General features: G+C 32.8%; 4 protein-coding genes and 2 non-coding genes across 7 annotated transcripts in view; 4 read left to right on the top strand and 2 right to left on the bottom strand.

Annotated features, from left to right (window-relative positions):
- LOC115877495 (high affinity cGMP-specific 3',5'-cyclic phosphodiesterase 9A) overlaps nt 1-769 on the top strand; it is a 543,425-nt gene extending 542,656 nt beyond the window's left edge. For both annotated transcript variants that reach the window (XM_030893689.1, XM_030893691.1), the window contains one exon: nt 1-769. This exon is cut by the window's left edge and continues 215 nt beyond it. In XM_030893689.1, coding sequence (XP_030749549.1) covers nt 1-75 — 75 coding nt within the window. In that variant the 3' untranslated portion in view covers nt 76-769.
- Nucleotides 770-27,710: 26,941 nt separating this feature from the next.
- Nucleotides 27,711-43,564, bottom strand: LOC115877494 (translocation protein SEC63 homolog). The gene is made up of 10 exons (XM_030893688.1): nt 43,349-43,564; nt 42,834-43,165; nt 42,602-42,772; nt 42,301-42,507; nt 42,013-42,241; nt 41,563-41,856; nt 38,733-38,945; nt 37,316-37,584; nt 33,644-33,850; nt 27,711-29,044 (listed from the first exon to the last, which is right to left on the bottom strand). The coding sequence occupies exons 1-10, from the start codon at nt 43,467-43,469 to the stop codon at nt 28,808-28,810; spliced, it is 2,280 nt and encodes a 759-aa protein (XP_030749548.1). The 5' UTR covers nt 43,470-43,564; the 3' UTR covers nt 27,711-28,807.
- A 310-nt stretch (nt 43,565-43,874) lies between these two features.
- On the top strand, nt 43,875-57,598 carry LOC115877493 (60S ribosomal protein L4). Its single transcript, XM_030893687.1, has 8 exons — nt 43,875-43,979; nt 44,416-44,596; nt 46,617-46,779; nt 48,095-48,302; nt 48,366-48,465; nt 53,069-53,309; nt 54,190-54,349; nt 57,390-57,598. Exons 1-8 carry the CDS (start codon nt 43,977-43,979, stop codon nt 57,534-57,536), a joined length of 1,203 nt encoding a protein of 400 aa, XP_030749547.1. The 5' UTR covers nt 43,875-43,976; the 3' UTR covers nt 57,537-57,598.
- Nucleotides 46,452-46,522, top strand: LOC115877638. Its single transcript, XR_004049377.1, has one exon. It is a non-coding gene; the product is annotated as a small nucleolar RNA SNORD18 (small nucleolar RNA).
- Nucleotides 47,946-48,016, top strand: LOC115877637. Its single transcript, XR_004049376.1, has one exon. It is a non-coding gene; the product is annotated as a small nucleolar RNA SNORD18 (small nucleolar RNA).
- A 2,314-nt stretch (nt 57,599-59,912) lies between the features above and the next one.
- Nucleotides 59,913-69,388, bottom strand: LOC115877592. Its single transcript, XM_030893839.1, has 8 exons — nt 69,211-69,388; nt 65,441-65,683; nt 64,564-64,790; nt 64,094-64,246; nt 63,799-63,902; nt 63,401-63,582; nt 60,782-61,038; nt 59,913-60,603 (listed from the first exon to the last, which is right to left on the bottom strand). Exons 1-8 carry the CDS (start codon nt 69,386-69,388, stop codon nt 60,358-60,360), a joined length of 1,590 nt encoding a protein of 529 aa, XP_030749699.1. The 3' UTR covers nt 59,913-60,357.
- Between the last annotated feature and the right edge of the window lie 2,701 nt (nt 69,389-72,089).

Raw genomic sequence — 72,089 nt, 5'->3', positions numbered from 1 at the left:
AACGTGGCGGACAAGTGTAAAGTGAAGTTGCAGGAGATGAAAAATGACGTCGACAAGGACGCGAACGTGATCTGACAGGAAGTCAACATTCCCGAGCGGGAATGCTTCTCTAGATACATGTTCTGTCACTGTTGTACATATAGGTCTAATTCTCGCGATGCTGTCTAAGAGATTTTCGGCGAAGGGCTGGTGAATGTTTTAGTTACAGTATTTTTTGGAAGCTGTTTATCTTTTATGTCAGTTTCAATGCACAATCTATTTAATTACGATTGTCATCTATTTCTCAAAGTTTTAATAACTACTAAGATAATAAAAAAAGTAATTTCTTTTGATTAATTATAAAATAGTTTCTTGAAAAAAGCTCGGGTATTTCACCACTGCAAGAGGTTACTAAATTTGGCTCATAACTTACTAGGAACTAGACACAAAATGAAATTATTTATACACTCAATAGCTCTAAAAAACTTTAGAAACACATTTTTCACAATTAAAATAAAATAAAATAAATAAAATGGACAAAATAATTAATTCACACGTACACAGCAGAATGGTAAACAATCCGTCGAAAGCTACGACTGACGTCACAAAGCGAGGAATTTTCGCATGCACATTGCAGACATTTTCGGCTGAATGAGTAATTTTGTTAGGTTACCTGTTCTTGGTCTTGTGTTAAATTTTAGCATTTGTTTTAATAAAGCAACATTTAAAATATTTTATACTTTTTATATAAAGCATATCGTCCCATTGCTGCCAAAAGTCACTAACTTACTTTTTATTACTTCCGAGAAAAATGCGTCTAAAGATGAATTGCATTGCATAAAGATGTTATAGTTAGTAACTATTCGGTATTAAAATAAAACATAAATTGCCAGAAATCGTAGTTAATGACTTTTGCAATCGATTCTCCGCTTCAAAACATAGTGATTGAATTTGGTTGTTCGGAAAAATGTTAGTTAGTGACTTTTGGCAGCAATAGGACGATATGTATCTATCTGTCCATACAACATTTTCCATTTCACACTTTTCTTTATTACGTTAAAGAAGTTGTTTGTGAGTAAATTGCAGTTATGTTCACTTCATACTTAGTTATTAGAATTTGAATCAATAATATGTCTGTACCTTTTTGGCAGGTTCGTTTCTCGAAAAGTCTGCGTCTTTTTGTCAATGGAAGAGTTATTTTTACAAAATAACAAAGTTACTTATTAACTTAACTTACTTAGTACTTATAACACTGCTTAAACGTTCAGTAAATTGTTTTTCTTTGTTTCTAATTTTTATGTTATTTTATTTTATCTCCAATAAAAAAAAATTGGCGCCGGGAGGCACGTATAGCCGCCCATACTAAAATATGTTAATATCTCGAAAACTGCGACTTTGACTGATTTTGATGTTATTACAAATTTTGTTGCAAATATTATTCCTAATCTTAATTTGAAAACCGCGTTTCGCTAGCTACTGTAATTTTGGAGTTACGATTTTTTTTAAATTTTTAACCCCCTCCCTTACCCCCTTACCTACCCCACCAAAAACTAATAGCCAGATTCTCGGGTGCCACAGTATTTTTGTGCCAAATTTGGTTAAAATTGGCTCAGCGGTTTTTGAGTTATCGTGTTACAGACGGCAGACGGACAGACAGACAGACAGACACCATGAAAATATTTTGTATTTAGGTCATTTATGACCCAAATAACTCATTTTGAGTGAAATTAAAAAAACTTTTTTTTGCCGATCTTATTAGCCTACCATACCTATTGGTATGGTCGGCTAATAATTAAAGAAGCTAATTAATGATTTTTTGTCGATTAGGCAAACTTTTTTTTCTAGTAAAAAGCCACTGACAAGCTTGTTTCCGTTAAAGGCGGACTCTCACGACTCGTGTACACTTGCCAAATACGCCAATATTTGCGCACTTGGCAAGTATGCTATCTTTGTGAACAACATTTTTTGCAACAAGCCCGGCGTCTACGCGGCGCTGTGAGTGACAAATAATTGCACAAGGAAACCGCTCACGATTCGCAAGTACACGAGTCGTGAGAATCCGCGTTTAGATTCAACGCAGTGGTGTTTAAAAAAATACCTTTTTTATTTTGTAGATTTCTCTCGCAGCGTGGAAAAACAGCCTTTTTTAAGACTTGAATCAATAATTTAACGAAATTAATTTTGAATATCATTTCACGAGAACGGTATAATAATTATTTGGCGCATTAAACTATTATGACAAATATACAGCTTTTCAGAAATAGAAGCAAATAAAACACTCAACAGCTCTTGCTCTATCTGTTTTCCTTTTGTGTTCTATTTATTATTTAGTTATTTATTACGTTACTTGTTAAAATTCTACTCATTTCACCTGTATAGAGAACATTTTATAACAAACCTAGTTTGTACGTAGGTCGATTTAATATTAGTTGACGTAATTGGGAAAAAGAAATCATACAATTTAATTAAACATGCGCTGCTGTTTTTGAACAAAAGCAGACTTATTGACATTATTATAATGCTAGGAATTTTGTGATATAAGTATTTTCCTTGCGTAGTGTGCGCAGTGTACAAGATTTTTTCTTATAAATATTTAATCTTACAGGGTGTCCCACTATTCTCTGGACATATAACTACTGTAATATTAATTTACCATTTTGCTGATTATCATGACTAATTTGATTATTAGAGTGTATTAAGTCTCTTATCTACAGGGTGGTCCGAACTGTATTCCGGAAACTTCGGCAACATATTCTGCAGATAAAAGTTAGTAAAAAAGTTCGTATAAATGTATGACTAAAATACTTAGTTTCGGAGATACAGGGTGTAGAAATTTCATTTTTATTCCGATTTTTTCAAATTAAATTTCTACACCGTCACCGTCTCTCCGAAACTGAGCATTTTAGTACATACATTTATACGAACTTTTTCACTTATTTTTATCTGCAGAATATGCTGCCGATGTTTCCGGAATACAGTTAGGACCACCCTGTATATATCTGGGTGTCGCAATAAACCGCGGACATAGAACTACTACGTATTTTTAGAATCAAAATAAATTTATTTGACACATTTTACCTCTAATAAAAAGTACTTCGTTTGTCCGTTAGAGGGCCGTCAATAGAAAATAAATTTAACGTTAATTAACGGACACACGCAGTACTTTTATATAGATTTGTGTGCAATTAACCCATTTTGATTCAGAAAATACGCAATAGTTCTACATCCACGATATATTAGCACACCCTGTATGTTTGCACAAAGTTATTGATCTCAGTACAATTACCTCTTATATTAAATTTATTTCAATCTGTAATTTAGGTTCAATAGAAATATAAGAAAAAATCTTATGCTATCTAATTTATATATTATTTTAGTACACATTACTTTATTTGATTCATATCCTTTTATTACAATAACGAGTAATTTAACTTTCTACGTGCCAAAGTAATTAAGTTATAGAAAAAAAGATAGTTTTGATCATAACGTTTATTTTATATGAACATCTTAATTAATAAAAATTAGAAAATGTTTTATATATCTTTTTACCCATAAATTCATAATAATTGCATTTCTTTTAGATAAATGGACAATACAAATAAAGTTGAGTGCAATTTAACTGGAGTGATGATTTTTTTACTTATTGTAATAAAAGGATTTTTCTAATAATTCATATGAAATTAACAAAAAAAAATATTCTTCCCTTTGTATTAAAATTTAGTTTGAATTTTCTTAAAATGTTAAAAACATTTTTTTTTACCAACCCTGTAATAATTAGCCTTGCTGACATTTTTTCATTAAATACGTGGACCTTGTTGTAGCTAGAAAAACAGTAAAAATTTAATTATTGTTATTTGTTAGTCTGATAGTAATTTATTTTTTAAATTGATTACAATATATTGATTTAGAATTGCGTAGCTTTACTAGTACCATAGATATTTTGATATATAGTTTTGTAAAATTATACAAAATAATCTATATATTTAGACATAAACCTATTCTGTTACATCCAATATATCTAGTTCATACTTCATCCGTACTTCATTTTAAAAAAATAAATCGTGATTTTCATGTTTTATTATACATACCTAATAAATTATTACTTATAGAAATGATAGTAACAATGTCTACGGGGTGCTCATTTTTTGGAGCAGTCCATAGAATAAGATATTTAAAGAAAACAATTATTTCATCTTAACACAGGGATATAAATAATTATTTCAAAGTATACTGGACATTGCAAAATTCATTAAAATATAACGTATTTTGCAAATAAAGTTTTGCTTAAAAAAGTAGACCATCCTGTAGATATATAAAAACTAAAGAACTTCAAATGGGTTTGTAAAATATTCAATAAAACATAATTCAATCCAACAACAAATGTTATTGACATTCGTTGTTAAATAAAAAATATATTATATTTTAACTTCTCTGATCATATAATTAATTATGTTAACTAATTAGGTATATCTTGTTTCTATTTCAAATTATTTCAAATTCCGTCCTATATAGATAGGATGTCCCAGAAAAAAGTGCAGACATTTTAACTGGTAGTATATTTCGGCCCCAGAAACACCTGATGTTTTTTGTTGAAACTTTTTTTTTATATTTTTCTTGCCATTTTCCGGGATTTAAAAAAGAAAATTTTTAGTGCCACTTGTTTATTCACCTGAGATTTCTCTACGGTGTATCTAAACCTTGCAGTGTTGCCACCTCCTACCTTAACCATATTCAACATATGGTAATCGCAAAACAATTTCCGATGCACGTGATCAACTTTGAGTGACAAGCAATGGCGACAGAGCTGCCAGATTGTGATGGATTTATTAGATGAATTTAAAATTGACAAACAACATATTTATTTTATCATTTTTTAAGAGTTTTACGTTTTATTTTCAATTTAATAACTAATATTTTAGTGATTAATTGATTTATATGTTTTATAGCTAATTTTAGTTATTACATATTAGCAAAAACTAGTCCAATATGAAGATTATTATAAGCGTTATTATGGGTTATTTATTTATTGATATACATCTTACAACGCCATAAGTGGGAATAACAAGTAAAAGGGTGCTATTAATGCACAAACTAATAATAACAGAATTTAATAAAACCTAACTTTGAACGTATAATGTGCTTATCAATCAAACTTACTTTTCTGACTGCAGTCAAGGCTAATAAAGGACCTTTATTGTCACGTTCTCGTTCAAAATAGTTAAAAAAAACAGGGAAGCTACAAGCTCTTTGCTCCGACTGTTTAAATGCTTCGGCATATTTTCAACACACAATTTCAAGAAATGCAATACAAAAACTCGAAAATTTAGTTCTTAAAAGAACTGTTTGTGCTTAAAAGTGCAATTTTTTAAAAAAGACTATGGAAATAGGCAACAAAACGAGAGTTATTCACAAAGATTCAACAACAACAAGATATTATACAAAATAATGACTGACACTAGGATAATTGTCAAATAATAAAGGACAACATTGCTGAACACGGCACAATACAAAGACATTATAAAGATAGACCGAACATCTCATTCATAAATACTCGTTGGTAGTGTATCAAACATTCCAATGTGTCAAACAAGGACAGAAGAGACAGAGAAGTCTAAAATTTCCGACCCCGGCAACTAGGCGCATTTGGATTGTTCTAATGGCCAGTGGCGTATCGTTTTTTGGAACGAATTTAATTAGTAAAGTAAAAGTAAAGTAATTAGTAAAATTTTTACTCCATATTAATATACTACATTAACACTTTTTCGTTAGATGAGTTTTGTTATAAGGTCTAATATAATAATATAATTAATATCCGACATATACTTATGTTGAAACGTTAGTAGGTAGTTTTCGAAAATCGCTCCAACGCAACGTCGATATTCAATTTAAACTTTCAGTTACTTCTATATAAACACTCAGTTACTTTTGAATACTTACAGGGTGACTCAGGCTGACCGAAACAGTTCTATATTAGGTTTGTGGTTAGTGACTCTTCTTTCAATTTTTTTTTTAGAATATGGAGGCAATGTTAAAGCACGTTTTAGACATTTTTGTAATCATAGGTGGCCGGAACATATTTTCAAACTAAAGTTGTAGATTTGCCATTAAATTTCCATTCCAGAAATACCTAGGGTTGTCACCTGTCCTTTTTTGAAAAGGACAGTCCTTTTTTGGAATAACTTGTCCTTTTGACTTTTTTTGACTTAAAAAGTCATTTTTATTTACGTATTTTCCCTGAGAGAAGAAGAGAACTTAGAACTTCCCGTTTAATCTCTGAGAAAATTACCTACAGCAAACAGAAATATTATATATCTTAACGAAAATCATGGTTATACTGCAAAATAACTTTATTTAGAACTAGATTTAATAAAATTATTCATACTGAGATCAAATAAAAGAAAATACCAACATGTTTATCGGAATTCGCTATTCGGAACATCGACAGGAATTACAGATTTCACTAATTATAGCATATACCTATTTCTTTTGACTATCTGGCAACACAGCGCGTCGAATAAGCTAAAAACCCTAGTCAAAGAATGGCGAGTTATCGCCAGCGGTTCTCAAAATGTTGCCATTATTTTTTTTCAATTTTCAAAGTTAAATAACTGGGTTATTTTCAATTTATTTTAAAAATGGTAAGAGAAAAGATGTTTCTCTTGACCAGATCTACCATGCCTTAAAATATCTGCCCTTATTTCTGGGACACACTGTATATTCTTCAGAAAATTATTAAAGACTACTAAACTTGTTTGAAGTTCATTTTCTATACTTTTCTAGTCTTCCTCTGCTTTATCGATTTGTACGATTCGTACTCATTCCTGTTATATTTTAGTTTAAAAAAAATTACTATAATAGATTGTTTAAACATATACCTACAAGCAGGTAAATTACTGAAAACTGAAACTAATCCATCTGAATGAATGTTTGTTTAAGATATTTTTTATAAGAATTTATTACATATTATTGTTTTTGTTTGATCATAAATAAAACACATATTAATTGTATATTAAGTTATAAAATTTAATATATTGTGTTCCATACTATACCCTGTCGGCAACAAGGAGTCTTGGGTCGGTATACAGGGTGTCCCAGGCTGAGCGTGCAATAAAAGTTTCTAGAGGACTACAATATCTAGATTGGAGATTTCTTGCACATCATTGTTTCACAACGAGATCTACCGATTAAAAATATTTTCAACATGGTGGCACTTCCGAAATTACCGGAAGTTGACAGCAACTTTCTTATTTTTTTATGGTTTATTACATACTTAAATTCTTTGCAAAATTTTATGAATTTTGATATAAACACTCTATACCTAACATTAGCCGTTTTTGAGAAAAAAATATTTAAAATTTTTGGACGACAAAAACTGCCTGTCGAAAAAATTTGTATAGCCTAAACGTCAAATTTATTGAATACCACAGCCACTATGACATAAGGAGAAGACATGTGGCTATCTACTTCCAAAATTAAATTGGTCGAATGTCATATAATAATGGCGGTAGCTGTCATGGAATTGAGCGATTAAAAAATTATCATAATTTGTTTTTTCTTATTCATTCTCATTCTAACAAATTAATTTTTGAAGTAGATAGCCACATATCTTCTCTTTATGTCACAATGGCTGTGGTAATCAATAAATTTGACGGTTAGGCTATACAATTTTTTTCGACATCTTTAATTTTTTAATATCAAAAGTGCAAAAAAATCTCCGATTTAGATATTGTAGTTCTCTAGAAACTTCTAATGCACGCTCAATCTGGAACACCCTGTCTAGGAGTGATTCACTATAGCGATCTAAGTCGGAGAAAGAAAAATGCGAAGTTTTTATCACATTTCATGCGTATGAGAAAATACTTACTCTTCTCTCTTTGTTCATTACACCTTATTGTATGTACTGAACAAAATCTGCACCCAAAGCAAGGCGTTGCCGACCCTGTATATATATTTTACTGCATTACTTGTTTTTTTCTTTACTCATGTACTTTTGGCTTAAAAAATATATCCAAAAATGTAAGTAATATTATTTTAAAAATACAATCTACACTTACCGGCACGACATACGGGTACCTTAAAATTTTGATGTATTTTAAAGTTTAATATACAGGGTGGTCCGAATAATTGTATTCCGGAAACTTCGGCAGCATATTCTCCAGATAAAAAATAAATAAAAAAGTTCGTATAAATGTATGTCCTAAAATGCTTAGTTTCGGAGATACAGGGGGTAGAAGTTTCATTTTTATTTTGATTTTTTCCAAATAACTTCTAAGCTAACGTCAATATTTGGATGAAAATTGGTATCTGGGAGTTTTTTGATATGAAAAATTTGATTTTGATGTCAGTATGACTCCTACTTATAGAGGGCGCCACCTACATATTTTTAACCGGTTTGAAGACTAATAACTTTTCGTCCCTAACTGTGTAAAACTACTGAGGAGAAAAAATATACATGTACGACATTTTTTACGTAAAAAGGTCTCTTTGTAAAAAGCGCTACGAATAAGGATTCTCGAGTTATTTGAAATCTAAATTATCAATACCTGTCATCATTGACATAACTTAAATATGTTGACTAAATAGTTATTAGACTGAAATCTTAAATGTTAAATGTTGTTGTGCCAAAACTTTAACAAAAACTTATTCTATTGTCATTTCTTCGAAGAAAACTGTATGATTAATTTAAAAAAAAATAAAAAGTTCCCTAATTTATCATTTTAGTCAAATAACTATCTACTCAGCATGTTTATTTTTTGTCAATAATGACATGTATTGACTATTACCATTCTAAATATCTTGAGGACGGTTGCTCGTAGCGATTCTTACCAAGAGACATTTTTTACGTAAAAAATCATGGAAATGTATATTTTTCATTCAGTGTAGTTTTATACAGGTACGGACGAAAACTTATTATTCTTCAAAACAGTTAAAACACATGTATGTGGCGCCCTCTACAAATAAGAGTCATATTGACATCAAAATCAAATTTCTCATGTCAAAAAGCTCCCAAACACCAATTTTCATCCAAATATTGACGTTACTTCAGAAATTATTTGGAAAAAATGGAAATAAAAATGAAACTTCTACACCCTGTATCTCCGAAACTAAGCATTTTTGGACATACATTTATACGAACTTTTTTATTTATTTTTATGTGCAGAATAGGCTCCCGAAGTTTCCGGAGTACAGTTCGTCCCACCCTGTATAAAACTTTAATAAACCTATATAAAAATTTTAATGTGCCAGTTTTTTGTGCCGGTGAGTGTAATAACATTATTTTGCAAAGTTTGGGAAAAATGGTTCTTTTAAATGTATATTTTTATTATTGAAAAATATAAAATATACGCGTAGTGCCTTTGGTCTTGAAATGTAATATGTATTTAATAACATAATAAATGGACAGTATTTTCATACTAATACAAATATCATACCTACATTTTTTCACAGTAAGATACAGGGTAGTCCGAACTGTATTCCCATAATACAGTTTGGACCACCCTGTATACCAAAATTTGTAATATTTTTAAAGCAAAACTTACTTGAAAAGAAAATGAATAATGCAGACTTTTAGAATACCTATTAGTTATTTCGAAAATCTAAACTTTCACTATGAAATTAATATTGGAATCTGCTGAATCAGCAGCGACTTACGAATTTATTCAATAATTAACAAATTTAACTTGTTTATTTTTCTTTGAGTCATATTTAATTAATGTTCTATTTTTCTATGACTTTTTAAGATATAAGTTAGAATTATATTATAAATTATTATTACAAAAAATCTAGTCTTAACTTATAATTCAATATACTCTTCAGATGTGAGTTGTTTTTACAGTTTACGCCAAAAGATATGAAATATGATTGATTAAATGATACATGTCAGAAATTCATCATTCATACAGACAGGGTATCTTTCCCAAAGAAAAAAATATTAAACATATGTACATCAAACTTTTTTAATTAACTATACATATCACAAAAATCCGATTTAGATAATACAAAATGTATATGTATCTTTCTCTGATGCGCTTCATTTCTACTTCTGAGAACCACTATCGCAAGTCTGTACCTTATTATCTGTTAAGCCTCGTTTTTATGACGATATTCATTATGTCAGTTATGACAGCGACTGTCACGACGTTTGTATAATGACAGAAGGGGTGATTTCGACAGAGGGCATCCAAAAATTTACAGAAGAACAGTTTACCTAGTTTTGAAGCAAACCGTACACAATGATTGTTATCTGTGTATAGGGGATGTCATCAATCGTTATTTCCATGCTAACTTGACGCCGTTTTTTTTTCGATCGAAATTTTAAAGAGTCGCAGTCGCTTTTGACTCTTTTAAAGGGAAACACCCTTTCCTATAGAAGATAGACGAAAACTAATATCGGTGTCTGGAGCTCAATTTTTATCAAAAACATGATGGTGAAAACCGCACATCGATATCTGTTATCGAGTTATCGACAGAAAAATTGATTTTTGATTTGCGACGCCCCACGGTGGGGTATTAGCATGAAAAAGGTGATCGAAATTCGAAAAAGCAAATGTGTTTAAGATTTCCCAAAAAAAGATAAATGATAAGTTAAATCATGTCTGCCATGAATGGCGTTGCTATGGGTGTGTTTAGTTGCATTCATTTGTTTCAACGAAACGTCAAAGTTGTTACTTCTCACAGATAAGAGTTAAATGGCTAAATTTTATGTTTAAAATTATAAATTGTTGTTGTTCTTGTGCTCTTTTTACATTTATATTATTGTTTTGATTGAAAATGACTCAGCAAGCTACAGGTATGTATTCTACAAAAACGTATTATTTATTTTGATATTCCCTATACTAACGATTTTTTTTTGCAACTAAAAGTTAGGCGTTCAGAAAATTTGATGAATTTGAAATTTGTGACATTTTTATTATACTTAGAGATTTAGTTGCGCATTTCGAAGAATTCAGCACATTGTCTATATACGTTTTACTTAGTAAACATTGGGCTTTCATACAGTAAAATAAAATATTGCGACTTTTCGCGATTTTGCTGATAAAATGAGAAAAACATTCTTGGTTTCATCTAATTTGCCAATCAGTGATAACTAATGCGAGGTGTAAACCGCGATGGCATTGTTGTGTACAAAGCGATCGCATTAGTGCCATTAGCAGTATAGCACAATTTGGCATTAGTAGCGACTTTAGTGGTATGGACATTGCTCGCGGATCAGTCGTAGCATTAGTAGTATTAGTTGCGATATTACTACTGGCATTAGTGGCATTGACCGTGGAAACACTGGAACAGTGATTTTTCTTTCTTTTTTTAGAATCGACGAATTGTCCTTTATTTTGTTCATATTATTTCCTCTTTAATTGAAAATAGCAATAATTTATATAAGGTCTACATAAAAAAATTTCGATCAACTATCTGTGTCAAATACCCCACTGTGCGCCCTGTATATTTTTAATTAACTGAAAAGAACTTAAAATTACCTTTCCAAAAATATAGCACTTGATATTTTGTTATAATTCTCTTCGAAATACAGAATTTTTAAAAATGCGCCACTTTTAACTAGTAGGCTTGGGACCCCTTATTGATGATCTGCCCCTAATATGGAACTCGAAAATATATTTTTCCAGCACGCCTCAGAACGCTGAAGTTATCAGGACATTTTTGCAGCCAATTTTGAGAATAAAGCCGTTGGTCGTCGAGGCCACCGGACTTAGTACCTATGGGTCTAATCTAGTCTCTATGGATATATTTGCAAAAGAATAAAGGTTCTTATTTTTAAATTGCCCGTATAATATAGACAAGAATTAGAAGTACTTAATGAATTCCGCGAGAAATGTTCAAAAACGACCCCGTCTGTCCATGACAGAAGTTATACATGTCGAACGCCTGTAGCAAAATATCATGTCTTAGTTTGCTATTTATTTTTATTATTATTAGATATAGTTTAAATGTGTCGATGTTGATTAAATATAGTTTAAATTGTTTTGTGGAAATGTTTTCATAAAAATATAAAATTTTCCAGAGCAAAAAAGTTACAGCAATTTATTAAAAATACACATTTTTGAAAAACACCCCGTAACTCTGATGCGGTTTTCACCATCATGTTGTTGACAAAAATTAAGCTCCAGATACCGATGTTAGTATTCGTCTATCTCCTACAGAAAAGGGTGTTTCCCTTTAAAAGCGTCCAATTTGACCCACCCTGTACACTTTAATTTAGTGACAAGTCAGTACTGCCGTGGGAGAATTATCAGCATGAAAGCGAGGCTTTAGTTCCATGTATTCCAGAATTTAAACAAGTGTAAATTTTATATATTTAAAAATATTTGTGCCTCATGTACAATCAATTTGTTGCACAATATACATTCGGTTTTTAGTCGATTAGGTGAAAATTTACTATATAGATAATATGTGAAAAATGATTTGTAAAGAAACAAAAAGGTATATTTGGAATACCAATAATTAATGTAAAAATAAACCAAATAAATGTGTATGAATATAAGAAAATTTTCTAGTTTTATTTAATGAATGTTTTCAAAACGAATACAGCTAAAGTCTGTCCAATCAGTGAAGAGACGATTTGAGAGATGACGAAAAAATGACGGAAAATCAACTTACCTTCGAATTAAAATGACAGACGATTACTGTTACTAGTCGTCGTTTCTGTCGTTTTCTTGGTGAACAGACTAACATACACTGTGTCAATTTTAAAACCTCCCACCCTTAAGATCTTTATTGCTACTAAAAATATGAAAAATCGAAAAGGCACGTTAATTTTATTTTTAAGGAGGACACTTTGAATGAATATTTTTAACCTTTTTCTTTCAACCCCCTAGGAGGGGTAGATGTTACCATTACAATCTGAAATAGGAAAGGGGTCAAGTAGCACATTGCTTTAAAAGGCGTTTAATTATCTTTTCAGTTGTATCCTACTTTGTTGCTTTTTATCCAGGGGTTTCCGAATAATCGCGTTTCAAAGTTGCGGAAAGAATTAAACATGCCTGCATTGAGATTTTGGGTTTCAGGCTAGTGTTTACACAAAAATTATTGCAATGGATCTCCTTGCAGTACAAATGATTAGAAGATTAGGTTACACCACTTACGCCATACCTTATAAGATGTTTAATATGTTGTCCATTTTCCTGTAAACAATAATAAAGTCTGTTTTCAAACTCCTCCCTAACATTTCGGAAAACTTCACTGTAATTCGCCTTTTAAGATCATACATTTTTTTAAGGTTACTTTGCCATTCCCAAAACAAAGTTTCAAACGGTGCCACCCGAATGGCCGTAGCGAAGGGGAGGCAGGGGAGGGTCATACCCCCCTGAAATTGCCACCCATTCGAATCTGAGAAAAGAAACGTTAATGTTTATGATGTATTCTGTTTATTAGTATTTCGACCCCCCTAGAAACATGTAATGGCTATGTAGTGTCTTAAATTACGACGACCCATTGCAATAATTTTTGTGTAAACACGCCAATAATAGCCTGAAAACCAAAATCTCAATGCAGGGTTTCTCCAACTTTGAAACGCGATTATCCTGAAATCTCTGGACAAAAAACAAAAAAGTAGGATATCACTGAAAAGAGAAATAAACGCCCCTTAAAACAATGTGCCACTTGACCCTAATTCCTATTTAAGATTGTAAAGGTGACATCTACCCCTCCTAGGGGGTTGAAAGAAAAAGGCTAAAAATATGCATTAAAGTGTCTCCCCTTCAATTAAAACTTCTCCCCTCAAATAAAATTGACGTGTCTTTCCGATTTTTCATATTTTTAACTGTAGAAAAGATACTATGGGTGGGAAGTTTTAAAATTGACAGATGCCGAATTCGGCCTATGTCCGAAATAATTAGACATATTATGGCGATTTGTCCATACTAAACTTGCCACATGCGTTTAACTTCGTGGTTATAAATAGTCTTTATATAACTTCTTTGCGGAGGGGGGTAATCTGTTTTGGTATAATATAACAACAAAAGATTAACACCCTCCTTTTTTTTTAGATATTGAGGGAGCATTCAATAATGCTACTACCGACTCACTAGTAAATGCAATGAGTAGAAGAGGTACACCTGCAGTGGTATGTAGATGGATAAGGGCCGCCTTAGAAAACAGGATAGTGACTTCCACTCTGGGGCAAGCTACTATCAAAGCAGTAGCGGGTGGAGGTTGTCCACAGGGAGGAGTGTTATCTCCTCTACTTTGGGCAACCTTGGTAGATGACCTCCTCAACGAACTGTCCACACAAGGTTTTTATTGCCTAGGATATGCAGACGACATCGTAATTGTGATCAGGGGCAAGTTTGCTGGTATGATATCAGAAAGAATGCAGACAGCCCTAAACAAAGTTGACAAGTGGTGCAAACAAGAGAGACTGACAGTCAATGCTCAGAAAACACAAATTGTCAATTTTACAAAAAAGATAGCACCAAAAGGCCTAAAACCACCAGTGCTAGGAGAAACGGAGATTTCATTTGCCAAAGAAACAAAGTATCTTGGGATATTTTTTGATCAAAGGCTTACATGGAATACTCACATAGCGAAAGCAACACAGAGGGCTGCCATCTCTTTAGGTAGGTGCAGAAGGATGTGTGGAAAAAACTGGGGACTTAACCCTAAAATGACTCTATGGCTATACACAAGGGTAGTAAGACCCATGATAACCTACGGGTCGGTGGCGTGGTGGACAAAGACATCGCAAGTGGGTGCGGTAAGGCTGTTAAGTTCCACACAAAGGCTTGCGTGTCTGTGTGTAACTGGGGCCATAAAAACCACTCCTACAAATGCGATGGAAGTCTTGTTGAACTTACCACCACTACATATTTTCATACAAGGCGAAGCCAGATCTGTCATGCACAGGTTAATTCACGGTCAGCAGCACATAAGCCAAACGCATAGTGCTGCAAACCAGAAGCTAATCGAAGAGCTAAAAGCAGACAAAGTATTGGGATTACCAATTGATGCAACAGCTACTAGGTATAGCTTCAACAACAAATTTAATATAACCATACCAGGAAGGGAAGACTGGAGTAAAGGTGTACCCATTCAAGCTGAGGCAACCTGGTATACAGACGGCTCAAAAACGTCAGAAGGCGTAGGAGCTGGAATAGTAGGGCCGAAACAAGGGAGATCCTTCCACGTAAGCCTATCAAAGGATGTCACAATTTTCCAGGCAGAAATAACGGCAATCCACTATTGTGTAGAAGAAATAATAAGGCAACAAAGAATAAATCGTTCTGTGGCCATTTTCACAGACAGCCAAGCGGCGCTAAAGGCACTCAGCTCCGCGGAGGTCAATTCTAGACTAGTGTGGGACTGTGTGCGTGCTCTGAATACTTTGGGCGGACGTAGCACTGTTACGTTGGCCTGGGTGCCAGGGCACGAGGGTCACAAGGGTAACGAAAAGGCAGATGAAAGGGCTAAGCAAGGTTCATCAATGCCATTCATAGGCCCAGAACCCTTATGCGGCGTTGCAAAGGCGGTCACGAGAATGGCCACGGAACGATGGGTGGCCAACAAATCTCTAGAATGGTGGAGAAACTCACCAGGGCAGAGACAGGCGAAAAGGTTCATTGTAGAACATTCGCCAAAATTCACGGTAGACTTGATAAGCAAAGACAGAAAGACAGTCAAAGCTGTAGTAGGTCTACTAACAGGGCATTGTAAGCTAAATAGGCATCTAAAGCTGATGGGATTGACAGAAGAAGCTATGTATAGGTTCTGCCAATCTGAAGAAGAAACGTCAGAACACATTTTATGTCGGTGTGACAGCCTGGCAAATGTGCGGTTCCCGGTAATAGGCAATGATAGGCCATTGCCAAGGAGCTACATGGAGGGTTCAGTCTCCGAGTTGCTAAACTTTGTGAAAAGGATAGGACTGAAGAATGTAATCTAAGGATCAGAAGAGGGCCACAATAGATCTGAGAAAGTTGCAGTGGATCAGGCCGAAAGCCACCTCTAAGAATCTAATCTAATCTAACACCCTCCGCATAGAAGTTGAAACCAATGCAATCAAAACTCTTCCGCGTAACTTTGTGGATATAGGTAGGTATATTTAATTATAATCGCCATATACTAAGGGTCGGCAAATCTGGTCTTGGGTGCCGGTTTTCATGTGTACGAAGAGTACGGTCAACACGCTTAGTAAAATAAGATGTAGTGAATAAAGACAGAAGGCGAGTATTTTGAGTATTTTCCCAAACGCATGGAATCTAGTGTCAGATTAAGTAGTTATGTAATAAATACTTCGTATTTTTGCTCACTCCAACTTACTAGATTGCCATAACGACTCACTCCTATACATGTAAACGCCAACCTAAAGGTTCGCTTGCCAGCAGGGTATGTCTAATTATTTCGGACATAGGCCGAATTCGGCATCTGCCTCCAACATATATAGCCGTTGCTATTCAAATTTGAAATTAGGTAACAAAGTACCGTATGATCGAGAAAAAACGGCGTCCAGTTGGCTGGGAAATGACGATCTATGACATCTCTCATATAAATTTACATATGAAATGACAGCGATCTTCATTTCATAGCAATCGCTGACGCCGTTTTTTTTTTCGATCATACTGTACCATAATATAATTACTACATATTAACAGTTCTACCTCATGATGAACTTATCTTTTTGTTTGTATATCAGTACCGGGTGTCCCACTAAGAATAGCTCTCAGCCACTAAGAATAGCTTCAGCTCTTAAGCTGAACATCGGCAAAACTAAAATCATGTGCACTCCCCCGGAAGATCACAACAATGCTATAAAAATCGGAGAAGAACTATTCGAATATGTGGCGGAATTCAATTACCTTGGCAGTTTGATTTCGGAAAAGGCCAATATTGACTCTGAAATTCAGCACAGGATTAGTAGCGCCTCAAGAGCATTCTGGAAATTAAAAGACAGGGTTTTCTACAATCATGACTTGAGTACAAAAACAAAACTTGCAGTATACCGAGCAATTATAATCCCCACCATGATATATGGGAGCGAAACCTGGGTGCCTTACCGCCGACACATGAACGCATTGAACAAGTTGCAACAGAGACACCTTAGACAACTCTTAAGAGTCCGGTGGTTCCATCATGTCTCAAACGTATCGGTCCTTGAAAAATCTAACTGCGAGAGTATTGAAGTCATGGTCACAAAATCCCGCTTAAGATGGGCTGGTCACGTATGCAGAATGCAAGAAAACCGCATACCAAAATCTCTGCTTTACGGTGAGCTTGTGGACGGTAAGAGGAGGCCGGGTGGACAACTGAAAAGATACAAGGACATTTTCCACGAAAATTTAAAGGGAATTAACATGCAGAATGAGTGGGAAAAAGCAGCTCACAATAGAACTCAATGGAGAAGGGTTGTAAACTCAGTTAACAGCGCAACCAGAAAGTAGAGAGGCAACAAAGCAATGAGATTTTTGAATGTCCGGAGTGCGGTAGGCAGATAACATCACGTATCGGGCTTTTCAGTCACAGAAAAGCTCATGAAAGAAAACGCCTTGCGTGACCATTTTCTTTATGTGTGTCGAATACTCGTCAGCGAGTAACGGCTGTATGTATGTATGTATGTATGTAGCTCTCAGCTGTATCTCGGAAAGTATTAGTCGTAGGGCTTACGGAAAAAAATATTTATAACTAAAAGGGCTATGAGAAATTGCTGGAAATTATTTTCAAGTTTGTAAAACGGCCGCTAGGTGGCGCAACTGTTATGGAAAATAAGAAAATAGATTTTTTACAGAATTTTGCCTAGATAATGGGTACTATATATATAATAGCTTCATAATCTTCAGTAAATTTTAGATTTTTTTTGTTAGAACCATTTTCCCCTATCTGCTCAAATAAAGTGGTGGGGGAAGGTTAGATCTATCTTTATATAAATGTTAATAACTCCGGACTGGATGATCAGAATCCAACAAACGAGGGCTCGTTTGAAACAGCCTTTCTTACTTTATATTATACCATAAAAATAATAATAATAAGGTTTTCAACGTAGACGCTAGGGGGCGCTTTCTTACAATTTAACAAACATAGCGCGTTTTTTCAAAAAAATTAAATACGATAGTATATGTTATTTTAGCTGATAGTAAAGAGTAGTAAAAGCTTAAAAAGTCAGCGAAAACCGCATCTTGATATCTTCTTTCAAACCGAAGATATTAGCAAAATTATAATAAATACCAAAAAATAAGCCCTTAATTATTTTATTTTTACAATACAGTACAGTAGCCCTCTTGAATAGGCCCATTCTAACAAAAAAAATAAGATAGAAACAGTTAGTTTATTTTAAAATCGACGAAAAACGAGAATACCATAATACCAGATGTATTAATATCTAATAATTAAGATATTAATAATAGTGAACAAGAAACGATGATTCAGTGAAGTCATGGTAGGCTTTGGAGAGAAGTTGCGTTTCGCGTAATAGTATAAACGTCAAATTGTTATTAGATCAACATTTTGATAGTTTTAGCAGCATTTTTTTATTTTTTAAATGCTTTTTCAAAATGCCTTTATTATTTGAAGTAGTTGAAGTTGTTGGCATTTTGAAAAAGCAATCAAAAGATAAAAAAAGACTATCAAAATGTTGATCTAATAACAATTTGACGTTTATACTATTACGTCAAAAGCAAATTTTTTCCAAAGCCTACCATGACTTCACTGAATCATCGTTTCTTGATCACTATTATTAATATCTTAATTATTAGATATTAATACATCTGATATTATGATATTCTGGTATATCGTCGATTTTAAAATAAACTAACTGTTTCTATTTTATTTTTAGGTTAGAATGGACATAATCAAGAGAGCTACCGATACCGTGTTGTAAAAATAAGGTAATTAAGGGCTTATTTTTTGGTATTTATTATAATGTTGCTAATATCTTCGGTTTGAAAGAAGATCTAAAGATGCGGTTTTCGCTGGCTTTTTAAGCTTTTACTACTCTTTTCTATCAGCTAAAATTACATATACTATTGCATTTAATTATTTTGAAAAAACGCGCAATTTTTGTTAAATTGTAAGACAACGCCCCCCAACGTCTACGTTCAAAAGCTTATTATTATTGTTTATATGGTACTATATAGAGTAAGAAACGCTCTTTTAAACGAGCCCTCACTTGTTGCATTCCGATAATCCAGTCCAGAGTTATTAATATTCAAATAAAAACAGATCTCACCTTCCCCCACCACTTTATTTTGGGTAGATAGAGGAAAATGACTCTAACAAACAATATTCAAACTTTACTGAATATTATGAAGCTGTTACGTATAGTACACCTTATCTAGGCAAAATTGTGTAAAAACTCCATTTTCTTATTTTTTGTTGCAGTTGCGCCCCCTAGCGGTCGTTCTATAAACTTGAAACTAGTTTCCAGCAATTTCCCATAGCCTCTTTAGTCATAAATATTTTTTTCCGCAGCCGCTACGGCTAATACTTTCCGAGATACAGCCGAGAGCTATTCTTAGTGGGACACCCTGTACATACAGTCTATGCATCTTCTTCATATTCCAAAACATACTTCTAAACTTGAGTTATTAGGGTTATATTTCCTATTCCCTTGATACGGTCCATGTAGTTGATACTTAATAGGGTCCAAGTAGTTGGACGCTGCCATATAAGTATACATACATGGATAGATGTGCGCGTCTCACGCTGCTTATATCGTATCAACTGTTTCATCCAAGCCGAGTTGGAAGCTTCGTAGCATCCAAGTTGGCAGCCAGCCTACTTACTTGGATGTGATGGAGCCTTCCAACTTCTTAGATAAAACAATTAATACGATACAAGCAGCGTACAAGTAAGACGCGCGCAGCATTATTATAAGTAAGTTATATGGCAGCATCCAAGTGTACTTGGTCCAAGTACTCTTGGACCATGTTATCCCGCCTTAAGATATGTGTATGTCTGAAATAAATAGGTTGAATATAATCCAAAAAACGACTAAGTTATTTAAGGTATATATTTTATATAAATATAAATAGTGTAAATCATTTCTCAGTACACCAGCCGGGACCCATCTTACAACTACGCGCATTCTCATACAAAAAACTTCACTTCCAACACAAAAAATAATACCGCCATGGTGCATTTCGTTGTTAGTTCTTGTCCTGAGTATATACAAATATAAAATATAACACTATTCTTAACAAAACCAACGTATATTAGCCTGGTCATTCTAAATCAGTGGTCTACACGTTAATTACCCAGAGAAAAATTAAGGTTAGTTTTAGGATTTCGTTTAAAAAGGCTCTCTGAACAATAGTCTGACTGTTTCAGTGTTACTGAAAGATCAATAACGACCCTTGTGTTCGCACGTTTCATTTTATATAGACATCTTTCTCTTGACTCATAAAATGTCTACAAAATTACGATCTATTGTACGAGAGTATGTTTTCAATCAGGATATGAGTTACGAAGTATTCTGGTGTATCAAAAACGACGAAAAAAATTAAAAATAGAAAAAAGTATCAGCCCGCCCTTTGTCCTCTTTTTTAACTGCTTGAATTCTCATTATGTTATCGGGATCATTATCTTGCACGTTAAAATTCAAACCACCGGTTTATAATGATCAGGTCAGTAGGCAGGCAAACAGCTTATTCAATACTCGGCTGCATATCTGCAAATAAATACGGTAGTTAACGTTTGCATATGTGTAGAGGATTTCTATAATTGCCCCTACATGATGAATTGTCAATGACGTGTATGACATAAATATATCAAAATTAGTTTTTTTTTGTTAGTGAGTATACTGAAAAATCTTTCAGTATTCAATAATTCAGTAATAAAATATATCCCGTTTATTGCCACCTTTTTGATATCCACCCCACCCTGTATAAAATATATTCACCATTGTGCAATTACACACAAAAGTAATGTAATTACAAATTGTGTAGTTACATAACTAACAAATGTGTTTCTGTATTAATCTCCTTTGTTTGCCACCAAACCAACAAAACCCATATTGATGGGTTCATAGGGTCAATCGGGGTGAAGGGAAACTCGGGGTAAATGAAAACATCTCAAATTATCTATTCAAATATCCTGCTTTTAGTTGTATGTATGTATGTTGGTAGCAGTGGAAACGCTGTTGCTAAAATATTATTATCATATACATATAAACTATATACAGATTATCGCCTATCCATGCTATATGTTGGAGTTGAAGCCGAGTTAGAGACAACTAGATAACCGGTCCATGTATATTTCACATAAGCTCGTCTTTTAGGCAGACACTGGTGCAACAGCGCAACTCCAAAATTCGGAATATCGATTAGCCCTTACTCTGAAGATTAGCCAATTGTCGAACGGGAGCGCAAACGAAAGCCATACGAATGAACAGCTGGTGCTAGCGTCTAGTCTCTTATTAGTCTAGTTATCCGATAGATAATTCAAAATCCAGGCTTGCGAACTACGCTTGATTCATAAACCCATTTCACCGGCTTGGCTTCACAGAATACAGTTTGGACTCAATATGGTTACTATATAAATATATGCCTAGCAGTGAATGGTTAAAGTGAATGTAGGTTGATTTAAATAATTATATACTACCCTTGTTTATATATTAACTAGTTATACAGCGTGAGTTAGTTCTGGAATTCACTGATAGATGGCTACGAGAATTGCATCGCGGGCCTTTCAAAAATTAAAAAAATAAATAATAAATTTCTAAGTAAGTCAGGCAATCGCAAGAGCGGTAAACTTATTAGGTTAATAATTCTTATTAGTTTACTGTTCTTGCGAATGTCCCACTTATTTAGAAATTCAAATTTTTGAAAGACCCGCGATGCAATTTTCGTAGCCATCTATCAGTGAACTCCCAGACTAACCCACGCTGAATAACCAGTTAATATACAGGGCGAGTCTGAAATAAGTGCAAATATTTTCAGGGGTGTTATATTTCGACCCCAGGAACACGTCTGAGATTTTTTTCGCACAAAAAAGATGTTGAAAATCGTCCGAGATATACCAGTCCTGAAAATATTTGCACTTATTTAAGACTTACCCTGTAATAAACAAGGGTACTACAATAAAATCTGTCTAGTATTTTTGACAAAGCAAACAACATTTTTTTTTCCTTAGAAATTATATTGGTATCGTCAATCTAGAGTTGAATTATGGTAACCAAAGGATCTGGTGACACTTTGATTTTGGGGTTAAGTTGATAATATTGATCGGATAAAAACTCAGACTTGTTTTCATTTACCCCCGTGCATACACCGCGTTGAGGAAAATGGAACCACATGTTTGCGGTAAGGGAAAACATGTTTCCTTTTACCTCAAGTCTGTACAGGGGTGCCAGATTTTATGATTTTGTATCAAATCTCACGATCTCACGATACGTGCGCAGGATCTCACGATTTTTACGTTGTACCAATTAAAAGATACTGCTTTCAGAAATATTAAAATATCTGAGTTACTTACTAAAAAGCGAAATTTCTATTCATGAGCTTATTAATATTCATTTACCCCACCCACGGTCACCTCATTTGCTATTCATAGCGAAAACGAAACCTGACGTTTTTTATTTACCCCAATGTGATGGGTAAATGAAAATATTCATGGCGTAAATGGAAACACATTAAAACAATTTTTAAATCTGCTTCAACAAAAATTGTCATGTTTTTATGTATATTTTCATAAACCAAGCTGAGAAGGAACCGCCATCCATAGGAATTTTCTTTTATACCTTATCTAGATAATTTTAAAATAAAGTTTGAAAAGATCGTTTTCATTTACCCCGATTGGCCCTACATCAAAATAAAATAAAAAATAAGGAATTCTTATTTGTGAGCATTCAAACAGCTAAATAAAATAAAATAAGAAACATATATGAAGTTTCAATATCTAAAGTTGTTCTTGAGTTATCGCATGTTATGTGTTAATAAGTTCAGTTTTTAAATTACCGCAATTGCTGACGTTTTTTTCGTTATAAAAAATGGACACCCTAACGATATCTTTATAATTCCATTTCAGATGCTCAGAAACATATCTAATGATGTTATCTAGTTATCTTTTCGAAAAAAAGTTTTATATCTTTTAAAAATAAGCGGTTTGCAATCCTGATTTTACTTTACTTGATAGGGAAAGGCGTACCGGAGAAATGTGGCAACGCCGCAACAGCACACCGTCGCATTTCTCTCACTCCGACTTAATAAGATCCGCCCTATGCGATTTACTTCCACACATGTAAATACCGACCCAAAAGTAAGAGTTGCAAGCATGGTATATGCTGTTCCATAGAACAAACTTTCTTATGTTACTTTATTTCGCTGTATGAACCCACCCTAAATTATAATACATATTTATTATAAAAATTATCTAATAAAATATAAATTAAATAACCGACACAATACCTCGCCATAATTAATAATAAATAATAAAAATATCTTATTTATATCTAAAAAAAAATAAGTTATTATTCAGAAATACACCATAGCTGTGCAACACTGGTTTACAATCTCTCGTATAATTAATTCATCCGACGCATTTTCACAACAAAACGAAGTAAATCAATTGACACTATTAACAGTCAAAAGTGAAGTAAATCGACTTCATTCGCACAGAAAAATATATAAATAAACGAGACAACAAAATAATCTTAGGCTAAGCACATACTGGAACGGAGAGCATAGCAGCAATGAAAACGGAGAAAGTGTAGATTAGAGGCGCGTAGTTCGTGTACGAACTAGTTCTAGCGAACTATTCCGACCCCGGAATGAATAGAACTAGTTGGCGCTTTCTCAAAGAACTAGTTTCTCAGGACCTATTTAGGGATTCAGACTGTGACCGATATATAATAATATGCGACGGATCGGCCAGCGCGATCGTAGCCTGATGCTAGGCGGGAGTGGAGAGTACCAGCCGTATGTTACCTGTCCCGGACCGAAAGGACTGAGAGGAACTAATTAAAAGACTAGTTCACGGGAATCTATTCAGTCGGCAGATCCGAGATATAATACAAGGCGACGACGATGGATTCGGCCTTGTCTATTGCCACAGCCGACGTAATTACCACAGAAAATTGTCGTGGATACTGTTTTTGATTGTTAGTTTGGTCTTTGAATATTTTACGAGAATGTTTCACTTTAAATCCCTAAAATTAAGAAATATCTTATAAAACGACGTAGATATTCTGAATTGTTAGACAAAAATAAAAAGCTTGAAGTGAGGAAAAATGCAATGCCTATTATTTGTTCCAATTGATTTGTGATATAGTTTTTTAAACTCTGATTTGAGTTTTTTTTTATTTTTTTTATCTGGATAAAACTTACCTATACGTTTTTTACATACGCAATTACACATTTCATTATATTTCGTACATTATAAAAATTATACAGATCATACGGTGATTAGTTCTGACTGACAACGAAACCCATTAGCAAGCAACGGGGATGTCAGTGTTAGTTGGGAACTATAGTGAACTAAAGACCTAGGTCAAGGAACTATTCCTCTGGAGGAACTAGAACTAAGGAACTAGTTCCTCCCAAGGAACTAGCATTCCCATCTCTAGTATAGATGCCAGACTCAAATTTTAAATTTTATTTTGGTATCAACTTATTTCTTTGTAAAATAAAATAAACTACTTTGAAATTAAAATGACAGACACATCTATCGCTGTCAAGGATTTGGTCGTTGGGCAGACTATACCATGACAAATGTTTAAACTTTATAACTATCAATAATTAGAGTTTACTTGCTAAATTTCTGAAATTGTCATGGTAACGAAATTTTTGAAATTTAACTATAATAATAAAATTATTAATTAAAATAATATACATTAGGTTGAATTTAAAATAACAAAGATTTCAGCAATTTTATAACAAACGGAATAAATAATTTTTTGGCTTCCCCTGTGTATTATCCAATGAGTTGTTAGACATAGCGAATATATAGACTTTCGTTAACTTATAACCCAAATTGCACCTTTTAAAATGTTCAATTCATGATTTTACCAATGCTTAAAATCATGTTGTCAATTTTACAATATGTTTTATTTATTATCTCAAAAAATGTTAGAGATAGTAGGTATAAGTTAGTATAATAAAAACTTATGAGATATGAGAGTAGTTTCCAAAAATATAATATACCGGGTGTTCCATTTGAAATAAGAAAAATGTTACCACTTTTCAAATGATTCGGCAACATTGTAACGCTAATTATATATTTTAGACAGATGGAGCAAGTGCCTTTACGTAAAAATCCAAATTTTCCAAAAAATTCTATCACCGGTTCTCCATAAACATCTAACGTGCCATGGTGATGAACCCTATAGTTACCGGGTGCGTCTCAAAAGTGGCTCACCCCCTATAACTTTTTTATATTTTCATATAAAACAACGAGATTTGGTATGTTAGTATATGACATAAATTAGGATTGATTGACGTATTCAATTATTTTTGGTCACTTCCTGTTTCACCGGAAATGACTACAAATTTTGATTTTTAAACGACACCGTCAACCGTCAAACATTTTTTGACAACAAACAATTGACCTATCATAGACCAATAACAGACAACGTCGGAAATCGTTTACCAGTAATACGAAAAATTATATGCTCTGTGGCCGACGACGGATGCTCCTACGTATGCCGGCCGATTGCAAATTTTACATGGCGTACGTTGGAATTATATACGTCATAATACGATTGCCGGACGTCCGGTTTAATGACTTCGGTCGTGTGAGATGACTAATGTTGGAGACCCGGTCGGAATTGGTATATTGGTAGGTCATATTAAGTCGGACACAGAAATCCGCCATTCTTAACAATTGTCCGATTGTCAGCCATTCTTAACAATTGTCCGATTGTCAGCCATTTTAAAATCGTTTTTTGTTTTTAAAATTTATATTCACATTTCGATTTCTAGTAGAATAATATTGATAAGGTTGAGTTTGGGGGAACCACAGTACAGTTTTATGATTAAACCAGCTAGAAAATAAAAAAAAATATTTTGCGAGTTACTTTTTATAGATATTTTTATTTCATAAATCTACCTAATTTTGAAGGCGCTCGTTGTTTTCCGGAGTATTTTAATCAGATATATAAAAAAGTGACTTCCGTTGACAAAACTGATGTCTGAATTAATGATTCATAATTATTATATGAAATTAGGTAGGCACTTATAGTTATATTCGAGGGGTGATTATGAATCCATTTGTAATTAGGTAGTTATAAAATATTTATCTAGCAAGTATGTATTCTTGGTAGCGAATTTGAAACCAAACGTAACGTAAGTGCTTGGCGACGAATTTTAAGTAACTGAAATCCAAAGATGCGACGTGACAACGAAATATGACGTTGGTAATTGGTAGAATTACATTCCCTATTAGGTCAGATACCAACGTCGAGGCGACCCGAATCTGTATTTCCCATTTAGGTGCAAATAAGGGTCGTCAGGCGGTCGAACCGAGGTTGGTACCCGACGCGACGTCGGGTTTATTGAACGCGACGTATACCCGACGTTAGATAACGTCCAAAGGCTACTTGGGCGATTTTTTTCAAAAGTTGACATATGATATGTCATTCTATTCAGAGTGTCATTTTCTATCGAATAAAGTAAGAATATACCGAGGGTGCTATTTAAAAATCAAAAGTTGTAGTCATTTCCGGTGAAACAGGAAGTGACCAAAAACAATCGAATACGTCAATCAATCTTTAATTATCAAAATTCATTTTGTTTTTATAATACAGATAAGTTCGAGATAAAAAAAGTTATTGTTGAAATAAAAAATAAGAAATCCAGTGGAGATGATGACATCTCTGCTGAGGTACTGTTAAAGCTACCAGATAAAGCCTTAGAAGCCTTATCCAACTGCATAAATCAGTCCTGGCAGCAGGGGGTTTTTTCCTTCCTGCCTAAAATCTTCAACGGTGGTACCTCTCTTCAAGGGAGGTGATATTAAGGAGCCTTCGAACTTTCGCCCGATTTCTTTACTTCCCACTCTGTCCAAGGTCATTGAAAAGTTAGTAAAAAATAGGATGTGTAACTATCTACAATCCCTTAACATTATTACTGACAAGCAGTTTGGATTCCGGGAGGCCAAGAGCACACACGATGCTGTCTGCAGTTTCCTTGAGGAAGTCTATGTTGGGCTGATTCAGGGGGGAGTAATGGCTGCTGTGTTCTGTGATCTATGCAAGGCTTTTGATTGCGTGGATCACGAAATTCTTTTACTGAAGCTCGAGAAGTATGGTTTCCGTGGACGTGCTCTTGCTTGGTTTAGATCATATCTTGAGGGTAGATATCAGTGTGTCATGTGCTCGGGAAAAAAATCCTCGCCGTTAAGTGTCTGTTGCGGTGTACCACAGGGCTCTGTTTTGGGGCCTATTTTATTCTTATTGTATATTAACGATTTGACAGAATTGCACATCTCTGGACATTTCACACTCTTTGCAGATGACACTTCAATACTATGGCAGGCCAAGGACATTGAGCATCTTAAGGGAATCATAAGCAAGGACTTATCCTTCATTAAAGAGTGGTTTAACTCAAATCACCTTTGTTTAAATTTATCCAAGACGCATGTTGTTGGGCTTAGGTGTGACATCGCAAATCTACATTTCGAGGGGGGTTTGCTTGCAGGAATTCCTGCGACTAGATTCCTAGGAATTATTATTGATAGAAATCTGCGATTTGAAGACCATATTCTGGCCTTAAGTGGCAAGTTGTCTTCTGGACGCTTTGCTGTTAGGGCAATTAGGGAAGAACTAGGTTCACAAGTGGCAAGGACGGTCTATTTTAGTTTGTTTGAGTCTCATCTACGGTATGGAATACCATTCTAGGGTGTGGCTAATCAGGGTCTACTAAACATTCTTTTTATTTTACAAAAAAAAAGGCCGTACGATTTATTGTAAATGTACCACTTAACGAATCCTGTAAACAACACTTCAAAGCTCAAAAAATTCTTACACTACCATGTCTTTTTATTCTGAAAACATCATTCCTTATTTTTACAAATCGTATCAGACTACAGGGTCCTATACCCAATATTGTTACCCGCCAAACCCTGAATCTGCCCTTACCACTTCCAAATAGCACATTGGTCAAAAGATCTATAATATATGAGGGCCGAAAGATCTTTAATCATCTGCCGGTTGCTTTAAGATTGGTTAATTGCATAAAAACCTTCCAGAGACTACTGAAAAGGGAACTTTTAAATAGGGCATTTTACAGCGTTGACGAATTCTACCGGGGCTCCCTTGATATTAGTGTTTAGAGTCTAGAATTGCTTGTTAGTCTGACTTGTTCTTTTTAGCGTTATTTTTAATTTTCTCTTTATTCTGTATATTGTATATGTTATTTTACTTAATTGTTTACACCTATTTTTCTAAATACTGTTTGTTATTTAAATGGATGTATTTCTATCTTATATTTACACAATTTTTTTTTTATTTTAGGTTAAGATTTAGGAATATTTATGCTTTGTTAACAAAAATTTGTATATTTTTTAAACAATAAAGTACTTTTGAAATTGAAAAATTGAAATTGAAATCCTAATTTATGTCATATACTAGCATACCAAATTTTGTTTTTTTTCTATCTGAAAAATAAAAAAGTTATAGGGGTGAGCACCCGGTATAATATATTCCATTTAAATGTAATATGACAATTGAAATATTTAGTATGCGAACAATCACGAGGTAGCGCTTCATTTACTTTCATTTCTTAACACGACAAATGGAGTTCTAAAGGGAGATGTTTTGTGCTTTTCTTGTAAGCAAGTAAAATTGCCAACTGTATGACCCTCCTTACAATTCCGTCTCTCCGTTTTCACCGCTACTCCAGTACCTGTTCAACCTCCAACCCACAAATAATCTCTCCCTAACGCTAAACGTGACTTAGTCTTCGTCTTCGGGCAGGTCCTCGTCCGTCGTGTACTCGGACTCCTGGTCCGCCTTCTCCAAGAGATTCTCCTGCTCGTCGTCCTCGAAGTCCCACTGCGGGTGCTCGGTGGTTTCGGCCGGGGCCTGCTTCACGTCCAGCTTCAGGTCCTTCTGCTGGTTGAAGCCGATGTACGAGTCCGACCTAAGGCACACTGTCACCGTGAACAGTCCCGACCAAGACGGTGCCGTAAACTGAAAGGAACGGAGGAAATATTATTTCATTGAAAATTCATTAAATTAGGAAATTTGTTGTCCACTTGGCAACACCGCCTTTGGGATAATGGTGTTGGAAAGACTCTACCCACTGAATAAAAAGACTAAGAAGGGACATTTGACAGAAGGGACAAAGGACAGAAAAGATCAAAAGACAAGTATCCAAAGACACCAAGTCCTAGGGTCTGATAATATAAATCAAAACACAGATGCAAAAAAAAACGCTGCGGAGAAATTTTTGGTCAAATTTAAAGTATTATATTTTTGTTATTTTTAGCCCTATTTTCATGAATTTTTTAGAAAGCAGTATATAATGGGCTTGTTTCACAATTTTTTTTTATTTTATCAATCGAAAGTACAACTAAAAAATAACAGATCTACTAAAAATTAGAATTTTATTCGTACGTTTAGTACCTCAAAAACACGTACAAACATCTATTGCGCGAGAAAGGGGTGTGGCCAGCCGCTACGTCATAGCACCACAGGTCGGCTGGCGACCGCGCTCGATACAATGCACAGGTCTGCTTTGCCCGATTACAGAAAGTGTGTTTTAAATTTTTAGTACAACGTAGTGTAGTACTAGTCTTTCTTTTATTCAATATTAGTATAAAACAGACAAGGAAATGTTGTGTAGTGCCAGAATGCACAAATACGCATAAAAATTCCCCAGAAAAACTATTTATTTCTTTACCGTCCGACATAAAGTTAAGAAGAGCATGGCAACATGCAATGCGAAGACATGATTTTGTCTGTGACAGAGGCACCAGATTTTGTTGTGAAGATCACTTTAATGTAAGTTAATAGTTACAAGTAGTGTTTCCTATTTTTTTTAATAAATAAAACTAAAATCAGGTGTTATTCCTCACATTTTTGAGTGCCAAAAAAACGATCTTCTGCTTCAAATACAAGAAAACAAGCAGCCATTATTAAGGAAATATTGAAAGACGACGCAAGGCAGGCGGCAAATGAAAATTTTCGTTTCAGGGCCAATACAGTAGACAAGGATTTTAAAATGCATGATCAAGAGGAGCGCATTTCAAACCATCAAATTTATGCAACCACATAAGAAATGCTACCGCGTGCTTGCAACCACGTTCGGATGCGGCACAGTCATTACACTTTGCTTCTATCACACTTTTTTCACTAGTATTTATAATAATGCATTATACATTATAATTTTTTGCATTAATTTTGTGCTCCGGTGTAATTTTTGCCACTACTTGTCATAGTGATTGCTGTTGTTTTAACTGCACATATTATCCAATGGCATTATTACCATAATTTTGTCTGCCGGATCTGTAAGAAAAAAGTACATAGCTTACGTATCAGTTTTTACCTTAAAGTAGAAATATTTTTCTATATATTTATCGTAGTACGTCTTTTCGCGGACCAACCTCGAACTAGTCCTAGTCAATCACATATCTTAAAATCCATTCAGTATTTGTCAGCTGTATATGAAACCACTGATTTTTTCTGGTTCGTGAATTTTTCGCGAAAATATTTATTAATAATTGATCAATAATTAATTTATTTTTGTTTATTTTTTAATTAAAATTTTTAAAATTTAAAAAATATCAAAAATAATTAAAAATAGTTTTCTACAAGCGTGTTAAAATATTTTTCGCCACACTCTGATATATAATAATATTACTTTAAGGGTGCTTTAAAATTTACTTTAGTCATTAAAGGAAACAAAAAAATATATATTTGAGGAAAGTCTCTTATTTACTTGTACAATTATTATGTATTAATTCAATATTAATTATATTCATATTCTAACTTATTTATATTATTAATATAAACTATAAACAATTGTTAATTCAATAATTAGCCGAAAAGCCTCAAAATGCTAATTAATTGTGTTAATGTTACAAATAGCAGAAGATTGCATAGGTTAGTTAAGAAAATGCATAGGTTGCCTTCTTTCATATAGGGTAAATAACCCTTTGATTTTTTTACCCTAGCGAGCCGCCACTGCTTTCCGATACAGATACGTATTTAAGCAATAGAAAATATCTTAGAAGGAAAATATAATGTAACTTTATTTCCTTCATTTCTGAACTAATAAACTCCTTATTTTTATTAAAATAATCCATTATCATAAAAATGTCCACTTCTGGGAGATTGCCCGAATCAGCTTTATTGAACCCTTCTCCTACCGAATGCATCTTGTGAAAATAAACCAACGAAATAGTCTAAATAACGATAAAATGACAAATCACATTAATTCAAACGAGTGTTTCCGTTACGAACTGATTGACGGCAAGTCGGGTGTAGTGGAACTACGTCACGAGGGGGCGTGGCCTCGTCTCGCCGTTACAAACTTTAAGCTCTCATATCTCGAAAACGACAAAAGATTTCGTTCTGAAATTTTAATCGTGCACTTATTATAATAAGTAGTATCCAAAAACGTTTAAAAAACATACAAATAGGATATGATGGAACAAGCCTATTATATCAACTTTAATTCGTAAACTCAGCTTTTTATAAACTTTAGAATTTGGAATATTATACAAGATTAACCGAGGAGTTCTTTACCCTAATTTTAAAACACCCTGTGCAATAATTTCGTCCGTAAATTTTCCTAAAATATAATATTACGGTAAGAACCATGACTCCTCAGCATTTTGTTTGTTGACTCACGTCAATACATGCTTTGGTTAATTTTTAAGAGCGAAATGAACTAATAATGATCATTTTACATTTTTTTTCAGTTATCAATAGGCACTTTTTGATGTAATTTTTTAATACGACGAAATTTTTTTGTTCACTATTGTCGTGACGTCATATTACACTGCATTGGATACTCTATACTAAATTTAAAAAAAACGTTAAAGACTAACGATACAGTCCATTTTTTTAAAGACCAAGCGAAGTTCGTTTAATGAAGCTGGTACTGCTTCGCGATCTCAAACCCTCCTGCCAAGCATTTGCCAAATGTCAAACATGATGGGCAGCTCATAGTAGGATATAGTTCACAATAATCACCAAAGCCGCCTTGTTACATTGAAAAATAACTTCAAAAAGAAATGATAATTGAACAAATTGCAAATTGTTGGTGGCAAGTTCATTTTGCTCTTAAAAATTAACCAAGGCATGTATTGACATGATCCAAAAAACAAAATGTTTGGGAGACATGGTTCTCACCGTAAAATTATATTTTAGGAAAATTTACGCACGAAATAATATAATATACAGGGTGGTCCGAACTGTATTCCGGAAACTTCGGCAGCGTATTCTGCAGATAAAAATAAGTAAAAAAGTTCGAATAAATGTATGTCCGAAAATGCTTAGTTTAGGATATACAGGGTGTAGAACTTTCATTTTTATTTCGATTTTTTCCAAATAATTTCTGCAGTAACATCAATATTTGGATGAAAATTGGTGTCTGGGAGTTTTTTGACATGAGAAATTTGATTTTGATGTCAATATGACTCCTACTAGTAGAGGGCGCCACCTACATATATTTTAACTGGTTTGAAGAGTAATAACTTTTTATCCGCACCTGTATAAAACTACTGAGTAAAAAAAAATCATTTACGACTTTTTTACGTAAAAAATGTCTCTTGGTAAAAATCGCTACGAGTATTGGTTTTCGAGATATTTGGAATCGAAATTATCAATACATAAATTAAACATGTTGTCAAACATGTTATCATTGACATAAATTAAACATGTTGACTATAAATAGTTATTAGACTGAGATCATAAATTTGAAAGTTTTTTTTGTCAGAAGTTCAACAGAAACTGTTTTATCATCATTTTTTGCACGAAAAATTATGATTTAATTTAAAAAAATAAAAATTTCCCAAATTTATTATTTCACTGAAATAACTATCTACTCAACGTGTTTATTTTTCGTCAATAATGACATGTATTGCCTATTTCCATTCTAAATATTTTGAAAACGGTTGCTCGTAGCAATTTTTACAAAGAGATATTTTTTACTTAGAAAATCACAGAAACGTATATTTTTTCACTCGGTAATTTTATACAGGTACGGACAAAAAGTTATTACGCTTCAAAATACTTAAAACACAGGTAGGTGGCGCCCTCTACCAGTAGGAGTCATATTAACATCAAAATCAAATTTAACATGTTAAAAATCCTAGACACCAAATTTCATCCAAATATTGACGTTACTACAGAAATTATTTGGAAAAAATCGAAATAAAAATGAAACTTCTACATCCTGTATCTCTGAAACTAAGCATTTTAGGACATACATTTATACAAACTTTTTTACTTATTTTTATCTGCAGAATATGCTGCCGCAGTTTCCGGAATACAGTTCGGACCACCCTGTATAAAATATTAAATAATATATAAAAACAACCCCTCGATCAACCCTATAATATATGACAAATACTAAAGTTTATAAAAAACTGAGTTTACGAATTAAAGTTGGTATAATTATATACAGCTTGCTAAAAAATTCATGAAAATAAGGCTAAAAATAACAAAACTATAACACTTTAATTTAATGAATTATTAATTAAAATTTGACAAAAAATTTCTCTGTTGCGTTTTTTTGCATCTGAGTGTATTAAAAGATTAATCAATATTTCTAAGACTTACCTTAAGATGAACTGATTCTCTGTCAACTAAACTAGTGACGTAGTAAGGAGCTGTGAGCAACGTTTTCGATTTTCTATCAACAATATAAACCCACCAGTATTCTTGTTTCTCGTGAGGGAAATAAGGACAGTGGACTGGATGTGATACTTTTGATTTCCCTTCTAACGATTTTTCTCTTTCGTGAAGTTTGCGGAATCTTTCCCATTCCTACATTTCAAAAATTATTAATTAGAACATGTGAGCATCATAAAGAATAAAATTTAGATCGAAGAAATTTTATATTACGACAGAAAATTATACTCAACTCAATCTACCTCAATTTAATGTATTGAACAGTTTTATTTTTAACTCTGCAGGCATATTTTGCTAAATTTATGAAGTGAAACTTCTTTGCGCTCTTTGAGGGTGAAAATTTAAGGCCGTGACACTCGACCTTGAATGACGGTCTGAGACGGCCGAGACGCACGAGAGGAAAAGTAATAACGGCAGTGTTGACACAGCTAGATCTACCCCTTTGTAAAGCAATTTAACCCCGCTATCTCGTGATAATCTACCCCGGTGAAGATGGCAACACTGGGTAACGAACGATCTGTGCCATACGCGGCTAAGAAAATCACTATAATAAACTTGATATTGTACCAACCATAGACTTAAAATAAAATATAGACTGAGCATCTCATTCATAAATAGCTGGAACATGCGGTCAGACAATGTCTTGTTATTGTTTTAGGTTATAACGAGTGCGACACGAGCGATAGATAGGTTGTCTCTGTCGTAACGGTCGTTCCCTGACGGCTCTGACGAGAAACGCAACACTGTCTTTCGTTTCTCAAGTACACGTGAACTCTCCGCATCATAGCCGGGTATTTTTTTTTATTTTAATGAAGCTATAATTAAATTAAAAATATATCGTATTTAAACTTTTTTATATTTTATTAAGATTTAGAAGAGGTTTTTTTAAATAAAAGTTTAGAAAAAACGTCTTAGAGTCCAAAAAGGATAGAAATAATAAAATACATGTTATAGAAGAAATTTTATAATCGAAATTACGTAAATTTTGAAATTACTAAAAAAAATATTAATTTTAGTCAAACATTTACAACCCCTAATATTAATCAAAACAGGATCCAGTGGCGGATACAGGGGGAGGACCCATGGGGCCCGGGCCCCCCCTAAAGTCTTTGAAATGTGTAAAATATTAGGCTTTTGGGTTAAAAATGGCGCCCTAAAAAGCATATTCTACATTGCTTTTCATTTTGGGCCCCCCCTAAAATAAATTCCTGTGTCCGCCCCTGACAGGATCTATTCTACAGATATAATAGAATCGGCGACAGGGAGAAAAAAAAATGATGATTGTTGTATTTTTTTTTCTGGTTAAGTGATGTCTTATTTATGTAAATTAGACAAAACATAAATCTGTTCCATTAAAGCAAGGAAGGTGATAGGAAGTGGATAAAATGAAAACTACATTTATTTAACTCGGTACTGTCTTTATTATACCGGGTGCGTCCCAAAAGTGGCTCATCCCCATAATTTTAATAGGATAGTATAAAAACGAAACAAAGACTCGTTAAAGGGTTAATTGAAGAACATTCAAAAGAAGAATTGGGTTTTGCAAGTACTATGAGCTGCAGGGTTAGTAAGAGTAAGGATGCTGGCTTTAATTGTTGAAACCTTAACTCCATCGAAAGGCACTGAGTTTAAAAAAATAATAGCTGACCATACACGGAAAGGCCCGGCCTTCGGACTTGGTCTTGAGGCCGGGGCTTTCACCCAAATTACCATAGCGGAAATATATATCCGCGGACTTTGCCTTTCACGCAAACCTATGGTATTTTGGGTTAAAGGCCTGGACCCAAGGCCAAGTCCGAAGGCCGGGCCTTTCCGTGTATGGGCAGCTAATGAATGACAAAAATAGTCAGTTCGAAAATTTTCCTCAAGACAAAAACATCCAAATGATGTTCTAGTTAAATAAAGCATGACGATATGCTAAAGCCTTTTTTACTTTCTGATAATTTATAATAAAACTAAATGATTATTACCAGTTTTAATAAAAGTTTAAAAAATTGTCTTAGATACTTACTATATATGAATTTACAATTACCGAGTGTTAAAATTAAAATTAAAATATCTATATTTTTTAATATTTTCAAAATAAAATAGATTTTTTTAAAATAAAATATACAGGGTGTCACAAGATTACAAAGTAATTAAAAAATAACTGCTAAAAAGTTTTTTGTAAGCATTTCACCTGATATCATAATTTTATGTATTTGGCAATGTTTACAGTACTGTTTTCATGTGTCATGTACGAATAATATCATAGTTTTATTATCTTGTATTTATTTATTTATTAATAAATTAAGTTGTTAATAAATAAATAAATTTAACGAAATGGTTGCCACATATTAGACCATTTGCTACGTTCTTAGATTTTAAGTCCCAAACATCCCTCCTGAGATTTTGTCCCGCTAGAATAACCATCCACCGCACTGTGGAGCACTGGTCCCTGAGTGAGTGAGTGAGTGAGTAAGCATCCACGGCGACTACGATAACGGCGATTTGAGGCGATCGAACAGTCCTTTAGAATATATACAGTCCTTGGGTCTAGGTAAAGTATCTAGCTCATTTGCCAGCTCAGAATTAGAATTTAGAGTTAGTATCTCGCATTTTCATTGGAGAACACTGTCATTTATTTCAAACCAATAATCTCTCGTATAACTTAATAAAATTATTGTATATCACTATAAATAATGAATTGTTTGTAATTGAAAGGTAATTTCTGTATTATTAATCCAGTAAATGATAAAGATAAATAATTGTGATTGATTAAAATTTTATTTTAAGATCAAACTTTTGTTAACAACATTCTAATTTGAATAATGAATTGAATAATGACAAGACAAGCGACATCTGTCTAAAAAAGACAGTGATTTAGAGTGACAATTTGGTTATGTAAAATTTAGAGTGACAATTTTGATTATGCAAAAGAAATACTGGTTGTCTAACGATTGACATTAATTTACAAATAAATCCCCAACATGAATAATAAACAAAACATTTTAAAAAAAATACCACAGACCGCACAAAACAAATTGTTCTTTAATAGCAGTTAGTAGGAGTCAGAGATATAGATGTAGTAGTATTTTGATTTAATGGCCACAGCCGCCAGGCTATCTGGCCCAGTGATAGAATTATTATCGTTTTTAATAAAAATTAAAAAACAATAAAATTATAAAGCTAGAATAGTATACGGTTTTATATTAACTCTATTTTTTTTTAACTTTATGAAAAACATTCATAAACAAATATATATCTATATATCACTTCACATAGTGCACACGCAATTTTTTTTTTGTTAAATGGAGGCAAAGTTGTGCAAATTGATGCTGATCAAAACGCCACCTTAAAAGTTCAGAAATTCCAAACAGTTCCGAAGATTTTCGAAAATTTTCTTCAAACCTGTTAATTTTAAGCTGTTATTTATAAATAACTATAACAGTTTCAACTGTTATCTAAAAATATCAGTTTTACCCACCAGTAGCATAGAAATATGATGTTGCCGGATGACGGTATATTTTTGTACAAACAAACAATATCGCCAGCGGTTCTTTAGCCAGTGAGTTTATTTATAGCAACGATTATTGACCAAAAAAAAACCTGAAATTTTACCTGATCGTCTTCAGCGTCGATGTTTTGCCCGCCGCTTTCATCTTCAGACGACTTATTATCTCTTTCGTTGGTGTCGGCGTCGCTCTCGTCAGCCGACAGATCGGACTCTTCTTCTTCAACCCTGGCTTTCCTTTCTTCTTTGGGTTTTTGCTTCCTCTCCGTAGACACGTTCGGAGAGTCCTCCACCTTCTGCTTGACAGCGTTGGCGGTGGCGGTGGCGGTGACTGGTTTTGGGGTAGGCCTGTTTGGTTTCTTCGTCTTTTTACCACCTGCGGTTAAAACAAAACATAAACACTATTGTTTATATCTGTAAAACTGAGAATATTTCGTTTTATACTGGGTGTTTCTCACAAGTGGCTCACCCATATAACTTTTTTATTTTTTTTTCTGATAAATAAACGAGATTTGGTACGTTAATATATAATATAAATCAGGATTGATTGACGTATTCAATTATTTTTTTTATGACGATGAGCAAACGAGTAAAATTTCCTGTGCGGAAAAATAAACTCGCGTTTCAACAACGTAATAACTGGGCCGGTCAGGCGCTATGTGCGAAAATTGGAACCACAAAAAACAATGCTTTTGATGATAAGTTTATAATCTGTATAATCTGTGGTATAAGAATCTCGATTCGAGACGATCGACTTATTCTAACTTTACCGCTAAAAAACCGCCCTTTGCCAGCTTTTCAAATTTATAATAAATTGCACTAAGGAACATACATATAAATGAACGGACTGTAAGAAGATTAAATGAAACAAATCTTTTGTCAAGACCTGCCTCAGGACTACAACTTACTAGGTCTGTTGACTAGGACCAAAAGCAATGGCATGGTTTTAATGTAAAAATTACGAAAAAACTCTTATTCAAAAGCGAATATCTCCAACAAAAATAAAGCTATTGAGATGAACCAAAAAACAAACTGTCAAGAACAGATGCATCTAGATGATGAAGTGATTTTTAAATTTCTTGCTTTCTTAACATATTCCACAGGACGTCTCAAACTTTTACTAAAATATCAACATTTTGTTCTCTCTCATATAATTGACAGATGGAAACTTTCATTTTTAATTTAGAAAGAGGTACTTAAAAGTCAAATAATCTAGCTACAAATTGCTTTAAAACTCATCAAAATCGGCTTACTAGAACAAAATATATTAACCTTTTAAATATATCAAAAGTTTTACGGTGCCCGTCTTTCGTGTCTGTGAGTGTATCAGCGCCAATATAATTGTGTTCGTATCATATAGATAATAAATAACGATCTAACAAACATTTCATAATATACTGATTTATCATTGATAAATGGTCACTTCCATAGAAAGCAAAGCAGATGCCGTTTCTTTCCATCATACACTACTTTAATATAATTACTTGTATTTGAAAAATTGCTGAATTTATCGACAAATCTTACCTCGTTTTTGCTTCATCCACGCTGGCTTTTTAACACGCGCTGGCTCGTGTTCGGGACCTTCTTTGGGTTCGTCGACGCCATTCTCTTCAATATCGACTACTTCCTTAATTGTTTCATCGCCAAACAACGTCGACATATCCTCCCTTACGAGAGTTACGATTACCGTAACGAGAGCACCAGTCGTAACATCTGTCGGATTTTCATCGTCCATTACTAAAAATAATTAAAAAATTTTAATATGGTTTATTACATATGTTAAGCCTTAACACATCTTAAAATACACACAACCGCTATATCGAGAGATAAAAAATGTCTATACCTATGTCTATATATATCGAGAGATATTTAAAAAAATTGTCGCTATAATTACAATTAATGACAAAATTCGTTATATTTTATGTATCGAAATTCAAAAAATCAGAAGAATTAAAATAAATTTGACTAAAGGTTCCCACAGACGCTCAGTTTTATCGTTCAGGCCGTCTGTGCAAATCTAGTTTGTGCATGTATGTCGGTATATATAAGGAAGTACCGGCGGACTGTGCTGGCCTGGGCCTGACCTGGGCGAAATCACACTCTCTGCTTGAATTTGACATGCGCAAACTTAAAGCTCACCCCTATAACTTTTTTATTTTTTCAGATAAGAAAAACGATATTTGATATGTTAGTATATGACATAAATTAAGATTGATTCGCGTATTCAATTGTTTTCGGTCACTTCCTGTTTCACCGAAAAAAAATGTATTTTAAATTTCAATCTAGAGTGCCATGACTGTTTTAAAAACTAATTTTTAATCCAGGAGCCTTGGAAAAATAGATTTGATCGTCCATGTTTTTCGTGTTGTGTCCAGTTAAAAGATGCTCATATCATATTCTTCATCATATCTTATTTTTTTCAAATGGAACAAGGGTGGCTCATTAGCATATTTGGAAAAAGTATTTTTTTACAAATAATTTGGTCCCACACACTGGCACACACTTGGTATTTCGAGTCAAGTTGTCGTTATAAACCGCATGTTGCAATCATGTTGCAATTTCAAATTAAAATAAACCATACCGTGGCTAACGTCATATTCAAGGCTTGACTGTTTTGACAGTTCTACCGAAGTGGTCCAGAATTAGTAGTTGTAAACAAACCAATTGTTTTCATTAGTTTCGCAACAAATCTGTGCTTTTTACGCGTTTCTATGCTAATAAAATTATACTAAATAATTTTGAGTGAATAGTGAACTATCTAGATCCGATTCATAACATCGTACCTCCGAAAAAAAACATACTTTCGGTAAAAATTATAGTAACACCGGCGATGCCGGCTGTGTGTCCGGGCTAGGAAAAAGTTGGGGAATTTATATAAAAACATAATTAATAGCGTTAGTGTTAGTGTATAGTGTTAAACCAACGTAAGTGACGTGTATTTTTATGTAAAACAGTTTTCGTTTCTTTATTTTTACTTTGTGAAATAAAAAATTCCGCGACATTGTTCTCTGCCTGTGCCTTGTAGCAGCAATTATAATAAGTCCTCAGGATCTGTCTACATTCTCTTTCCCAACAATATTAACTGTAACTAGGTCACGTCCAAAACTTACAGAACATGCTGTTCTTACAATTTTTCCAAATCAACCCTCTTATGGACCCTCTGTGCATGTTCCCATAAAGAGAAAACGTCCCGATGAAAAAAAACAAGATTTGGAAATTCAGGATGAAATAAATATTGAAAAGTATTATTATTATTATGAAATGGCAATATATTTTAAAGAAATTAAATGAATTTGTACTTTATTTCAGTATTTTATATAAAAAAAATGATATCTTTATCTTTTTATTTACGATTTATGGAGATGGTTACTTGATGAACATCGAACTACAAATTACTTAATGTTAATAGTTAATTCTATCCGATATCCACATTTTTTAAATATGTTAGGCAAATTTTTACAATTATTTTTAATTAAACTTTAAAATGTATTCTACCGTTATCATATACAATACATTTTCTTAACTTGTCGATAAACGTAGTTTAAAATTTTTTAATATTTGGAAACTTTTTATCACAGGTATATTATTACTAGTTGCTAAATACTCGCTAACGCAATTTTAGGACACGATTTTTATTATCTAGATTTTATTTTGTTCATCTTATGCTGTAGTTTATTTCATATTAATATTCGTGCTTTAGATTTAAATTTTAATGCTATTCAATTACTTTAACGCGATAAAAAGTTAATGTTATTTTTTAATACCTTTCTGTAATTTTTTTTTTATATTTATATCTGGCAAAACTATCAATAAATACTATTATTTATGCAAAACCTATATGCAGTACCATATGGCACAATACAAAAGCTGGACTAGTGCGGTAACATCACAAATCGATGTCTCTGGCCTGTCTGTCATGTTGGTCATGACCATACTCCAAAATGTCAAAAGTTGACATATGATATGTCATTCAGTGTCATTTTCTATCAAATAAAGTAAAAAAATACCGAGGGTGCCATTTAAAAATCAAAAGTTGTAGTCATTTCCGGTGAAATAAGAAGTGACCAAAAACATTCAATCTGTAGATTAGATATTTTCAGTTTATTAGTAACTGAAAACAAAATGCCGATTTGTATATCGATGTTCCCTTAGGTGATGTGAGACCTTGCCATTGGTGTTATATCTATATATATTAAATATTCCTTAGATTTTGCGGTAATGTGTATACAAATGTATAAAGAATCTATAAGTAATTTTCACAAACCAAACATCTTTATCCAATTTACAACTTTCGGAAGATGATTCAATTACAAAACTCTGCTAAAATTAAAAAAAAAAGTACTCCAACGCTTACCTTCAACTGTAATTTGAAAATCTATATAAGGCATCGCTCCGAGAACTTTCATGACATTTTCATACTCGTCATCACTCAAATTCCTAAGAATAGATCTTCTTTCCTCGCCTTTTAATTGAGCATATTGCTGTAGGGTTTTAATTTGTCTTTTCTTGGACATAAAATATTTTAAATTGTCATCGGTTATGTAAGGTAGTTGAAGTAGTGGCGATTTAAACTCCCACATGCCCTGAACTATCATTGGACAGAGTTTCATGCAGTTCTCGATGGCTTCTGTTGTAATCAAACGCTCAACTGAAATACATTTAGTGATAACTGACTGATTTAAAACTATTGAAAACAAAATATACACTCAGATGTAAAAAAAACGCTAGGGAAAAATTTTCCATCAAGTTTAAAGTGTTATTTTTTTATTTTTAGCTCTATTTCCTTGCCTTTTTTTTAACTTACCTCTACGAGCATAACCTAATAATATCAGCTGATTCACACAATTAACTTGTTCTTGAATTAGATAGGGACATTTTCCTATAATGTAACGCCTATCTTTCTCTAACGTTTCTGGATTCAACGGTATCCTAGATAAATGAGCATGAATAATCGCTCTTGCTTTGATACTATAGGGATAACACAGAGGTTTTTGCTTATTTTTCTGATTCAGATTTTGTAGCTTTCTAAACAGCTAAAAATTATATGTTAATTTTTTAACTGATAAACTGAATAGTTACTAAAATTATCTACCATAGGAACTTCATCGTTATCTGATTGTCTCTCTTCAATTTCCGAATTGTGTCTCTTGTCAAACTCATAACTAGCAGCCAAAATCATTAAGACTCTTTTGAGGGCCATCTGAGGAGTGTTGTGGAAGAAGAAATAATACATATGGGTAGTGTTCATTAGGACCTGATCTCCTGTGAACTTCATACTTCTATACCACCAACTGCCCACCTAATGAAAGATATATTTAAATTGACTTATAGATGTTAAGTATTTTTTATATAAATCAAAATATAAAACTATTTGATATTTTATTAACACTTACCACAATTGGAAGAGCTACCATAAAAACTAAAGCATATAGACCTAGAACCCAAATGCTATTCTCTTTTTCAACTATCCACGAAGGAAGAGCTATTCCAAAACTCATCGCCCCGGGTCCATCAGGATTTCCATATTTCTCCCAATTTCTTCTAGCTTCCTCGTCAGTTAAAGCCTAAAAAGATATTATAATAATTGTATCTTCCTTGTGAAATTACTTTGCAATAGCTACACACCTGGTAAGCTTTAGTTAACTTCATAAATTCTTTTTCATTTCCCGTATCTTTGTCGGGATGCAGTATTAATGACAACTTTCTGTATGCCTTTTTGATATCAGCTTGACGAGCTCCCGGCGATATTCCCAATATCTCATATGGATCGAAATTTGCCATCTCGTAGTCGAACTGCGATAGTTTGTAAGCTATGAAGAGCAGAGTTATCCACCCTAGCACTATTCCTAATTTTATAAAGAAATTCTTAGTTTTTCTCCATGGTTCTGAAGTCTTTAAATGTTCCCTTTTCGTTATACAAGGAGGACACTGACATTTCTTTTTTTCTTCCTCCAAATCTTAAATAAAAACTATATGTAAGTTAACCTATAATTTTAGAATAATGATTATTATTTTAAATGTTATAATAAATAAAAGGTGGTTAATATAATTAATACTAAACTATAACTGGATTAGTAAAACATTTAAATAAATGAAGAACGCTAACATTTAAATTTTCATGTTTGCTTAGACATACGAACCTATTTTTTTCTTTTTTGGCCAGTAAAATAGTGTTACGGGAATTAAAATTAAGGCCAAAAAGGATAATAGAAAGTAGAAAAATGTTGCACCGCTTTCATCATATTGAAACTTTTGCCCCATTTTTAATAATTAATAAAAAGGGCCACTGACGTGTCATTCAAATATTCATTTACGGAATTTAAAAAGACAAGTGTTCAAAAAATTTTGACATTTCCATACACATCCTCATTTTTTTTAGACCACAGAACACATGTTATACACATGGTCGCCAACATAACAATCATAAAATAAATTTTATTTTTGTTTTGATAGTTAGGCAACTAGTATTACTTGTTTTTTTTATTTTCTCTTTGTTGAGCAAAAGTAATACAAATGGACTTCCTAATTTCTAAAAAAAATTGCGGTCACAAACAAATATTCATATATACAGAACTTATTTAAGTCTTTCTCAAATATCTAAAATTTAGATTAAACAATTCTAATTTAAATATGGGCGCGCAGGAAATACGTGGTCCATATTGTCAGAAAAATACGTCAATGTCAAACGTCAAGCAAAACTTCCTTTTTATGGTGGACGTTGTGTCCGCTCGATGTGTGATAATAGATTTTTAAAGTTAATCTAAAAAAATGGTAAGTTACAATAATTTATAATAAAATATTTCACCCCTAATGGTAAGCCACTTTGATAATACATGCTGGCTATATTTATTTGGTGAGGGAATTAAACTATTTGCGTATAGCCACGTGTGTTTGTAAGTGGCTCATATGGAAATGTTTTTTATATTATTTAATAAATACATATATATGTGTTGAATATTTGGAGCATTCTTTTTGTAGAATTTCCAACTGCTATAAATACTGTTTTTTATTTCAAAAATGAACAAAATTTCTTTTATTTTTCGACAAGTTACTTAACCTCAATTTTTGTACATGATGAAGTTGTCTTTTGGTCCGTGTTGTTGAAGTTCTATGATAATAATTACAAAAGCACTGAGTTCTTAGTACATGTAGGCCATATTTTATTGTTTCTATTTACATTAATATACAATGGTATATTTTATTTTAGGCGTTGTCTACGGCACGTCCCCTTATAAGTGTTTACGATGAGAAATCTGAAGAAGTTAAGGGAGCTAGCATTGCTCTCCCTGCTGTCTTTAAGGCTCCAATTAGACCAGATGTTGTAAACTTTGTCCATCAGCAAATTTCAATGAACCATCGCCAGCCTTATTGTGTCAGTGATAAAGCTGGTATGTATTTTCTTTGGTATTATGATGTCTTAGGGGGCCTCCAAAATCTCAAATTGCCTCACAAAATTAAGGGACGATCCCTTAAGAAGGGTTGAAAAAATTGAGATTCTTTGGAGAAAATGTATATTTTTGAAATTTGTCTCTTGATTTTTTGTCAGTGTCTGTTTTACCAGAAACAACTACAACTTTTGATTTTTAAATGATACCCTCGGTGTTTTTACTTTATTCAATAGAAAATGACATTTTAAATAGACATATCATATGTCAACTTTTGCCTTTCAATTAAAAAAATAGCATTTTAAATTTCAATTTAGAGTGCCATGGTCATAAATGTAATGACAATTTGACTGAAAATCTGAAATATCAAATGTGTGGTACCAAATTAGTCGTAAAAAAATGCTTTTTCCGAATATACTAATGAGCCATCCTCATTACAATTGAAAAAAATGAGATATGATTAAAAATACGATTTGGGCATCCTTTAACCGGCCAGGACAAGACTCGAAAAACATTAGACAATCAAGTATATTTTTCCAAGGCTCCTTGATTAAAAATTAATATTTTTAACACAGATAATTTTTTTTTCAAAAGTTGACATAGTGTGATATGTCATTTTTTTCAGAGTGTCATTTTCTATTGAATAAAGTAAAAAAATACCGAGGTTGCCATTTAAAAATCAAAAGTTGTAGTAATTTCTGGTGAAACAGGGAGAGGGAGTTTATTTTATTAAAAATCCCTAATCAACTGAAAAAGTGTAAGACATGGCAACGTTACAAATTGTTTTTAATTTAAATTTATAGGATTATAGTTGTCTCACTCATTGCCTACGAGAGAGAGAGATATGTCAAACTGCCATTGAGTCTCAATTTTCCTTGTTTATTTTGTTAAGAAAAGCGTTTTTCAGTAAAATTTTGGATATTTTTCTATACACAATCAAGAGTGGCATTTAGATAAACTTAGATAAACTATGATATAATGAAATTATTATTTTATAATATCCTAAATTAAGGAAATTTCAATGTTCAAAATTTCCGTTATTCTAAAAAAGGGTAATGGACCGCCAAAAAGTTCAATCTATGACCTTAAAATAGGGTGCATACAAAAATTTATGAAAAAAACGATGATTTTCAATTTTTACAATACTTAACCTCTAAAACTTCTGTTTTAATTGGGTTTTGAATTTAATAATAATCCGGGGATTTTAATCATTTTAACCATAGATTTAGATATGCTTAAATATCAAGAACAGTTACCCTAATAGGACTGCTCATTCAGCCTAAAGTGTCTGCCAGGTGCATGCGAAAACTCCTCGCTTTGTGACGTCATTGTAGTCCTTGTCATGATAGTGTGTGTATTATTGGTGCATTATTTAGTTTATTTATTTAAATACCTTATATGTATGCAGTATAGAAAATTAACTGTATAAATTGTATTAAATACTCGGATAATGCATTTTTAAGAACATCAGTTCCCAGCATTACCTTTTGCAGGCATTCTTTTTAGAGTACATCTTCCATATTTTGCTTTAAAATAATTAATAAACAATATCGTAGGCACTTAGTAAGCACTTTCTCACAATCCACAACACAAAATAAACGAATTTATAAACTCTATAGCTCTAAAAAATTTAAAAACACTTTTTTCGCATTTAACATTGACAAAATAATTATCTCAAAATTTCTCAGCTGTTACTTTTATAAATTTTCCATAGGCAACCAATAATACACACTATCATGACAAGTGACAAGGGCTAAAATGACGTCACAACTGTCAGCTGAAGCGCGGGAAGAGGCGAACGTACGTCTTATGAAGATGAGCAATCCTATTAGTTTACCGTTCTTGGTTAAATATCACTTAAATATGATGATTTGCTTTTGGTCCGTGTTTATGAGTCTTTGTGATTTGTATTTCAAAAGCACTGATATTCTTTACTTATATTTGGTATTAATTTACCAGATTAAAACTAACTATAAATATTGTCCAGCTTTATAGAATATTAGCCAATAGTGTTGTTATTTAGGTCACCAAACTTCTGCCGAATCGTGGGGTACTGGTAGGGCCGTTGCACGTATTCCTCGTGTTCGCGGTGGTGGTACCCATCGTTCCGGCCAGGGTGCTTTCGGCAACATGTGTCGCGGAGGACGCATGTTCGCTCCCACCAAACCATGGAGGCGTTGGCACAGGTAAAAATGTAATTATAGCATTGCAATGATAAATAAAACTGTACATATGTTTTGGCAATTTTGAGATGAGGGCAAATTTATAATTGAGTATAAAATGAAAAAGGTATAATATTGAGATGCGCCAATTTACCATGCTAAAAAAGGAATTGGGCATGTCATGAGGTTGACATGACATGCCCAATTCCTTTTTTATATTATTTTTTATTATTTTGTTGCGTTTGATTTTTCTTATTCAATCTTTTACCTCACGTCATTGTTAAGTTTGAAAGCTTATCTCAATATATTATAACACTGAATAAATTAAATATTTAAAATAAACAGAGCCGGACTTAAAATTAGTTTAAATAAATTGGGTTGAAATGTCTAAAGCAAAAAAAAATATTAAGTGTGGCATATAATTGCACTCAGGAGACAGAGTTTTTTCAAAACCTGAAATAAAAAATGCAGGTCCGTATTAAAAAAAACAAGTTGGCCTCTGCATCTAACAAATTATCAGCTAATTTGAAAATCTAAAAATACTATCAGATAGCCCTGATACAGTGGCTATGAGAATGTGCAATTACTTTTTTGATTTTCTAAAAAGTAACGTCAGGAGAAAATAAAATTTATTTTCCAAAAAATCCGTTTTTCTCAAAAAAAAACAGCAATTGAAATTTTTGAAACTTTCGATAGTATGTTGGCAATCATCCCAAGGCGCAACTTTGCCCCAATTTAACCATCTTCGCATCTATTACGGTTTCCGAGATACCAATGCTCGTACCTCGAATTTGTAGCACCCTGTATAGCAGCGAAATTTGCTAAATATGACTAAAAAATATGTAACATGTTATATAACTTTGCTATATAGCAGTGTTATATAGCAAGTGTGGACCGTCCTTTATATAGCAAGTGTGGGTCGTCCTTTATATAGCAAGTGTGGACTGTCCTTATGAATACCTTGGTTACAAATCTGCATTTAAATAGTCGGCCAACTAAAAATTATCTGTCAGCGTATATCCTACTAATTTTCAAAATAAAAAACCAAACATGTTTCATTGACAAAAACATAATCTTGAATAAGCATTGGTAAAATCATGATTGCATACTAAAAATTGAAATTTGGGTTATATGTTATGGAATATCCTATCATAACTCTGTTATCACACTAAATCACGCTGTATAATTATTTATTATGATGATTTGCTTTTGGTCCGTGTTTATGAATCTTTGTGATTTTACTCTCAAAAGCTCTGAGCAATTTTTTCATTATTTTTAATATTATTTAAGTTAGATTTTCAGAAAACTGATTATTATATTTTCTTTTCGTCCTTTCAAGACGTGTAAATATCAACCAACGTCGTTTTGCCCTAGCAGCAGCCATTGCTGCCAGTGGCGTCCCAGCTTTGGTAATGAGCAAAGGACACGTCGTTGACCAAGTTCCAGAACTCCCATTGGTTGTCTCTGACAAGGTACAGGAATTCAAGAAAACCAAGGAAGCAGTGCATTTCTTGAGAAGGTTGAAAGCATGGCCTGATATACAAAAGGTACATGATGCCCAAGAGAACTTGTAAAGGACAGTTTTAAAAGTATGTTGTTTATTTTTAAAGGTATACAAAAGTCAGAGATTCCGTGCTGGTAAGGGTAAAATGCGTAACAGGAGGAGAATTCAACGTAGAGGGCCATTGGTTGTTTACCATCAAGATCAAGGTAGGTTTTATACATTTACCGTAGTACTTTATAATAAACTCGCAGGCAAAAAAAACCGCCCGCTAAAAACTAGTCCTAATTTCAAAGTTGGATTTCTCGCGAACCACTCATTAGATTTTGATGATTTTTTTTTAAATTGTAAATTAATTCCTTCTTAACAGATGCTACGTCAGAAATTTTTATTCCGAATTTATTTTAAGCATATACAGGGCACAACAATAAAGCTCCGCGCGCACTGAAGGGGTATCGGCGATAGCGAGCGGCACGACCGGTCGGAAAGTCGATTGTAGCCGCGCACTGGAGTCGCATGATCGGCGGTCGAGAGTACATCACCAGCATAAATTTGAGCATAGACGAGGAGAAGTTTATTCAAATTTAGTCAAATTCATTCGGCATTTCAAAAAATTATAAAGTATTATTACTATTTATATTTTTATGCAACTTTTTATATTTTATGCTTTATGATGGAAATTAATATTATTTAGATCTTAACCAAACACACAATATATTTAGATCTTAACAAACCACATAAAATTAGTGAAATAGAGTGGAAGATGGGGATAAAATATACCACATGACTCTTAGCTTAACTGATTTTAACAAATTTGGTATCATTCAAAGGGGTTTAATTTGTTCTTTAAAAACAAAGCTAGATATGAAAAATAGTCAAATAAAACTTCTATTTTTAGTTTTTTTAATCTAAATAAGTGTCATTATAAACATTTATATATAGCTTTTATTTTAAGTTTTTAAAATCTTTGTTTTAAGTCAGTAGTAAATAAAACGAAACTTGTGTTTACATTTTGTTTAATGATTGACGTTTCGACCAATTTTAATTCAGTCTTCTTCAGAATCTATAATATACGTAGGTATAAATGATGTTCTACGTTTGTGGTAAGAAAAATTATATATTAAACACATTGTTAGTGATAAAATAGTATTGTATATTATAGATTCTGAAGAAGACCGAATTAAAATTGGTCGAAACGTCAATCATTAAACAAAATGTAAACAAAAGTTTAGTTTTATTCACTACTGACTTAAAACCAAGATTTTAAAACCTTAAAATATAATAAAAAAGTCAAAGAAAATTAAAAAAAGAAAAAATATATAGTTTTTAATTTATCGTACCGTATGATCGATAAGAAACGACATCAGCGATGGCCATGAAATGAAGGTCGGTGTCATTTTATATGTAAATTTATATGGGAAATGTCATCAATCGTCATTTCCCATCCAACTGGACGCCGTTTTTTATCATACGGTAGATATATGTACAAATATTTTATTTAAACATAAATATTATTTTCTCTATTTGTACCTTGTTGGGAGCGATCAACATAGTAACATTATTTATCAGCTGTTATTACTAACGTCAAAACAAACCAAGAATTAAATAATATGATAAGTTTTTTGACGATATTTAAATTAGATTTCCATTATAATGTGAGATAATCAAAACGAGATGAGAAATAAATGGGTTTAATCGGAAGGTTTTCTAATTCAGTTATTGAATAAGTGTATTAAACAATATGGGTTACGTGCTTGTAAGAATTTTTTATAAAAAACCGCATATTAAGTATGATATGGTCTCGTACACTTTCAATTAATAATTCATCGGAAATGTTTAATGTAAAACTGCTCCAATCTAAATTTGTTTCCTTTGTCTATGTATGACGTTAATCAAAATACACACAGACATCTATCACAGAATGAAATCGAAATTACATTACCATAGCGCCTTTAGATTTTTAGGTTGTGAGATTCAATCATATTTTTAGTTTTTTTTTGTAATTTTCTCTAAAATAGTGTGGAAATATGGAAAAGTATAAACGGGATTAGCCATTTTATAACAAGCAAAATTGTTTATAAAGAATTTTTTCTCAAAATGTTAATAATGAAAACGTTTTTTCCCTTGTAAGGACAATCCGGTAACACCTAGTGTATATAATTTTACAGTTACAGCCTAGTCAGTAAATTTAGCACTTTTCTCATTCCATTTTTAGGAGATTATATCTTATAAATGGTCCAAACGAGTGCCAAATTAACTTGTGATGACTTGTACATTTTTAGTATTTTTTGCAGTTGCTAATTAAGTGCAAACGTCACAATACACGTTTTTAAGATTAATATTATAGGAAAAGAAATTATTAAGAAACTTTTTGTCTCTTATTAAATGTTACCTTTTTAATAGTAGAAGGGATAATTTAAACGATGTACTTAAACAGCCGTTAAACGGTAGCCTACTAAAATGCCGTTAATAGATATTATGACGTCGTTCATGTCGGCGGAAAGTAATGCCGGGCTATAAGCATTTTGCAAGAGCATCTGTGGCTCCGTGGCTGAGACTATCGCTTCGTGAGCGAATGGTCCGTGGTTCAAGCGTGGTTATTTGGAGGGTGTTAATTCATTGGTTAGTTGGTTATTTGGTGGGGTTGGTTGGTTTTTACTAATTTATATTTGTTCTTTAAATTTTTTTATCAGTGTCGAGGTTTGGTTGCGTTAGTTAAGTTGGTTATTTGGTGGGGTGGATAGCGTTGGTTAGTCCTTATAAAATTCCTATATTTCATAAAGCCGTCAAGTGCGTCACATCAACGACGTCTTACCTATTAACGTCATTTTAGTAAGCTACCGTTTAACGGCAGTTTAAGTACAGCCTAATTTAAATTGGAAATCATTCATAATTCGATTATGAAAATAATCGTCAAAGAGTTTTCCAATTATCGAAAAAATAATTCTAATTTTTTAATGAATGGTAAGAAAATATAGTCGCTTCGTTGCGATTACTTGTGGCACAGAATATCTAGCTACGCAACAGAAAAATACTCGAAATGAAAGAGCTAAAATTGCACAAATAGAATACTAGATGGCGCGACAATATCATAATCAGAATATAATTAGAAATTTTGAACTTTCGGTTTTGGATCGACGGCTCGTCGACGGCCTTATAGCTCGGCTAAATATGCACAGTTGCCAGATTCAAAAGACTTGAATTGGCATCCCATTCTTTTATTTTGTATAATGCAGTATGTGTTTCTTTCTATTCTTCTTTTCTTGTCAGATACACTTATATTAATTATTCCTTTGGCTATTAAAATAGGTTTAAGTATATTATTACAAAACATATACATTTTTAATATACACTACCTTATAATGTTAACTAAGAAAATACCTTTAATTACCTTTAAAATTAATAATATACAGGGCGATTGATAGTGATATTTATGCGTTAGTAATGAAATATAAGTTTAAAAATAATGGAAATAATTTATTAAAATGCAGTACAAAAAATGTTAACTGACTAAAAAATACTATAATAACAAATTTCTTCCGTTTGCCACGTTATTTATATAGACCTAGGTAGATTTTAAAAAGTGACACAGGTACAATTAATAATATATTAGTTCGGCATAAAAGTTGCTGTCACGACATCGAACAATAAATTAAAATTCATAAAATAAATTAAAATTATTAATTAAACAAATCTTTATAAAGAAACGCAAGTATACCAAATTTGGGCCCAATCGAACTCCAGGAAATGATATCATAATAGTGTACTATATTATGGCACCACTCGATATACTTTAAGGTACCATAATATTGCAATGTCACCGAAGATCCGTAGTATACCAAGTTTAAGCCCTATTGCCGCCATGTACCTAATATTGCTATGTCATCAAATATGGTACTATAGAAGGTACCACTTTATATGCTCCATGATATCACGATATTACAATGTCACTGAAGATATAGTATACCAAGTTTAAGCCCAATCGAACGCCATGTATCGTAGTATAGTACTATATTATGGTATCACTTGATATGCTTCTGAAAAAAACGGCGTTCAGTTGGCTGGAAAAGGACGATCGATGACATTTCCCATATAAATTTACATATAAAATGACAGTGATATTCATTTCATAGCTATCGCTAACTCTGTTTTTTCCCGATTATACAATATGAACTTGGTATGAACACAATCGAACGTCAGGAAGTGGTATAATAGTAGAACAATACTTATTATATTGTCGCCGAATTACAATGAAAATTCAGGATTCAATTATACAATTAAACGTCAGGAAGTGATTGTAATTTAGCTCATAAGTTTTAATTCCAACTAACATGGCAAACTGAAAAAACAGCTCTGATCTATTTTAATATGTTTAAATGATGTAGCAAATTTGAAGGTAGGCTTTATCAGGAAGTATTACGATATGAATTACACAATGGCAATACTGCACAAAATTCTTTTAAATTTTGTTTGTAGAAAACTGTTTTCTTTTAAATTTATTGCCCTCTATTATTAAGTAGCGAAACTACCACATCAAAATATCTGATTTGGAGACAGACTTTTAAAGCCTGTCTCCTTTTGCTACCTACAATTTTATACATGTAACGAGGCTTCTGTTGCGTAGCTAGATATTCTGTGCTTGTGGTTAACACTAGTCGATGTTTCGGTGTAATTTATTTCTTTAGCGTTATCGAGAATCTAAGCCTACGGCTACACAGAAGAACCGCTCAAAGCTCGAGCGGTGTCAATATGAACGTGCACTTAAACTTTTGAATAATTTTCATATTAAAAAGTAGTTTTTCTTTGTTGAAGGTTTGCGTAGGGCTTTCCGTAACATCCCCGGCATCGACCTAATCAGCGTAGAAAAACTGAACCTGTTGAAGTTGGCTCCAGGCGGTCACGTTGGCCGTTTCGTCATTTGGACCGAATCGGCCTTCAAAAAATTGGATAAAGTCTTCGAAAACTGGAAGGCACCATCGACGAAGATGTCCAATACCGATTTGTCAAGATTATTCAAGTCGGAAGAAATCAGAGCAGTACTTCGTGCACCACAGTAAGTACTAGTTTGTATTTTAATTATAATATTCTTGGTTATTTTTTATTTTGTTTATTGTACTATTTTATAGTATTGTGATTTATTTATTTGCAAGTTTATTTCCTAAAAACAATAAGGCCAGTTTAAACATTGATTATATGTTTATTGGTTTTAATTTTATTTTAGTGTTTGTCATGTCTATTAAGAATATTTTTTAACATTTGTCATACACTTCTCTTGGAAACAATTTACTACATAAATGTTTTTTAAATCTGAAAAAAGTGAGCTTAGATGACAAACTATTGAAGGACAGTTTTAGTTTTGATTTAATCTTAATTTATTAATATTGGCTTATATACAGTACGTCCCCGGATTTTCTTTACAGGAAGAAAAACTTTTATTATTGATATTTTGAGAAAAATTCTATCTTCGTAAAAATTTTTGTTCTAAAATAGTCCTTTTTTCCAAATTCTTTCCTAGAAATTTCTAAAAAGTCTTTTCTCTTGCAAAGACAATCTGGGGACATACTATTTGTATACGTTAAAATACTTGTTCATTCAAGTTCTAGGCAATTTTTTTGGCGCTTTTATTTATTTTGTGTTCTAACTAATCTAACCTTTTTATATAGGTATTTCAAGTGCATTTTTTGTAAAATGCCAGTAAACACATGAAATATGTTAAGATGTTGCAAGTTTTAATCTCTTACAATTACTAATTAATACAATAAATTTATTCTACTTGTTCTGTTTTTATGATGAAATGCTTTGAGCACTGGGTTATGATATAACCAATGATTACAGTTTTTGACATTCACTTCTGATGATTTATTTCTGTTCATACAGATACTCAATGCATTATATACAGAAAATGGTACTTAATATGTATTATTCTATTTCAGAAAGAAGATTGTTCGACGTGTACGTCGTCTCAATCCATTGAATAATACCAGAGCTCTATTGGCTCTGAACCCATACGCTGCCGTTCTTAAGAGACAAGCTGTCTTGGACGACAAGAAGAGAAGTTTGGCCAGGGAAGAATTATTGGCCAAGAAACGCGGTGTAAGTATATTCGAGCTATTTAGTCTAATTTTTTTTGATTAAGTCACTAATTTTATGAAATTGGTATAATAGTCGCATCTAAAAATGTCAGGTCTGTCATTAGTGTTGCATGCAAGCAAAGGGCGGTGTACAGGGTGGGCCAAATTGGATATAGACCGAGAGAGACCATGACATAAGATTTTGCTACAGGTATTCGACATGTCGATCGTCTTCTGTTATGGAGAGACGGGATCGTTTTTGAACATTTCTCGCGGAATTCATTAACTCAGTGGGGGCAAAAGATACCCTCGCATAACCGCTAAATACTTCTAATTCTTGTCTTAATTATATGGGCTATTTAAAAATAAGACCCTGTATTCTTCTTAAAAATAAAAATCCATAGGCCCTAAGTCCGGCGGCCTCGACGGACAATGGCTGAGATCTTGGTTAGCTATTCAATTATTCTCGAAATTGGCTGCAAAAATTTGCTGACAACTTCAGCGTCCTGAGGCGGTGCCTCGTCTTGCTGGAAAAATGTTTTCGAGTTCCGTTAAGGGCAGATCATCAATAAGGGGTCCAAAGCCTACTATTTGAAAGTGGCGAATTTTTAAAAATTCTGTATTTCGACTGATAGCACACATTCGACAATATAGCACACTTAAACAAAATATCAAGAGCGTGCTATATTTTTGGAAAGGTAATTTTAAAATATACACGGTGTCCCAAATAAAAAATCAATTTTTCTGTTGATAACTCTTAAATTATATTTTTAAAAAAAAATAATACTTAAATCATTAAATTCTACGTAAAAAGGTGCTTTAGAAATGTTTTCATAGAAATACTAAATTTTTCATAACAAAAAAAATTACAGCGATTTGTTAAAAATGCACATTTTTGAAAAACACCCCGTAACTCCGAAACGGTAACAGATACCCGTTTGCGGTTTTCACGGTTTTTGATAAAAATTGAGCCCCAGACACCGATATTAGTTTTCGTTTATCTCCTATAGAACAGGGTGTTTCCCTTTAAAAGCGTCTAATTTGGCCCACCCTGTACAGTGCCTCTTTTTGTGATTGGGTGGTTTAATGTGATTACTATTGATACTCAGAATTCCACCTTATTGAATTTGTAATTGACCTGTTTTACGCTGGTATAATGGCATCTTTATTGGATATTTATTTGAAATTTTTTCAGAATTGAATCCAAATGATCCAAATTTATCCAAATGAACTTTTCAGTATACCGGGTCGGCATTTCTGGCCTCGGGTGCCGATTTAAAAAATCATCAAAACCTACTAAGAACAATGTATATTGTACTTTAAAAACATATCCACATTTTAAAGCGCCCGCGGTTTTTTTATCGTGTTTTTTTAGGCTGAGAACAAACGAGGCGGCGCGCGGCGTCGGCGTCGGCACTTTGTTCCTAGCCTATTCAGCGGCTGCCGCGCCGCCGTCCGTGTGTTTTGTACCACTGAAGATTGAGGAGCCTACGCAGGCGGCACAACTCGCGGCGCACAGTGCGTTGGATGGTCATTCTAACGGGACAACAATCTTATGGTTACTATACAGGGTGAGTTTCCTACGATGTTCTCTATGGGTATCTCGGAAACTACTGGAGATAGAGAGTCGGTTAAATGGGGAAATAATTCCAGTTTTGTGGGGTCATAAATATTCGCCTTTCAGATTTTTGAAAAAGTTCATGGCTTACTAGATATTTCGAAAAAAACGAATTTCGGCTATTTTAAAAATTGTCTCTAATTCCATTACAAGCTATTTTATACAAAAAGTTTTCAGATAAAAGTTGTAGATAATCACATCCTTAATGAGACCGTGTCCTCCGTTTTTTTCTAAAGCCTGTCATTTTTGATATATGACACAAACATATATTGTTTTTAAATGGAAACCATAGTTGGCCATGACTTCACAAAAAGCGCCATTTTTTAAGCCTTTTAGCGATATAAGCTGTAATATCTTTTCTTCGAAAAATTACTGAGTTATAGCCAATTCTTATCATTTTAAAACAATTTCACTAATGGTGGGTTCATACAGCCAAATAAAATAAAATAAGAATAAAATAAAATAAAATAAGAAAGTTGGTTATATGGGATACCGTACATGCGTTCATACAGCCAAATAAAATAACAAATAAAATAAGAAGTCTTTATCTTTTAACTTCTTGTTTTATTTTATGTGAAAACGGCTTTGCGCACGCTTAATTCTAACCTACAAATATTTTCAGTTTGGATTTAATTTATTTTATAATTTCACATAAGTAAAATGTATAATATAGTAGGCAACGAATAAATAAATATACTATAAATAGTAAAATTACTATAAACAATCGTAAAAGTTAACTTTTATCCAGCCTCATCGTACTGCGCATGAGCAAATATATATTTCTTATTTTATTTTATTTGACTGTATGAACGCACACAAATAAGAATTCCTTATTTCTTATTTTATTTTATTCTTATTTTATTTTATTTGGCTGTATGAACCCACCATAAGTTAGCCATGGAAACAGGTTTAATTGTCTTTGCTCTCATAAATGTGAAGCTGTCACATCCAAACTTTGTAAATTAAAATAAACAAAAATGGTAAATATGAATTTTTCAAATGAAGAAAAGCATGTAGGATTATTGGTTCAACCTTTCTTGGCCATACATTTTCGAGGATACGTTGACTGGTGAATGTTACGATTTTTAGAGAACGGTTTTCAAAACATGTTAGAAAAGTTAAATTTAGTTATAGCCAATTATGAAAGGCGAATATTTATGACCCCACAAAACTGCAATTTTTTCCCCATTTAACCGACTCTCTATCTCCAGTAGTTTCCGAGATACCCATAGAGAACATCGTAGGACTAACTCACCCTGTATATTAGACCATTTGCTACGTTCTTAGATTTTATTTAAATCTCAAACATCGCTACTGATGTTTTGTCCAGCTAGACTTACCATCCGCCTCAGCGTTCCGCGCCGCTTCGACGAAAAGCCGCCTCGTGTGACCTCAGCCTTATTGTTATAATGAAGATATTTAATGCTACTATTTTTATTTCCAGATCACTTTACCCAGCAGTAGCCCGGTAATCAGGTCGGCAAAATTGCAAGCCCGCAGGAGGGCAGCCATTTTGAAAGCGAAAAAAGCGAAACCGACGAAACCTGCAAAGCCCGCGGCGAAAAAAGCACCCGCTCCCGCCAAGAAGTAACTGAGGTTGCTATAGTTGTTAACTGTGGTGACAAGATAAAATAAACGTTAATAAGACCTATATTTTATTGTTTTTTACACACTAAACCTGAAAACCTTTTAGAATAATGTTTCAATAATGTAATGTTTGTATTATAAAATAAAGATATAATACAAAAAACACGAGCTTTTAAAAATTTGTGAAGGATTTATGAGGTTTGTTCCAACACAGAAATTTGTACCGTTCTAGAACGGTAATGAGGAAGATGCATACATTTTATTTTTCGCCAGAAACTGTTCAATTTATTAGAATAAATATGTGTAAATGCAAAAAAAAATTTCTTGAAAACAGTACCACAATTTTATAAAACGGGCCATTAAAATACTATGGATAACGCAAACAACGCCTCGCGAATTGAAACGGTATTCTATTGGTCTGACGTCACCCGCAGTTCTCGTCGACGCGCGATGGCTAGCAGCAGCCAGACGTGTTCCGTTTATGTACGTATTTAGGTCGCGTACTAAGACATTTTTGTTGCTTTTAGCGTTGATTGAAGGAGGTTTTTATGCTTTTTTGTGCAGTTATTATTTGTATGTGTTGTGTGTTCTGAGAATTTTTTAAGTAATGGCAGATTCCGGGTTTGTAAAAGCACAATCAGATAAATTGTCAAAAGTCGATGCTTTTATGTTGGCTGCTTTTATAAATACAAATTCCCAATATTGGTGCTGAATTACTAGGAAAAAAACAGAGAGGTATGTAACATTTATTCTTTGTAGTACTGAGGCATATTTAAGTATAAGTAGGTACCTACTGTTACGAACTTTTATATAGTTATAAATATTAATGTTATAAACTTATTTTTCAGATCAGGTAGGGAGACGTATGGAGATAATGCTGTAGGTTATGTAGAAGTGGAAAGAGACAAAAATATTTGTTTAGTACGTGGAAAAATAACTCCAGAGCATAGCGTGAAAAAGACAGTTTTTTTTTTATATATTGACACCCCTTACCCTTGTTATTTTTAAAGATTGTTTTTTACGAAATTATAGGAAATAAATTGTTTATCAGTAATGAAAATATTATACAAGGTGTCCCATAAGCAAACGCCAAAATTAAGTTACCCTTTTAAGTGAAACACCCTATATATTTTGGATTCTTCGGAAATTTCTAGATATTCTATATATTTCATGTATAATATCCTATACCTATCTTCAAATGTTTACGAAATATTGACAGTTGAAAAGCGAAAAATACCTACTATTTTCTGGACCACCTTTTTTGAGACACCCTGTATAACTAGAATTAATTTTAAAAGAGAGTATATGAAAAACCATGCAACTTTTTTATTTAATGTTTTCTTCTAAAACTTGCAGTTAAGGCTGTATGTGGGTGTCAAAATATAATGAATAACCCTGTACATTCAAATTTCATATACCCTATGTAAGACAATATACATAAATATATGAACTTACATCAAAATGATCTTCACAACAATAAATCGTAAAAATAGAGGATAATTTAACGTTTTTCTTTTCATCTCTTCTCATGGCCTTGGACCTTTTTTTCTGTTTTCGCTTATCCATTACTATTCATAAATATCACTAATTACTAATTATGTATTAATTAACACAAATAACTAAAATTTTGACTCGGATGCAACAGCGTTTAAAAACAAACTGTGTAAAATAAACACGCGTCTGGCTCCACTCATCCACAAGAACGGCGGGTGACGTCACAGCGGCAAGACGCGGTAGAGAGACATTTAATTTAACAATATTTAATTATTTTATATTAGAGGCATTTCTTAACCGATTTCAACGATTTTTTTTGTTCAATTTGTAATTATATGAACTATTTTTTAAAACCATTATTTAAAAACATGCATTTTCCTCATTGGGATCGCCGGCATCGGATTGGTACGATATATAAAATTAAATGCCGGTTGGAACTTCAGAATCTTAGATATATACTCTAGCAGCTCGAACTCTGCAACTCGTGAATTTTCGCTATGCGAATCGCCAACGTGTGAAATAGAGTATTGTATTGTAGAAACAAAATTTTGTTCTGTAAATGTTTTGTTGCGACTTAGTTTTAGTTTGTCATGTAATGATGCTAAATATTCTGTGATGGTAATATTTCAATAACTATTTGGTGGTACAGAATGCGATTAAATCACTCTGTATATATTGACAAAAATATTTTTAAAATGTGCTCTGCTGTTGTCTGCAGGTTTTGTAAAATTGATATGAAAATATGAAATCAAAAACCTCTCTTATAGAGGATAAAATTTACTACCGTATGATCGAAAAAAAAACGGCGTCCAGTTGGCTGGCAAATGACGATCGATGGTCTTCGATGCGATTTTCATTTCATAGCCAATCGCTGACGCCGTTTTTTTTCGATCATACGGTATTTTAATACACACTTTGCTATGGTTTGAAGTATTAAAAAAACAATTATTTTAGAAATTTTTTTGTTCTGAAAGTGCATTAGATAAAACATTATACTGTCAAAAAACGAAGTTAGAAATTGAAACTTAAAAAAAGAAATACCCTTGATTATGAATAACATATAGACAAGGCAATTAAATACCTAAAAAAAATTGCCATAAAGTTTTATCAAAATTTACTCTTTGGTTCTACATGTTTTTTCCTGCATTGGGGGTGAGATGGAGAATTTAATTTTTAAGGTGATTTAAGGTAATTCTGATTAAAATATTGAAATGTGAGCACAAGTTGTAGATTTCCTCTACAACTCTTCTCTCTTTGGGTATTTGGAACCAACAGTTAACCGTCAGTTTAAAACCAAATCATTTTTCCAATATATAAAAGATTAAAAACTTTCAATCTTCAACATTTTCTATACTTTCTAGAAGTATCTCGTCCATTTCCTTTAAAATATCCTCATTCCATTTAAAATCTTCAATAATCGATTCCGTACATGTTTGTTTTTTTCTTCCATACCTATTTTTTTCTACTTCAGCTTGAATTTGAGCATCTAATAAAGATGGCATTTTGCACATTCTTGTGTCCAATTTTGTTAAGGTTCCATTGTATTGCAGAGCACTTAATATTTCTTTACCTATTTCCTAAAAATGATTACTTCCTGTAAGACTACATGAATAAATTCATACTTATTAATTTAATATCTTTGATATACTTTTGGTAACTTTTCTATTTGTTTTTCGTCTACTCTATATAAGTTTCTTTAAAATATTTTCTTTTAATATTTCTTTATTAATACATATATTTTTATAGTGTACTTACTTCACCTAATACATTATTGGAAACATCCAAATATTCTAAACATTTATTAATTTTTAGGTATTTGCATACTTCGAAATTTGTAGATAATCCACAGGAAGCTAACGACAACCATTTTAGTTTTGAATTGTTTTGGGATATAACGTTCATCAACAAATTTCCAGTTTCATCTGATGTCTGGTTCAGTCTTAAATTGATTTTTTGAACGTTTTGTGACTTTTGGTTCAATGCATACGCTAAAGCTGTTATTCCTTTGTGGCCTATAATAAAATTTATTTTCTGAATAAAATATTCAAAATAATCATGTTCTTGAGCGTGATTAGTAATATTTGCTATTGAGCCGAGATATTTATCATAAAGCCAACTATACAGAGGGTACTACAAATTCGAGGTACAAGCATTGGTATCTCGGTAACCGTATAGATACGAACATGGTTAAATTGGAGCAAAGTTGCGCCTTTCGGGTGTTCACCAAGTTGCCATCAAAAAAGTTTTAAAAATTTCAAGGATTGCTGAGTTTTTTTGAAAAAAAAAGGATTTTTTTGAAAATCAATTTTATTTTTTCCTGCTGTTGCTTTTTAGATTTTTTTTAGAAACCCTTTCGAACATGTAGAGCATTAGAAACTAATAGTTTGTAGGAGTTGATTTATTTATAATAACTATACGATTAATATTATGGATATTATTAGATTGTACACTGAGATTTCAAATTAAAAATAAAAAAAAGTTAAAAATAGGTAATATCTTTAAATTGCTGACCTGGATATTATTTATTTGAATCTTTAAATTGGGTTGATTTTCCTTATTCAATGTTAATTAGCGCTGATCAATATTGTTGCGACGAATATAATCAGATTAAATAATTTAAAAAACCAGAATCGGACGTGAATTATTTAAATAATAATTAAATAGTTTTGTTATTGTTAAGGTATCCAAAAGAAAAAAAGTGTCAAGTGTTGGCATATCATTGTACTCAGAAGACCGAGTTCTTTCAAAACTTGAAATAAAAAATGCAGGTCCGTATTTAAAAAATATAAGTTGGCCTCTATCTCACAAATTATCAGCTAATTTGAAAATATAAAAATACTGTCAGATAGTTCTAATAAAGTGGCTATGAGAATGTGCAATTAATTTTTTGATTTTCTAAAAAGTAACGACAGGAAAAAATAAAATTGATTTGCAAAAAAAAATCAGTTTTTTTCCAAAAAACTCAGCAATATCCAAAAGAAAAAAAGTATCAAGTGTTGGCATATCATTGTACTGAGGAGACCGAGTTCTTTCAAAACTTGAAATAAAAAATGCAGGTCCGTATTTAAAAAATATAAGTTGGCCTCTGTATCTCACAAATTATCAGCTAATTTGAAAATGTAAAAATACTCTCAGATAGTTCTAATAAAGTGGCTATGAGAATGTGCAATTAGTTTTTTGATTTTCTAAAAAGTAACGACAGGAAAAAATAAAATTGATTTGCAAAAAAAATCAGTTTTTTTCCAAAAAACTCAGCAATATCCGAAAGAAAAAAAGTATCAAGTGTTGGCATATCATTGTACTCAGGAGACCGAGTTCTTTCAAAACTTGAAATAAAAAATGCAGGTACGTATTTAAAAAATATAAGTTGGCCTCTGTATCTCACAAATTTTCAGCTAATTTGAAAATGTAAAAATACTCTCACATAGTTCTAATAAAGTGGCTATGAGAATGTGCAATTAGTTTTTTGATTTACTAAAAAGTAACGACAGGAAAAAATAAAATTGATTTGCAAAAAAAATCAGTTTTTTTCCAAAAAACTCAGCAATATCCAAAAGAAAAAAAGTATCAAGTGTTGGCATATCATTGTACTCAGGAGACCGAGTTCTTTCAAAACTTGAAATAAAAAATGCAGGTACGTATTTAAAAAATATAAGTTGGCCTCTGTATCTCACAAATTTTCAGCTAATTTGAAAATGTAAAAATACTCTCAGATAGTTGTAATAAAGTGGCTATGAGAATGTGCAATTAGCTTTTTGATTTTCTAAAAAGTAACGACAGGAAAAAATAAAATTGATTTGCAAAAAAAAATCAGTTTTTTTCCAAAAAACTCAGCAATATCCAAAAGAAAAAAAGTATCAAGTGTTGGCATATCATTGTACTGAGGAGACCGAGTTCTTTCAAAACTTGAAATAAAAAATGCAGGTCCGTATTGAAAAAATATAAGTTGGCCTCTGTATCTCACAAATTATCAGCTAATTTGAAAATGTAAAAATACTCTCAGATAGTTCTAATAAAGTGGCTATGGGAATGTGCAATTAGTTTTTTGATTTTCTAAAAAGTAACGACAGGAAGAAATAAAATTGATTTGCAAAAAAAATCAGTTTTTTTCCAAAAAACTCAGCAATCCTTGAAATTTTTAAAACTTTTTTGATGGCATCTTGATGAACATTCCAAGGATCAACTTTGCCCCAATTTAACCATCATCGTATCTATTACGGTTTCCGACCTAGCAATATTCGTACCTCGAATTTGTAGCACCCTGTATATCGTTTTAGATTGATGCCTTTGAATAATTAGCGTAATTTTAAAAGTTTTTGGTTCTTTAAATGTGATAATTTTTGTAAAGAAATCTAGGTTTAGTTCTACACTTACCTATACGATTATTGACTAACAAAATATCTGATACAGGATGTTCTAATATAAATTTTGCAATTCCAATCATTCCCCTGTTGCCTACTTTGCAGGAGGAAAAGTCTAGTATTTCCAAGTCATGTTTTAATAGAGCTTTAAGTATGATGATGGTTTTATCACAGTCGATATCTGAATTCGTTATTCTAAAAAGAATACATTTAAATTAAAATCTATAAAGTGTATCGGTCATTTTAAAATAAACACTTGTCCTAAATTGATACGAGGTAAGTTTTAACACAGATAACAGAGTATACTCGGTTATCTGTGTTAAGACACGTTTTGTCTTATCACAAAATTAACTTTTTTTCCATACATATCAACGCAGCGACCCTGTACGGCTGTATGTGCTTAGGGCTTACCTTAGTGTCTGTAATCGAATCCGCTCTAATCCTTTGGCAAATAACTTTATGTCTTGGTAGGTTGTAGTTAGTATTTTCCAAGAAAAACTCTCTTTGGCATATGTCTAATTCATTAAAAAGCGTAAATGGAACAGGAGAAATGGTTAGTAGAAAAAATAGTAGATCTTATGGTCTTCGTTATAATATACCGTATGATCGAAAAAAAACGGCGTCCAGTTCGTTTGACGCCATCGTCGTTTTTTTTGATCATACGGTATTATTATGTATCTAAACTACAATAATATACTATGCTCACCTGTTTGAAACATATCGACAGTTCTCGTAAATTCTGAAAGCCCGTTACGATGGCATTAAGAGGCAACTTATTTGGAGAATTCTCCGAACATAACATTTGATCGATACGAAGGATTTCTACGAACGAACCGCAGAGGTCACACAGGCTCTTCATCTGAAAAAATATGTATTATTTTATCGGTAAAAAGTCGATAGCTCTCAAGAATGTCGTCATTGGATTACCCATCAGTTGTCGACGTCATTATTTTTTTAATATTGGTTTGTTTTGGGATTACTTTATATTTACTCATACATACAAAATATCATTATTTTATTTATTTATGAAGAATAACGTACCATACAAGCCACTTATTTTATTTCATTATTAAATACACTATACAGTAAGTGGCTATGAACTGATTGAACTGACATCAAATGAAATAAACTAGGTATATCATGCACAACAAAACAATTCTTGCAGTACACACCCACCTTCTCTGGATCATAATTTTCTGGCTTCAAATTCTCCAAATATTCTTGAACGTGCATTTCAATATAACATTTCTTCCATGTTGATGTTTTTTCCTCTTTTCTTTCCTCTTCCACAGTTTTCAAACTAGATTTTCTTGAAGCTACCTTACTTGATGAACGCGATCTAGTAGATTTGCTGGCGGTTCTAACACTACTTTTTTCAATAGCGGAGACATCTTCTTCAATTGCTAATGAATAATAATAAATGTTTTTATCACATCCAATAATATTTGAGAAAACTCTTATTGAATATAATAATACTAAAGCAAATTCCGATAGTTTGTTCAATGAGCCATCAAGAAATGGTATAGTAATAGATTTTCAGATTTTAAGAAAAAAAAAATAAAGGTGAGTTTCATTAAAAATGCATATGACTAAAATGTAATGTTTTTGACATATTTAACGTTTTCTAAAAACGAAGAACAAATTCTAAATTTAAATAAAATCTACCTAAATTGTAATTTACCTTGTATAATATATTATTTAAACTAAATTAAAACTTCACCTGAAAAGTTCTACAAGGTGAGACGAAATAGATATTGAACCTTTGTCACTCTTGAAAGCAAGTTATTCTTAGTTAGCTACTGTTTGATTTTAAATGGAACACCCAGTATATTATTTCGATATTCAATGAAGAATTCATGTCTCATCAAAAGAGTTTGAGATTGTATTGTATTATGAATAACGTTACTTCAACATAGCTGTTTAATTTTAGTTATCATTTGGTAATTGTCCACACCAAAACAAAAACATAAAAAAAGAAAAAAAAACAGATTAGATAAATCTATAGCTAAAATGATTACCTATTAATAAAACATAAAATAAATCTCAATCTTACACAATTCTTTTTGAAGAAATTCTTGATTGATTTGGTTAATTCCATTTTTGACGAAGTGATGTAGAGGAAGATCTGACTGAATTTTTGGACGTTTCTTAGGCCAGCGTTTGAGGTAACATTTTTTCCAGTAAACTTCGTCAGCAATTCTGGGTATGGTCAATTCAAGAGGCAGGTTTTCGGGTAAGAGATCGAGAAGTAGATATCGGTCTTCCAGTAAAACTATTTCATCCAATATCGGATTATCTAAAAAGGATGAAACATCTCGTTTAATCTAACTAAAACACTTTACTTTGAACGTTAATAGCAATGTTCAATTTAAATTATTTTGGTTGACGTTCTATGTAAAACTGGCTAGGTCTTTTTACACGAATGAAGAAGGAAATTAAAGATAAAGGATTATACTGTATCCGTATTGTAGCACATTTTTAGACAACTTCTTTATATTTAAGATTTTGATGGTCAAACATCAACAAAATATTCTTTATGTTTGGACTAAATTTTCTTTAAAATAAAGACATTATTTAAAATTCTGTTACAATACGGAAATAGATTGAAGTTTTGTGATTACAGTGATATATAATTTATATGATTTTGTAACAAATTGCTCGCTATTTTATGGCAAATGCTGAAGCTCTGCAAACCTTAATCAAGCCAATTTTGGATATGACTTAACACGACAGGATCGGGCTAAGCCTTAGACAGATTTCTGAAATATAATATATATTTCCTTCGGCCACACACCCGCTTTACCGGACCCCTGATAGCGACCCGAACAGTACAGCGTAATAGACTCTAAACATGACTTTTAAGTTAGTAATTATTATTATTCCTTGTACGTCTAACTTACCCAAGTAGCATTTTCACGACTTGCGACCACATGTTTACTAAACACAACGTTGGATTAGTTACAAAAAATAGTTAGCTCCCTACCTTGAGTATTAAAATAAATTTAAACGTTTTTATAACGTTGTGCCGACGTTGGACTAGTACTACAGCAAAGTAGAAGTTTCTGCGACGTCGAATGAACGTTGTCTTGTAACCTTTTTTGCTTAAGTGATCTTTAGGTGATTCGGACAACGTAGTTACAACGTTGGACAATATAGAGTTTTCCGACGTCAGTTTCAGGACCTATTCCAACGTTATGCAAACGTCGTCTGTTTTACTAATTCCAACGTTGTTTAGATTTCCTTATTCTTACGTTGGTAGGACGTAGAGTCACTACCTTTTTGCAACTGTATTGAACCATAACCTTAAATCTTAAATTTTCAATTCATTGTTCTGTTCAGTCAGACAGTTCAGTGCTGTTTTTGTTTTTATAAAAAAAAAACTTAATTAAAATGGGACATAAGAAAGGTACATATAAAACTAAATTTAAATATACATCGACATATATTACCGACACTTCCTCGTTTATTTAGATTATAGAGGGCGGCACAAGCTAGACTCTAGAATGACTAAATTAGGCAATCTTGCGACTAGTATACTACCTGTTAAGGCCGAACTGCGACTTTATTAGTCCAGTATGCGACTACTCGAACTACTCCATCTTAATCTCCAAAACAACAAAGTTAAAGCCGCCATGTTGTTAAATAAGAAAATGTTTCGTTCTTAAAATAGCAATTCCTGCTTTTTGAATACATTAACTTGAAATATTTGACCCTAAAAAATACGCGGAAACAATTTTTTCGAATGCGAATAAATTATTCTCATTTTACTAAAAAAAAAATTCAAGAAAATTTTTAAAACTTCTTTAATTTCAAGGCCCATTAGTATTTTTTAAAGTAGAAACAATACATTTATCAATAAAGTTGTTTGCGTTTAACTTTTTACCTTGGGTAACGAGTTACAGAGTCGGTTAAAGTGTTTCAATAATTATGATCTTCAAACATCCTCCACACTTAAATACTTTTGTTTTGTTTTCCTTCACTGCCATCTGACATATGTCTCTAACTAAATTATAAATATAATATTTTTACTATAATTATCCCAATTTAGGATAAAACGCGACTTAGACGCCATATTAGTTTTGTATTTCTGTGAATTAGGATTTTAAACAACGTTGCAGTTTGTACTAAATTAGGCTTCTAGCCAACGTCGGTATCCAACATCGTTTCGACCCAAAAATTATTCTCCAAACTAGTGCAGACTAGGGTTGGCACGAGGTTGTGTCGACGTTGCGCCCCGACGTTTGGTCGCGTGACACAACGTTGTCCCGACGTCCAAATGCTGCTTGGGTAAGCTTCATATAAATATCAAGTACCGGATCGGCAAATAAGAATAGACGGCAAGTTATCTCAGATAAAACTTATGATATAACTTTGGGAAAAAAAAGTAACCCGGTCAAGAGAAGTCACTGGAAACTATTTTTAAGTTTGAAAAATTCCGCTAGGGGACGGATCTAATAAGGACAATCAGACATCTTTCTTCTTTTTCTTCTTAAGGTGCGTTCAGATTCCTGCGTGGGCGTTCATCTTTTTCTTCCTCATCAGATGGTTCAATTTATTGCAGCGACATGGAGTGCTTGGAAGTCCTGTATGCCTGTCCAATAAAAAGCAAATAATCTAGCTAGGAAAGGAGCGAACACTCCACTAACTGGACCAGAACCGTTCTGCTTTCCAAGTGGTAACCAACTCAAGGCGGAACTCAAGAACTTGGAAGATTCCATCCGCAACCTGGAATGGAAATCTTGCAATGGTCTAAGACACTCGAAGAAGTTTCGGAGGGCTTATGATCAAGAAAAATCACAGATCTTCCTGGGTCTGAGTAAGAAAAATCTTGGGATTGTCACGGGGTTTTTAACAGGACACTGTCTCCTCAATGAACACCTCAGTAGATTGAAACTAAGAAGAAACGGCGAATGCAGATTCTGTGGGGAAGATGGGGAAACACCAGTACACCTCATCACTGAGTGCGCCGAGACGACAACCATTCGTGCCATGAATTTTTGTACGACTGATATTGGAGATGGAGAACTACCCTCTATAAAACCGTCCCAGATACTAGCTTTTGTCAAAGCCCTGGGACTGTATGATGAGTTATGATTCAAGAAAGGGGGACACAATGGATCTGTAAGGTCGAAGTGATTAACCCCCCTCCCACTCATTCTAAATTCTAAAAAAAAAAAAATGCCTGTCCAATGACGAATCTTTCTCAGCCAATATAGCTTCCTTCGACCTATTCCCCTTTTTCCCGCCGCGATTTTGCTCTGGAGAATTAGACGCTGAAAGTGATAGCATCTCCTCGTAGTATGTGTCCCAAATAGACTATTTTCTTCGTGATGATTTCGAAGAGTTCACGTTCTTCTAGATCAGCTCTTCTGAGAATGTCTCCATTCCTTACACGGTCGACCCAGGACACTCTTAGCATTCGTCGTAGGGTCCACATTTCGAAGGCTTCAATTCTGTTTATTGTTGCTACCTTTAGTTGTCCATGCTTCCACACCATATAACAAAACGGGCCAGAGATAGCACTTCACCATTCTGTATCTAAGGTTTCTTAATATAAAAATCCTTCTTAATAATCCACTATTTAATGTTTTTTCAATATATTTTGCATGGTATAGCTGTAGGACGCTGTTTAACATCATAACAATTATGTACGTTTGCATAAAAATTTTACATGGTATGCTATGTCTTTTTTGCATTGTTAAATAGAGCAAAAACTTTCGTAAAAGTTTGTAGTTCTTGTTCATATTATTTCGATCCAAACTATGACCGGACTTACAAAACATTCTTTAGAACGTACTACATCCTACTAAATTATTTGCTTACCTATCCAGTTTTTAGCAATAGTTTCGACGCATATTTCTTGAAGAGTATTTGGAATCGGTAGGTGCCATTTCTCAAACTCATACGCTTTTATAACTTTGGCATCTAACTGTTTAAATAACTTGGTATTAATATCGTATACTTTTAAACAATTTTTGTTTATACAAGTTGGAACCCTCATGTTGGAAAAAGAATACTGATTAAATATTTTCCCCTTTAGAGTGGTGAGTATCGATTAAACATTTGATGTTTATATACCGAAAGGGCTAATCGATTGGAACTATAGGGTTGCCACCTTTTTGCAAAGTAAAAAAAGGACATTGGATTATGAAAAATGACCGGTGGGGGGGGGGGGGGATAAGTTGTTGATTGCGAACCGCCGATTATAAATCACTACTCCAATTTTGAAAATTTCTTTTTAAGATCAAAATGGTTAAAAATAAAGCCTAAACTATCATTTCAGATTAACCAGGGAGTTCTAAATAATGTGTTGCTGATTCTAAACAATAGTATATTGTTTTTTTATGAATAAAAATGTGTGGCGAGGCTGTAAGTAACACACAAGTAAGGCACAAAAAGTAATTTTTACGCCGAATAGAACATTCTATCTTTTTAAACGTTCACAAATAATTTTTTAAACAATTTCAATTATATTATATAAATATCTTCATATGTAGAACGTAGAATGAGTAAGAGGGGAAGGATTAACCACCGCGATCTATTGGGTCCCTATCTATCTATATATTGGGTCCCTATATGGATCTATTTTTTCCTGTAATTATTTAATATAATTCTGTATAAACGTGCCAAGGGTGTAAATCAAAATTTGGTAAATGCAGTATTTTTGAAAATCCAATATTGAAACAAATTGTGATAGAAAAACTATAATAATTATATTGTAAAGTAGTAGTATCACTTACTGTTTCACCGGAAATGACTACAACTTTTGATTTTTAAATGGTACCCTAGGTATTTTTTACTTTATTTAATAGAAAATAACATTCTGAATAGAATGGCATATCATATACCAACTTTTGACATTTTCGCATATGGTTTATTTGAAATTATAACTTGCGGTTCGTAACGAAAATTTGACTCGAAATACCAAGTGTGTGGTATTAAATTATTCGTAAAAATTGCTTTTTCCAAATATGCTAATGAGCCACCCTCGTTCCATTTGAAAAAATTGAGATATGATTAAAAGTAGGATTTGAGCATTTTTTAACTGGCCAGGATAAGATACGAAAAGGATTAGACGATCAAATTTATTTTTCCAAGGCTCCTTGATTAAGAATTAGTGTTTTTAACATAGTCATGGCACTCTAGATTGAATTTTAAAATACCATTTTTTATTAAGCGAGAATGTCATTTTATTCAGAATTTCATTTTCTATCGAATAAAGTAAAAAAAAAATCCGAGGGTGCCATTTAAAAATCAAAAGTTGTAGTCATTTCCGGTGAAACAGGAAGTGGCCAAAAACAATTGAATACGTCAATCAATTCTAATTTATGTCATATACTAACATATCAAATCTCGTTTTTTTATCTGAAAAAATAGAAAAGTTATAGGGGTGAGCCCCAAAACACCCTGTATATTTCAATATACACTACGAGTATTTTATAAAAAATTGTAGTAAAATCTCAAACTGTTTATCTGTTGAATCTAATTATCAAAAAATGGCGAATAAATTTATCGGTTGTTATTTTTTAATTTCCATAGCTTTTATTTCTCACGTTTGATGTATTAGAAGAAAACCTGTAAAGCAATTTATCATTGAGTAAAAAAACTATTCATAAGACACTAATCTTCACGATACCGATAAATTAGATTTGATTTATTTAAAAAGCCGTGGGCTTCAGAACCTCTATGTCTTCGGTAATTAACGGTACTCGTGTACATGTAATAAAGCATGTATTATACAATAGTCAGTGACTACTCGTGAATCTGTAAAATCTAATAAATAACTGTAAATATTGTGAGCTCATAATACTACATTAGAATTTTTAGAATTTAGCATGAGTGGGAGGGGGGTTAATGACTGCGACCTTGCAGATCTGTACTGACAGAATAGATCTATTGTGTCCCCCTTTCTTGAGTTATAACTCATCATACAGTCCCAGAGCTGTGACAAAAGCCAGTATCTGGGACGGTTTTACAGAGGGTAGTTCTACATCTCCAATATCAGTCATACCAAAATTCATGACACGAATGATTGTCTTCTCGGTGCACTCAGTGATGAGGTGTTCTGGTGTTTCCCCATTTTCTCCACAGAATCTGCATTCGCCGTTTCTTCTTAGTTTCAATCTACTGAGGCGTTCATTGAGGAGACAGTCCTGTTAAAAACCCCGTGACAATCCGAAGATAGTTTTTACTTAACTCCAGGAAGATCTTTGATGTCGCGTCACTAAAACTATCCGTCTTAACAACACGTCTCCTTGGAAATAAAAGCCGTATTTATTTACATATATACAACCTTTATTAAATACTGAGCTTACTTGCAACTAATAATAAACAAAATCCACGAATAAATGATTAATTAAAAGAAGTATATAATGGAATAGCGTAAATTTGACAAAACCCGGTACGACTCGGCCTTCCGCTTTCCTTTAAAATCTATACGACACTAAAGATTAAAATCCCAAATATTCAGTTTTCTAAAAAATTAGGCACATGTTTTTAACTCAATACCTACTTCAAAAGCCACTTGAACTACGTCCTCGAAGGAACCCTTGTCTTCGGTCATAAATTAATAGACAAGAGTTCACAAGACCAAACGTCACCAACAGTAAATCCATAAACTTTCACTTTTGAATAGGATCGAGAAAAACATATGCATCTAAAACTGAAATTACCTTTGTTCTAAAAAATGTAACAGAAATTGC

The sequence above is a fragment of the Sitophilus oryzae genome, unplaced genomic scaffold (assembly GCF_002938485.1).
Source record: "Sitophilus oryzae breed Bouriz unplaced genomic scaffold, Soryzae_2.0 scaffold_1494_pilon_pilon, whole genome shotgun sequence".
Taxonomy (NCBI): domain Eukaryota; kingdom Metazoa; phylum Arthropoda; class Insecta; order Coleoptera; family Curculionidae; genus Sitophilus; species Sitophilus oryzae.
The sequence above is the reverse complement of the archived record's forward strand: the minus strand, read 5'-3'. Positions and strand labels throughout refer to the sequence as shown.

Excerpts from the sequence above, each read along its gene's own strand:
- LOC115877592 (XM_030893839.1), bottom strand. The coding sequence starts at position 69,388 with ATGAGGGTTCCAACTTGTATAAACAAAAATTGTTTAAAAGTATACGAT. Across the intron at positions 63,583-63,798 it reads ATTCGATTACAGACACTAAG|AATAACGAATTCAGATATCG; the intron begins GTAAGCCCTAAG and ends TATTCTTTTTAG. Across the intron at positions 60,604-60,781 it reads CCAATAATGTATTAGGTGAA|GAAATAGGTAAAGAAATATT; the intron begins GTAAGTACACTA and ends AATCATTTTTAG.
- LOC115877493 (XM_030893687.1), top strand. Across the intron at positions 48,303-48,365 it reads CATGGCCTGATATACAAAAG|GTATACAAAAGTCAGAGATT; the intron begins GTACATGATGCC and ends TTATTTTTAAAG. Across the intron at positions 54,350-57,389 it reads TATTGGCCAAGAAACGCGGT|ATCACTTTACCCAGCAGTAG; the intron begins GTAAGTATATTC and ends TTTTATTTCCAG.
- LOC115877494 (XM_030893688.1), bottom strand. The coding sequence starts at position 43,469 with ATGGGGCAAAAGTTTCAATATGATGAAAGCGGTGCAACATTTTTCTAC. Across the intron at positions 41,857-42,012 it reads ATTAGGTTATGCTCGTAGAG|TTGAGCGTTTGATTACAACA; the intron begins GTAAGTTAAAAA and ends AATGTATTTCAG. Across the intron at positions 33,851-37,315 it reads TCGACGCTGAAGACGATCAG|GAATGGGAAAGATTCCGCAA; the intron begins GTAAAATTTCAG and ends TTTGAAATGTAG.